We start from the raw sequence: 72,089 nt of genomic DNA on the forward strand, positions 1-72,089 counted from the left end.
AAAATTAATTGTCGATTAGGGATTTAAACAGAGCGGAACGCAAATTAGTAATACAAAAGTTAGGTTTTATTTTTTGCGTCGTTAATGTTTGACTTCGCTTTCACTAAAGTAATTTTAAACTCGATACTTTTTGTTTGTGCTACGTCACAAGCTATTTTCGCATCAAGCTATAAAATGACTTCTAAAAAATCAGCAGTTAAAGAATTCTTTGAAAAAAAAAGGAGTATTCTGGCAATGCAAACAAGAAAATTGCAACAAAAAGTATTCTGTTCAGAAAACTGGAACTTTATCTCATCTATGGAACCATTTAAAACGTGACCATAAAAAACTACACGTAGAAGCAACAAAAAAGCGCACATCTGCTACTAAAAGAAAAAAGAATTCCGATAACACAATCGAGCAATCATCAAGTTCCTCGTTAAATTCGTATTTTATTCGACCTCCAATAGATACAGTTATTAAAAAAAACTACGACACAAACCATAAATCGTGCAGTGCTTAGATTTACAATTGAAGATGGAAGATCATTTGAGACAACTTCTGGATCTGGCTTTATTAACCTGTGCTCGGTGCTTACTCAAGGGCAATATCATCCACCACACCCGACCACTTTATCTCGAAGTTTAGGTGATATGGTCGATGATTTATATGTTAACTTCCAACAAAGTATAAAAAGTCAGTTTATCTCCAAACCTAGCATCACTTTTGATCACTTTAAAGCCGACAATGGCGATAACTTTCTTGTTTCTACTCGTCACTTTATTTCATCCACTTGGGTTTTAGAATCATGCTGTTTATCAGTTGTAAATCTGGAAGTAATAAATGCTTGTCACAAAGGTACTTCCACTGAAGAAATTTTAAGAAACGTGCTGTCAAAATTTGACTTGACTTCAGATAATATTTTCCGAGCTACAACCGGTACCACTCCTAGTATGCCATTCACGCTTAAACTTCTTGGAATTGATTGGCTAGGCTGTTGTGCTCATAAACTCTAACTTTGTGTGAAATCAGCCATACACAACCAACCAATTCTTGTTACATTAATTAGCAATTCTCATAAATAGTAGGATTTTTTCACTCATCATCAGTTGGACAGACAGCTCTCAAAAAGTCAGATTTCTCAAGGAAAACCTGAGTCAAATCCTCCAATGGATGTGGAAACGCGCTTTAACAGCACTTCTAACTTATTGGAATGAATTTAAAAAAATCATGGTTCTATTGAAATAGCTCTAGTTGAGTGTTCACAAAAAAAAACTGTGTGAAAGTGCCACCGACTTGTCTAACTGAAACACAAGTGCAATTATTAACAACAGTCACTCCTATTTTAAATGCAGTATCTGAAGCCACTACTATACTAAGTGCGGAAAAAAAGGTAAGCATTAATTTAGTTTATCCGTGCATTACAACTTTGAAAAATTATCTTCGCTTAATGGATAAAAGAGGGATAGGAAAATTTGTTGACGATCTTAGTATGCAGTTGGAAATGAGGTTTGATTTAAGTGAAGACGTTTTTCTTATCGCTACTTTCTTAGACCCTCGATTTAAATCAGAAATGTTTACTGGTAGAGATACAAATCGTAAAATCTTATCTAATGACATCTGAAAAAAAACACGATTTAAATATTACTATGATTCCCGCTGAAATTCAACTCGAAGTAGAAAATTTGTAATCTGAAGCAGGAATTTTTGATAAAATGTTTGAACATATCACTAAAAATAGTACTCTACCAGAGAAAAGAACTTTAGATCAGCAATTAAATTTTGAAACTGCTGCATACATCGAAGAGAAAACGTTGGGACGTTCAGATTGTTCTATTCTCTACTGGAAAAACAAACGTAACATTTTCCCTTTATTATCAAAAGTTGCAACTGATTTTCTTGCTGTTCAAGCTACAAATTGTTCGTCTGAAAGAGTTAACTCTGTGGGAGGAGGAGTGATCGACAGTAAACGCAATAGTCTTTCCTAGCAAAATGCGGAACGGTTAATTTGGGCTAGAAGTAACAAAAAGAGTTTGTTCAAATAACATTCAAATTTTGTAATATTTTGTACTGTATACATAAAAATAAAGATAAAAAACTTAAATTTCTTTCAGCTAGTGATTCAATTCATGATTCAATATATATAGATGTTTACTTATATATATATATATATATATATATATATATATATATATATATATATATATATATATATATATATATATATATATATATATATATAATATAAGTAAACATCTAACACATTTTATCGATATTATAACAAAGTCATAAAAATGACCTGCTGTTTGGTTTATTTCAGTTTCATCATCACTGTCATGTCAGTAGTCATCATCACTGTCATGTCAGTAATCATCACTGTCATGTTCAGACATTTCAATGCCCTTGCAATTAACTTTAACTAATTTATGATGGCCAGTTTTTATATAATTCATCCAAGTTCTTTGCACTTCGTTCTACATATGCCCCTTCAGATCAAAACACTCTGTAATTTTTAACCAATTAGTTGGAACAACAGCATCTACGATTTCTTTGTTTTTTTCGAAAAGAGAAATAAAAGAATACGACATTTTGATTTGAAATCCTAAGTACTTATATAAATATACATATTATATAAATAAACATAAGGTACTAAAATTTTCTTTCTAAAACAAAATACAGTTAAAAATTGTCTTTTAAATTGCATTGAAATTAGGTTTACTGGCCATCAGTCTGATCCACCATGTGCTTTACATAACCTTGCATATATCAGCCTTTGTCAACTTTCAAAAGTTTTCCAAAGTATTTTTTAAAAATTAACGAAGGAGAAGCTGGATGAAAGAATGAAATTGAGCAAAACCTTATTGTGAGATTTAACACAATTATTTACAGTGATCAATTATTGGTAAAAAAAAAAGATTAATTAGTATTAAGTATTATCATTTCCTACTTTTGCAATGAAACAATCCGCTTAATACTATGATCTCATTCCCTATATTGCATTTTGAAGAGTGCTTGATATTTATTTTTAATTGTCCTATGAGAAACAAGGATTAAATAATTGTCAATGTTAATCCAGCACCTTGTATTTTATACACAATATAATGTAGTTATAATATAATGAAAAAAAAATGTTAACGGAATTCAAGGATGAAATTTAAAAAATTTCTCTCTTATATTTGTATAGATTTTATTTAGACCCACCACCAATTAAAACTTCAAGGTTAACTAAAGACAAATAATTGATGAAAAACATTTGGATTTTGCAACTTTTCCTTGAACTTTCAAATCTTGTCTTGTTTTTTATTATCATTAAATTGTTTAAAAATGAAAATTTCACAAAACTTGTGGTGCTAATTGAAAAATTAACACCTTAGATGTATGTATGAATGCATGAATGCATGTATGTATGTATGTATGTATGTATGTATGTATGTATGTATGTATGTATGTATGTATGTATGTATGTATGTATGTATGTATGTATGTATGTATGTATGTATGTATGTATGTATGTATGTATGTATGTATGTATGTATGTATGTATGTATGTATGTATGTATGTATGTATGTATGTATGTATGTATGTATGTATGTATGTATGTATGTATGTATGTATGTATGTATGTATGTATGTATGTATGTATGTATGTATGTATGTATGTATGTACCTGCAACATATACCAAGTATATTACACAGAAAATGAATCATAAAAATTAGAAAAGATTCAGTGAAACATTAAATTCATTTTCAAGTAAAAACCAAAAACAGAAGCATAAACATAGCAACAAGAGAACTGGTTTAACATATTTTCATGTGAAACTTTCAAATTTTACATGAAAATATGTAACAGACGACGCCAAACGCATAATGAAAGGAATTTTGTCTTCTGGTCATACCTTTATTTCCACCCTCCGGGTGATTTTTGTTATAATTTTCACTTAGGTTTATAAAGTTTTTAATTCAAAACTTTTTTATTACGTGATAAGATCTTTTGCTTTATTTTAAAATTTGCCGGTTGGACAAATCCATCTCTTTGTAAACAATTATTTTTGGATCTCATTAAATGCCCTTCCAGGTGGCGCTGTAATAGTTAAACAGCAAATCTTAACAAAGATAGAACAAGTAAATCTACATGGAACTTACAAAAATTTCATTGACTGCTGCTCTAAGTAAGGGTATATATTTTTTTATCGTTCTTATCGTTTTTTTTTCGGTATTTATTTTCATTCAGTCTGCATGAACAGCTGTCAAACCAACCTAAAGTAGTGCAATATTGCCAACACTTGTCGGCCACTAACGTAACGGGAAAAAATTGAATGTTCAGTAAAAATTGTTTCGTTATATTGTATCATATATTAAACAAGTCTATATCAATATACATATATATATCGTATATAATTACAAATTTCAAATAAAAAAAAAAATTCTAAAGAATAAATGAAAAAACTTTTTCACGTTTCATATTTCAAAAGATAATTTCTATTTAATAATTTATATTTCAAAAGATAATTTATTTCTACAATTACTAAATTATTGCCATATAATATATATTAGTTTTTTATGTGGGTGAAGAGGAAATATTTAAAATCATATTTAACAATCGTTTTTTTAGGTTTTAGTTATATATTTTCAATATTTTACATATCAGTTGTCGAGAGAGCAAATGTAATATATCGGTGAGTCGAATCCACGAGGCGAAAAGCCCAAACTGGTTGTTTGATGCGGAAATAAAATTGATTAGCACTTCAGTCTTATGTTGCGGACTCCATCCATCGATTGACGATCGGCAATCGATGGATGGAGTCCAAAATACAAGACGAAAGTTGGTAAAAAACTTAATATGAGGATTTTTCTTGTTCTTAGGCAAAATATTTATCAATAATTAAAAATTCATTAGGCTTAAATCCTGCTTTAAGAAACTTTTCAATGAAATATTTCTCATGGGAAAATTCGTCAGCAGCTTTTCTATTGTCTATAACAATATTCCAATCTCGTTTAATCATTGATCTTTTCAAGTCATCTGTTATCGACGCTTGCGCTTCAAAGAAGCATTCCATGAACATCTTTCGATCATCTGAAGAAAAAAATCTTAATAATAATCTTAAAAAATAATTTTAACAACTATCTACAACAATATTTATTTTGATAAACTAAAATTTTTACAAATCCCAGTTCGAGTTTAATAAATATAAAATGGATATTATTTTAGGCATCGATGAGAACAAAATAATCGAAAAAGTTCTTAAAAAAATAGACTCATTTTATTTTTTCTTTATACGTATTTATTTAACAAATATGTAAACCTATGAAAACAGGGAAATTTGATAAATGCCTTGAAAGATGTTTACATTTAATAATTTAAAATTTTTCTATTATTTTAACAATCTATTTAGATACATAAATCTAAGCACCAGTGTTTGGTTTTTTAATTTTAAACAAATTTACAGAATAGCATAAGGTATCACAGCTTTTTTTTCTGGGATCTTATACCCTTCTGTCTAAATATATAAATTATTTTAAACACAATTTATTTCAAATAATTGATGCAGAAATTTATGCTTTATTCATAACTATTCATTAAAAACCAAAAAACCAAATGTCAATTCTTAAATAAATCTGTTGTTAACTTGTTAAACCTGTTAGCTTTCTTTAAACCACTCGAAACAGCTTGACATTAAATAATCAGAGTAAAAAGATTGAGTAGCGAATTTTCTAGAACGTTAATAAAAGTTGTCTGCTGTATGTCCAAATAAATTTAATATTTTTTTAACATAATGTTAATTTTTTTTTACTTAAAAAATAAAAAATTTTTTAAACCTTTAATTAAAAAAATTTTTTTTGCGTTAGTTACTGTTTTTTATTCATTAACAATCAAAATCTCATTATTATCATTCATTAAATAAACATCATTGATTTACACTAAAATTGATCCTTTTCTTTTAGGCTAAAAATTATTTTAAATTCAAGTTTTTTATTGTTGTACAAAGAAACTTGGTGATCTTTCAACTAATCTGGAAAAATGACTTGAAAACTTTTAGCAAACAAATTTAGCAATAAATATAGATTTTAGATATTCTAACACAATAATTGGTAAACATAAACGTTTGATACAAAACTGATTTTTTTTATAGAAAGTATTTTGCACAAAGTAACAATTCACAATGAAGGTTTTGAAAGAGCTGTGTGGGTGAATGCAGCATAAGACAAAATACGAGTTTCTATGACTAATCTCTGCCACCTATTCTCTAGGTGATACTTTGATACTGAAAAAGTCTTTAGAAAAATACACAACTACTTTGAAAGAGAAAAGATGCTTTACATCTTTGACAACATTGATCATGCATAAACATATTTGAGAAATCTGTGTCATATATAAAAAAAAAAAACACATTTACTTTAGTAGTGTCACAACAGAAATAGTGGTCTGCCAATACTCATCAAATGCAAATTGCACCAATTAACAGTGCTACTAACACATATCTATCATATTTTGAGTTGCTTATTAATATTTATGTTTTTATCAATAAACTTAGAACTTTGTTATTTAAAAAATGTTACTATATTAATTTTATTCAGAGTCATTGTTTAAATATTTTTACTAAACTGACATTTTACAACTTGCTAAACTGACACTTAGTGAGACATGCTAAAAAGATAAAACATGCCACACCTTTTTAAAAGTAACTGGCAGTAACAGCTTTACATTTGAAATTTACAGAATTTTCTGTATATGAATTACAAATAATGACAAAAAAAAAAAAAAAAAAAAAGCCTTCACATAATCAATACTTTGTACAGAGCCAACATACAAAACTTCTAAAAAACAAATTTAGGTAAAAGTAACAAACTACTTACTATCTAAAGTATCTGCTTCAATCTGATCTAAAGAAAAAAACAAACAAAAAAAAAACAGAACATAAATACACACAAAGAATTATTGTACTGACTTGCTAAACAAATTTTGCATACCACAGATTTCTCTAAGCCAAAAATCTTTTGTGTGGAAAGGTTCTTGTAACTGGCTGATTACACTCACAAAATTTCTTCCATTAGCATTAAGTAATCCACATGCAACAGGTAAACAACTGCGTAACCTCTCATGTTTAAGTAACTTTAGGGGATTTTTGTAAAAGTATAAATGAAGAGAAGCACAGAATTTCATTAAAAACAAATGAACAAACTGGTACTGTTGACTAATGTTGAACTTTACAATAAATCCGAATGGTTCACACCCATTATCATCAAGAATGGTGGCTAGTTCAGCTTCAGAAACAAATGTCCTTCCTTCATCTAACATATTGAATGCAGCACTACAAACATTTAAAATATGATGCTTCTTTCTCTTTATAAATCCATATAACGGTTCAGCTGTTTTGTTGATTTGCTGTACAAAATGTATGAAGATCAATGTTTGTAGTTCAGTCATGGTTTTCAAAGAATAACCATCAAAGCATAAAGAAAGTGTTGAGGATATAGCCTTTGTGTAAAATGGAATAGACAACAAAGCCTTTGCAAAAGATGAGCTACTGATAATTTTCTGTAAATCACTTCTCAATGTTTTACTCATTAAATTACTTTCATAGTATTTTATCATACTAAGTTTGCTGAAGCCCAAAATCTGTATATGTAAAATATCTTCATGCCCTTTAACTAAACTCTGATATTTCATTATAGATTCAACTCTTCCTCCAAGAATACACTTTATATTTTTTGTACTGAGGACATGCATTAATGTTGATACAATGGGCAAGTTACTAGAACCTCTAGATATGCAACTATATAGATGTTCTAAGTGAATAAATTCTTCCAAACCATCTATTATAAACATTACAGTCTTTTTAGAAGACATTATGTCATGTCCCTTCAGAATATTTTTGTAAAACTTGTTAATCATTTCTTGTGGATTTGAAACATGGCTAAACTTATTCAACTTTTTAAACTCAAAGTACAAAACTAAATCTACATTTTTCCAAAGTAAACCTTTTGCCCAACAAAAAACACACTTTTGAAGAAAAGATGTTTTCCCAATACCAGCAATGCCAGAAAGCAAAACCAGTTGTGGTTGTACTAAAAACACTTCTTCAAACCCAATTATGACATTACTAACATCATTAAGCTTTTTTACAAAGTAATCCAATTCATCAAATGTTACACAACTTGAAGAAGTCAATACATCATCTGCATTAATATAAGTTAAGTCAACATTACTCGTCATGAGGTTAATACCAGTGTTCACTTGCTCAATATACTGTGAGTCACCATAAGATCTTGTGTAATAAGATTTGAGTAGGCCACTTGCTTCTAAAAACAAAATAAAATTAAAACGACACCTTGCCTAATTATAAAAAATTTTTTTAAAAGAATCTTAATGAACTAAGAGCTAATTTAAATTAACCAGCTGATGATTGAACCAATACAAAACTTTTCACAACTTTATAAAGTCATCAGCCAATAAAGTGACCAGCTAATGACTTTAGAAAGTTGTGAAAAGTTTTTAATTGATTAAAGTACCAAAGAGAAAGAACAGAAGACATTCATGGAACTCATGGAACTATTTGTGAAATAGAGCTCGAAACATAAAGCACTTTGAACCCCAATACAATATAATTATAATATAATACATTTATAATACATTTAGTGATTTAAAAAAACCTGTCAATAGTTTTCATTGTTTACTTACAAAGTAAAGGGAAAAAATTAACAAAGAAAATATATACTCTAGTACTAATGACCAACTCAACAGTTCAGTTATTTTTCAGCAGAAAAAAAAAAAAAGACTTCACCAAGTGTCTGAATATGTCAAAGCTTTAGTTTTTGACATTCAAACATTTTTTTTGCTCACCAGTCTAGTAGAATCTTGCTTAAGCCAGGAAAATCTGGCCTTGCATTCTATATAAAATTGAAGAAGTTAAAGTAAAATTAAATAGTAAAATTCATATGGTTGATTGCACCTAGAGCACCTATTTGTTTTATTTTTAAATATATTTAAAAATCAAAGAAAATAAATAAAAAATTCAAAACAGTAAAAACGAAAATCAGAATGAATTTTTACAATCCAAAGCATAAAATTTTAAACTTTATAAAAAAAATTCACTATTATTCTTAAAATAATTTAAACAAGATTGTACAATGTAAATAGTAATATTCTTAAGTTTTTATTTATATATCAAATAATTAAAACGAAAAAAGAATTTAACAAATGTTAATTTATAAAAATAAATAAATAATAATAATAATAAAATACTGATTACTTACGCAAGAACTTTACTTCACTTAAAATATCTAACTTCCCAATAGCTACCAAAGCATTTTCAATCATAATCATATAATTTGATGGATTCCTTTTAGTGAGCTCTTCAAGAAATGAATCCATTTTTAATTCATCACTTTTATCATCAAGATCAATATAGCCTACAATATATTGACTTAAACAAGTGGCTTGAGCAAATTCCTTCCATTCTGATGCAAGATTAATTAACACACTTTTCACTCTATTGTTCATCTTGTCACAACCAAAAGTTACTCAAGAGTACTATTTCCAATTATTGCACACCTTATCTCATTAAAAATTTACTTATGTACCAATAAAAATTCTAAATGAATAAACAAAATTTAACAGACATATAAAACAGTTTTTTTGCACTCAACTTTTAAAAAGCAGTTTGATTTTTGCGCCCTATTTTTTAATAGCTGATCATTAAAAACTGTCATTCAAAACAAAGAAAACGTATGAAACAATACTTTCAGACCAACTCAACAAATTCAAAGTGAATCTTAAAAAATCAAAAAAACTCATAAAACGCCTGTTCAACACCAATGCCTGCCAACTTCCAATAAAATAGTGTAATTTTAGGCACAAAGCATTATGGAATGTCTTGTGTGACCAAATAATCTTAAATCTCAATTTAACGAAATATTTAAACTTATGCATTAATCATACTTTAACATACTTTTGTAATGATATAAAAAGATATATTTGTAACATAGCTTTAGCATAAAATTTTTCAATCACATACCAGTTTATTTGTTTCTTATTAGTTTAAATGTATATTCCCTATTTAGATATTAAATAGCTGATGATACTAAGAAAAAAAAAAGAAAACTTTTTTTAAGAGATTTTTTTGAAAAATAACATAGAAATAAAATTAAGCATGGATGATACGAGCCAACCTTTTTTACATGTCTTGTTTCGTGGTGCCATATCTCAATTATAAAACCTTATAAAATAAGATGTTCTTGTATAAACAAAGTTTCTAATTAGACTTTCTTTCAAATGTAATCATAATCTTTATGATTACATGTAAAATTGCAATCACTTTTTATTATTTCAATAATTTGTTGTATAATATTTCTTTTGTTTAACAAAACTTTCATTTGCATTAGAAAAACAGTTTCCATTTCTTGAAGCAAGTTTTGTAAAAAAGAATCAGTATTAAATGAATTACTTTCACTTGATGTTAAACTTGAATATATTTTTAACAAATTTGAACTTTCTTTATCAAATAATCAGCAACTGATTTCAAAACTTCTTTAACTGAGTGTGAGAAAACTAAATCAGTTGAAACATTTGGTAATACACAAGGTTGTAATTTTTTTAAATAATGCAAATGGCTGTTTGAAAATCACTTGTTCATTTGCAGAGATTTGGTACTCAAATACTATGTTGGTAATTGAGTCAATTGCAGCTGCAGCAGAGAGGTCTGACTCTGGGAACAATTACTATTAGAGTTAGATTGTTCTATTGAAAGGAGTTGTAACACATTTTGATAAGCTGATTTGAATTGCATTGCATTGCTGTTGGTCTGTCATTCCAACTTCCTTCACTTCGTGTTAATGCAAAGACATTCTCTACACAGTCCTGGTTTAATTGAGCTGTGCAAACATAAAAGAAATTAGTATGTACATAGAAGAAGTCGGCGCTACTGCAGTTTCTCCCCCCCCCCCCCCCCTTTTTTTTTTATCATTGATTATGATAGAGAATTTTATGATGATTCAGAAAAGAATTTGAGAATGCAGACAAACTGATGAATAATTACCATTGTATCGTACGCTGGTTTTTTTATTAAAAAAAAAATGGTTTGAAGGTTACTATTTCTAAATTTTACATGTGATAAAACAACAATCAACTAAGTTTCAAAAGTTCTTCTTTTAGGAAAAAAAAACTGTTGATTTCTTTTTTAAAAATTATTACAAAAGTACATTACTTGCAATATAGCTTATTCTCTAATAAATCAAAAAACGGCTATTTTCATTGCCACAAAAACTTGCGCAAGATAAACATACTTTAACAACTTTTTTAACGTAAAAACCATGCTATTAATGTATTGCTTTTGTCAGCAAAAAGATCATTAACTTATTATTTTCAAAATGGCGAATATTAGGGTTTTTAGTGGGATTTTTTACAACTTTGACTTCGAATTAGAGCACTTTCCGTTGATTTTCAGGCCTATGTTTTTATATTTTTCTGAATCATCATAAAATTCTCTATCAGAATCAATCATAAAAAAAAAGGGGGGGGGGGGGGGGGGGAGAAACTACAGTAGCGCCGAAGAAGTCAGTATGTCAAACAAAATATACATAATTTTAATAAAAAAGGCTGTAGATAAAATATTTTCAGGCAATAGTTTGACAGAAGCATATACATTCAAAGCAGTAGCAACAAGTTGACTACTAAATATTTGTACTATCCTAGCTTAATTGGTTGAAGACATGGAATTATTACTACAAAAATAAGTAATTGGTTGTTTCCATTTTGTTAATAACCCACAGAGCATCAATACAAGAATTTGGTTCACTGATTTGCTATGATATTGAATTCCAATGACCTTGTCATTGTTTTTGTCAAAATCGAGATGTTGCTTTAAAGACATTTCATCAAAACAACGCCACAGCTCCGTTCCAATTTTTTCTGTCTACTCTCATTTTTTTGTAGAGTCATAACTTTATTGGAAAATCCAGGTTCTAGGCTTCTAAAAGATTTTTCAAGAAATATTAAAATCGTGCTTCAAGCAGATAATGGAAAAACTCTTCTAAGCATTTTGAAAGCTTATGGACTGCGATACATAATCCTCAAACCTAAAAGTTTATCTTTAACAGCCCAACGGTCTTTCCACGCTTGTTTACACAATTGATGGTTGAACAAAAGGATGACATATTTAACATTATTATAAGTATATCTGTAAAATTATTTTATATAATTATATATACAAAAAGTAAACGACAGTGTTTCATAAAATATCATGTTTAGATTGTGGTCCCGCAAGACATCCCACAATCCAATAATTTTATTGAATACACAGACAGGTACACTTAAATTGAATTTTTTGAATACACAGACAGGTACACTTAAATATATGGATTTTTAGCCGAGTTGGCAGGTATTGTTCAACACGAAGCGTATTTAAAAAGTTGAAAAATTTTTTAACTGAACTTTTTTTTTCATCGCTGTTTGTATGTTAAACCGCTGTTTGAATGTTAAAATATTAAGTTTCATTTACCAGCTATTGAAATAGTTGTTAAGAAATTAATGGAAATTTATTTTCCTGACATGAAGTTAGAGTGAACAAATTTTCGTTTTTATTTATTTAATATATTCATTTAATATATTTATAAGCGACCCAAATAAAAGAAATTGTAACACCCTAGACCTAAACTTTGAATGCCCTTTCAGATACCTTCCGGATACCCTCTAGGTTACCCAACGGACGCCCTCCCGTACTCCGAGCATTTAACAAAGAATTTAACAAGTATTTTGAGCCTATTTTTTTTTTTTTTTTTTTTTTTTTTTTTTTCAAAAGAAACCACATATTAAATCTAATTTATTTTGATTCGTTAAAACAAATTGTACTATCGTATAGCCTTAATGCCAATACACAAACACACTGTGCACACACTTTCCTTGCTGAAAAATTTGAAATAACTTCTTGAAAAGATACTTTATTGGCTGAATTAGATTTAATGAAAAAGATTATTAAATGACCATTTGCTCCATGACCCTTGTGGAACTTAAATAGCCAGCTTGCTGAGTGATCTCTTGCCCTCAGACGAGGTAACGGGGAACGTCATAAAGATTCGAAGTGAAATACACACTAGGGGAAAAATTGAATGCAGTACCTTCGCATAAACTTTGCTTTAAAATTCAGGAGGCTTTCTGTTTACACTTGTTTTATTTTCCAATAAACTGTACTGCAGCTGAGCAGAATGTAGAGTTTTTGAATATTTCTAAAGTTGGATTTCACAGGAGCTCTTATTATTCAATAAACGCGTACTCCACATAAATTCAAACTGTAAGCAGAGGAAGAAATGAAAATTGTTTTTAGATTTTTTGTCTAATCAAAGTCTAATCTCTGTATCAGCACAAGAAAAAAGCGGGACCTGGCTCAGCCCATTTAACCATGACATTAACCATTAACAGATGGTCAAAGATGTAGTTAAATATTTTGAAAAGTCTTTACACGGCTCAATACTTTTTGATCATATGTTTAACCGTTAAGCTATGTCTAAATTTAACCTGAAAAATTAAAAAACTTGCCACCTCAGCCATTTACAAACATATTCCCATCCGTTATCACATAGTCAAACATATTCCCATCCGTTATCACATAGTCAAACATATTCCCATCCGTTATCACATAGTCAAACTAGCGGCTAATTGTTTACTGAGGACAGCCTCTTTCGACCATCATGCCCAACCATCAACATGATAAAACTTCAATTATTTGTAAAAACCATTGAGCAACTATTAAGCTACGGTAAAAAAATTGAACTACTGTAAAAATTAAAAGTCAAAAGCTATTGGTATTAAAAATATATTTCACGATCAACACTTTTGTAAAAATTAAAGTTAAAAATTTGAGGAATTTTAAAAACCCATTATTTGTACAACTTTAATGGAATGTGTAATGTTGAATCGTTAAATGTTAAAATGTTAAATGTTAAAAGCGTGGAATGTTAAATCTTTATTGTTGATCCATTAATTGGTTTCCAATTTCACGAAAAGATAGTTTTACTTAAAAGAAAGACTTTGTAATATATTTTTTTTTCGATGTTTTTTCTATTCTATAGACATCTTGTTCAATCTTTTGCATTTCAGCTTCGTAAAATGTTCTAGCAATTTCTTCATCTTTAATCTTAAATGTAATCGAACATACTTTAAAAACTTCATAAGTCCTTTTCGAAAATGAAATTATTTTTTTGAAACGATTGGTTTTGATTTTGGTTGAGATATTTCAAAGTTTTCTGGGTAAAGATTTTTCTACTGTATATATTCATTTGTCTTGATACAAGCTTCAACAGGCGATATCTTTATAGAAGAATGAATAGTTATATTATATTTAACTAGATCATCCAAAACGCTTATGTCTACATGAGTTGAATTGACTGTAAATTATTTCCACATTTTCTCTTTCATTGCAAGATTCTATCTTTCTACTATACTAGACTTTCCTTCATTTTTTTGTAAAGAAATGTTCAACAAGACATTGAACATATTTTTGAACTTTTTATCGACCGATGTTTTAGTTGACTTTCTTCCATTAAACAAAGTTTTAAATGATTTTGCCGCAGTCTTAACAATTTTGTATTTTAGGAGAATCAACCAGGCATATTTGAAAAAATTATTAATAACTGCCAACAAGTATTTTATACGTTTGTTAAATTTGGAGAATGCATTTCACTGAGATCAGCAGCCCAAAATTTCTTCTACACCATTAGCAATGACCTTTCTTTTAACAGATTTTCTTTTCACGTGCCCATACGATTCATACGATTCATACGATTCATATTCTTATTAAAAAGATCTAAAGGATCAAGTGCGAGGACTGAAAATGTTTCGGAGCATTTAATTTTTCGGCTATTTTTGCTTTTTTTGAAAAACTAGATATATTCAATCCCATTCCAAAATTCGTCTTTTTTCCAATCATTCTCCCTGACAATAGATAAATCCAACGTTTCTCAGAACGTAGCTATCAATGCCATTCATTTCTTCCAAGAATTGTTTCCCACGTGCGTTATTGCAAGTTGATGTATCCAAGGTTTGTTCCATTCTTTTAATGTAAAATCTTCATTCAACCTTAACCTAGTTTTATACCAGGACCAGAAAAATTCTGTACAGGTAAATGCGTCACAAAGGGTTACCTAATAGCAATAGAGTTCAACATTGATCCAACTTCTGCCTTCGGATAAGAAACTTATTTCACATATTAAATTTTTGTAGTATAACATACTTTACATTTTTCTCGTTTCATATTACGACCATTTTTAGAAAGGGTGCGCTGTAATTTAAAGTAAGCATATCTTCATCATCAGTTAATGCAGTGTAAATAACAAGTTTTCTAAAATAGATAATATTATTAAAATACTTCATGTAATAACAAAAGTTAAATGGTAGATGCTTTTGAAATTGTTTTTGTACAATCCTTTTCTGGACTTGACTGACCAATAGATTTTATGAAATTAGCGTATAAGATAAAAGTTATTCTAACCATCTTATTACAATTTTTAAAGTACATTCTTGTACATTTTTTTGGTCATCTCTATTTTAACAACTTAATTTGTATTACAATACTCTCTATGTTTATTTAACGATTTTTGTGAATGCATTGGGTTTAATTATATAAGACAAAAAAACTGTTTACAGTTCTTTTTTCATTACTTAAGCTGATTATAACTTACTCAAATCAGTAAATAGACAATAGTGATCATCCTTCGAGCTCTTAGCGCCATTTGTTTCATCTGAGATGAGAAATAGATTTCCCCATTGTTCAACATTTCATTTTTTACTTACTCTAAGAACTCATTCGCTTCTTTCATGATCAGATACGAATATACTTTGATTTTGTTTTCAATCTTGTCAATAGTTTTAAAATTTACAGAATACTCAACCCTTAACAAATTTATTTCATTCTCATGGCTTCTAAAACTGGTATTAGTTGGTTCATTATTATAACCTTTAGGATATTTTGCTCTCAATGTAGACCGAAGGCAGCATTTATCATCCTCATCTCTCTTTAAAAGCCAATATTTTAGGAAGTGGAAGTTTAATTATCTTTTTTATTTTTCTATTTTAATGGTAATTATCTTTTAATGGTTTGTAATTACGTGTGAATTTTTAGAGATAGTGTTGATTTTAATGATTCACCACTACAATTTTTTGTTAAAGTTTGAAAAATTTGCATAAACACGATCAGTATCATACAAGTCATTTAAATCTGTAGCTTTTCAATTTAGTTCAATTTGAGAATGAAATTTAGCATCTTTTTAACAAATATGTTAAACAGTTCATCTGCAATTTTTATTATCCATTTTTAGAACCATCTTCACTTAAATCGACTTAGACATAGCTTTTGCAATCTTTTAAAAGATTAACTCTGCATTTTAATCGCCAATTTAAAAAAGGTAATAAAAGTTTAATCAAAGCCGAAGAAAGTTAACGCGGGTTTGTTTCTGCAGGTTTATTTATGCAGATTTATCTTTTCAGAATACAAATGAAATAAAAGTTTGGTGTAATTATAAAATAGCTAAACGAATTTATCAGCTGCTAAAACGCGGCGTAGAAATTTCTCTTGATGTTGCGTACCTCTTGTTTACTCGAACTATTTAAGGAGGTGGTTGATTGTGGATATTTGAGTGCACATAGCTTCTTTGAGTTGGATAACCATTTATGTTCTCGGTAGGCTAAAAAGAAGTTGTTTGAATGTTTTGAAATGAAAATAGGATTTCTCCTATTCATAAAAAAATTATTAAAAAAACCCTGTTGACTTAAAAAACAAAATTCACTTTTTCAGGTTGTTTCAACAATCTATCAATCAGATAACTTGGAAAAGTAATCTTTGTTGGATGGTATATTAGAAAAAACAATCCTTGAATGATTTATTCCATTGGTTTAAACTGCTTTAAGTACTAAACTTGATAACAAAGTGTGAGAAAAACAAACCTTTTAGAGGCTGACAGCAGCAGATCCAAGGATACTGGAAGATATAGCTAAAATTGATGAAAAGATGAGAAATATCAAAATTGCGACGTGCCCAGATTGATCCGAACTTATTGCCAAACATTGAGTGCCTGAGCATAAATATTATTTAAATATTAACATGATATTTATGAACTTTACCTATTTTCATAGAGAAAAAGTGACAAATTTAAAGTTTAATATGCACAAAGTAGATACAAAACGACACATCATGCAATAGTAACATTTATTTATTCTAGAATTACCTATTAATTATGAATTAATTAATTGATAACTAATATACTATTTAATATATTATTAATTAGTTAATATAATCAATTATAAATTATAATTAATTAATTATAAAAAATTATTAGTTAATTATTAGTGCTACAATTAAAACATTAGAAATGAGTAGTTTTATAGATTTACGCTGTTGTAGATTATTCTCACAAACCAGCCCCCAAATATAGGCCCCCATTATGTTTTCAGTATAAGACCCTTGGTAGCGGAGTTCAAAATTCAATATATCCTGGTTAAAGCGCTCGCCTCGCTCCTCCGAATATATCCCCATATTCTCCTTAAACTTATCAAGATGAGCGTCAATGAGATATCCTGCAACCCATCTTGCCGTTGATCGTCACCAAAGCCTCAACAAACTTCATATAGTTTTCTAACATTGTTTTTTCCCAAGAAGCAATGAGCTGCAACAAAGCTGCCAAATGGTGCTCTCTCCTTCCTTGTAAGTTTTTGGGAAAACTCCTTACACTCTATGACCTTTTTTTACTTGTTGACCAATAAAGACTTTAACTTTTTTTATTTGTTGAGCAATAAAGGCTTTAACTTTTTCTTAGGGAAAGCTTAGGGAAAAAGTATTGGAGATACTTCAAAGCCGGAGATTTTTTATCAAGAACATAAGGTCCTGTTTTAAGTGGAGTGAAGGAAACAGTACTTTAATGGGGTTTAGGAATGGCTCCCATTTGAAGTTATTACTCCCCAAACTAAACTTTATCTGTTGTGGCCAGTCCCGCTTGAAGAAGTGTGCCTCTGTATCCCTGATGTCCTAAAAACAAAGATAAAAAAAGCAGATTACTTGGTAAAGTTGTCTTGGAGACCCATTAGCAAAGTAACTAACTTGAAGTCTCCAATATCCTCCCAACTGTACTCTTCATATTTCAAGGCATTTAAAAAGATCTTAACACTCTTGTATTCCTCTTTCAGTTAGATAGAGTGTGTGAGATGAAGAGATAAATAGTTACTCCATTTATGAAGCAGCACTGCTTTGAGGCTTCTGTATGACCTGTCATTAAAGAGCCGCCACTCATTACGGTTGAGGGTTATTCGAATTGCATCTAACAGATAGGTCACATAGTGGCAAACGCAAAGCTCATCTTGACGAGTGAAAGAGCTTGAAAAACGCTGGTGAAGCCTTCTCTGGCTTGATATATGCATACTTTTATCTTAAAAATTAAAAAGCTCGCCATTCAACTTTGTAATACCAAGACATTAATGACTTGATCGGAGGATCAAGTCATTAATGTCGTTTTGGTTGGGTAAGTATGGGTTTCTTTACTAAGTTTCGTTTCTGAAATCTGAGTCAGCATTCTTCTGAATATGAATTTTTTTTTCCCGTTAGTTATAGCAATAATCGACATTTTTATTAAATTAACACAGGGCAACAAAATTTTATGAAAGCCATAGTTGTGTACAATTTTCATCAGTTCTATTTAAAATTGAGGTGGTGAATACAAATTTGAAGCCCTTTTCTGTGTAATTTCAAGCGTTTGCACGTAGTTCGCTGTAAAGTACATTTAAAAGTAAAATTATTCACCCTCTAGATGGAATGTTTGCATTAATTTTAAGAGAGTTGAAATCAATGCATCAGTATATTTACTCTATATATTAAGATTATTGTTAAAACCTTTCTTTTTTTTTTTTTTTTTTTAAATGAACTTAAAGTACCAACCTTTTTACCTTGTTTCTTCAATAAAACCTTCCCAGCTAACACAAAACGTTCAAGTACGTTTAAAGAACGTTAGGATCGTTATTAGAACGTTCTTAGAACGTGCCTGACCGTTTCTAACGTTCTACGAACGTTTCTTGAACGTTTTGTGTTAGCTGGGTTCACAGCAATAATAATATTAAATGACATTTAACATGCGCCTAAATAAGCAATAAATAATTGCTATCGCTTCAGTTTTTTCTGAAGACAAGTTTGAAGTAATATACATTCACTTAACTATTGCACATTATGAATATTTTGGTGTTAAGCAACCTAATTTGAAGTTAAAATTTCATGTTTCTAAAAATTATCCACATATTGGAAAAAAAATTTAATTTCGGGATCCTAAACCTGAAAAATTGATTAAATGGTTTTTTTATCTTGAATTTTTGCAAATTAAATTGAAAGTATGTGAACCATCAACCAAAAAATTTCATACTTTCTTTGGACGCACTTTAGTTACCTGTTTAGTTGCATTACCTGTTTTAGGAGCTTTCATGTGAAAAACCAATTCGCATCCATCTTCGTGGTGAACAATAGCTACTTTTTGTGCAAAATGAATAACAATACAAATTGCAACAAATCCACTTGCATAATGCTCCACAAATATTTTCAATAAAACTTAATAAAGATGGTTGATAAAGAAAATCACTAAACTTAAAATCTGGTTACAAAAAAATTGAAACAATTATTTAAGAGAACATTTGAAATATAACATCAACTTTTAGCCTTCACACAAATGTTTGAAACACAGCTTCTTGCTCATGAAATTAGGGTAAGGTTGCTAATATTGTACCGATGCCTATATTGTACTTTTAACATAACTCGTTATTTTTACAACCCACAAGAAATTTTTTAATTTATTTTTTATCTTTGCTGAATGAAATTAAGTAGTCAACTGTTTTTTTTTGTCATCCAACTGTATTAAGGCCAGAGTAAGCTCTTGTTGGTTTGTTATTGGAAATTTCTTATTTTAGGTTTTTATGGCTAAGCGTATTTCACTAAAAAAAGCAGAAGATATGATTTGTTCAGTGTATTTATGTTAAAGCATAATTTATCTAAATTCAAAATAAATACCTAGAATTTAAAATATCTTATTTTTAGTTGTCAAACTTTTTAACTAACTGAATGTCAGATTAGTTGCGTAAATTGTACCTCAAGGCATATCCTTAATTGTACCGACGCAACCATTCTGACCGCTAAAAATGCGTGTAAAGTTTAAAAATCCTTTTGAGATTCCAATTAGAGAAATATCCATACTTACAAAACGAACTTCACCACTTAAACAAAAAAATAAAAATTTCAGTATTACTCTTGTATTGACAAGCAGTCCTTAAAAAGATGCACTCTCTAGTTCAGTTTTACCAATATGTCAAGGCTGGTGTCATGTTGATTGTGCAGGTGTTAATCAAAAACAGACACAATATATCTGAAACTTTTTCCAAAAATAATGTTTTTATGTATTTTATTTTACAATATTTAGTGTGGTTGTTTTTAAAACAGATATAGTATATATTGTTTTACATTATTTAGTATAACTATCTTTAATATCTACCTTCCTCCATTATTTTAATCTTAGCTTACCCATTGGTAAAATATTTCCAATTGCTGATTTTATAAAAACCATTCCTTTTAATCAGTTCTTTAAATCCCTTAAATCTAAAATCATAAAATATGTGCAAAGCTGTAAAGTAATTGAAATCAAGAAGGTGGTACAATATTGGATAGCAATGGTACAATTTAGGATCTAGTTTCCTTAATTGTACACTTAGCGCTATTTTTTTAGTTTGATTTTTCGAGACTTAACGCTTTTTAAATTTTGAGCTTTTTAAACATGTTTACAACAAACAGTCCCTAAATTATGAAATCCAATTGAAAATCCAGGTTTCTACTCAGTAGATTGCCTACATTTTTTAATTTTGTCTTAGGGGGTACAATATTGGCAACCTTACCTAAGTGAATATATAAAAACATATTATATACAAAACTTTTTTTTTTAAAATTTATAATACTTCTAAAATTTTTATTTACAATATTCAATATTTTAGAAAAACTACTTCATTAAGTAACAAATGAGAGTAAAAGTAATCAGCAAACTGTTAAAACAATCAATAGAACAATAGAAGTCGGTATAATGTTGATCCTATTAAGAACTTTTTTCAGTCTTCAAGTAATCAAGTCAAATTCAAGTAATCAAGTCAAATTCAAGTACATTTCATCTGACGAGAAGCAACTCTGTAGAATATACAAGCAGAAACATTGTTAAAAGCCTTGAAAAACGCAGTCAGAATCACTAATGGTGAAAAATGTTTTACAAAATCTAAACGTGGTGATTCTAAAATTAGTTTCTAGATCTTTATTTCAAGAATAAGTTTTGATTAAAACTGCTCAGCAAAATATTTTTGTGTTTTAAAAGCAGTTTTGGTATTCGAAACAATTTTCGGTTTTAGAAACGAAAATAAAAGCCAATACTTGACTGTAAAATTTCAGAGCAATTGGAAAACGTTCGGCTTATTCATTCGGATGAATCAAACAATGAAATCATTAAAGAAAGGTTTATAAAAATTATTTATTCGTTAGTATAAAGTTCACTTTTATGTGATTTTCCAATTTTGAAACAACTCGTCATTTAGAGTGATGCAATTTTCATGATAATTGAAATCAGATGTCAATAGTGTTATTTTTAATGAAAAAGGACCCTATAAAAATGTATCATTATAAAAAAGATCAGCAAACCATCAGTTCAGTTGAAGAAATTGATTCCCTTCGAATTCAGCAATCAAAAGATGGATGATATAACAGAACTCATGACTCTTAGTCATCAGTTCTGTTATAGTCCTGGAAGCTGCAAGGTCGCAAACTATAAATTTCCCAAAAATGAGATTAAAAGATGATGCTTTAAAAGCATATATAGATTTCTCCCGTTTCCTAGGATTTAAATTTTTGTGTGAATTTCTTACTCATGTAGAACAACTGAAATAAGTGAAAAGAAGTTTGGACGCTGAATACAAGAAATCGTTTAGCAATGAAAGTTTCATTTGCGTTGATCATATCATCCAACTCTAAATAACATCAAATAAAAGTTTTAGATACAACACCAATAGATAGAAAGCTATCTTTTTTTTTCAAAAGAAATTTTCAGGAAATTAAATCAATGATTCCACTAATACAAACTGATCATCAAACTTTTATAATATCCTGTTTGGCGTAACTTAATTTTACAGCTTTGCGAGTTTTATGATGAAAAAATAAAATGTTTAAATATGTTTAAAAAAAGGTTTTATACAATCAAGCTTTTATTTTATGAACTTCCCAAATTACACTGTACACATTTTTCAGTGCTTTTTTTTTTATTTATATAAATTCCAGATAAGTTTTTGTTTAAAAAATAATCAATACTAAATGTCTAGGACTGTTTTAGTAGCTGCCAACAAAGCTTCTGCTATTACCTCACCAGACTTGTTTGGCTTGACAAGTGGTTCTAAAGTATCCTTCACTCTATTAAGAGGAAGAACACCATCGTAAACCATAGGACCAATCGTTTCTCCAATATGTTTACAGAAATGTGGGGCATCAACAATCCAGTATGGGGCATTCTTCACAATTGCTGCAAGTCTGCATTTTAAATTCAAAATAAATGCATTCATACAATTTTACAAAGTACACAAATATATAAGAACGCCTTAACGATTTGAATATTCACCAGACGTCTTACCCATGACATAGCTGATCAACAGTTATCACACTTTCACCTATCATGTCATGAAGCAAACCACCAACAGACTTCCTCTCTTCCGATTTCTTTTTCAATACTATTGCAATCGCCTCTTCAACAAATATGCAATGCAGGTATGGACACTTAAGTTCTTTCAAACAAGCTATTGCCTCCTATAAAAGGATATTTTAAACTCAGACAAAATATACAAAACTAGATAAAATAAATAATATAACATATATAAACAAAGATGTGAAAGTTTTAAAATAAGAGAAGATTCAAACCTGTAGTGAAAAATTCATTTTGGCTACGTAAAAGCAACTTACAGTTTTGTCATTTATACTTAAATATTGATTTATTATAGATTTCGTCTTTTTTCTCATCTCTTCTTCTGTTACTGAAGAAGATTGATCAATAGATTTCGTCTTTTTTCTCATCTCTTCTTCTGTTACTGAAGAGCATTGATCAATAGATTTCGTCTTTTTTCTCATCTCTTCTTCTGTTACTGAAGAGCATTGATCAATAGATTTCGTCTTTTTTCTCATCTCTTCTTCTGTTACTGCAGAGCATTGATCAATAGATTTCGTCTTTTTTCTCATCTCTTCTTCTGTTACTGAAGAAGATTGATCAATAGATTTCGTCTTTTTTCTCATCTCTTCTTCTGTTACTGAAGAGCATTGATCAATAGATTTCGTCTTTTTTCTCATCTCTTCTTCTGTTACTGAAGAGCATTGATCAATAGATTTCGTCTTTTTTCTCATCTCTTCTTCTGTTACTGAAGAGCATTGATCAATAGGAATGTCTACATATTTGTTAGGAACATGAAAACCAGAACGCCAACTTTCATCATGAAGATTTGGAGATTGACTATATTTAGTGGTCAGATCTTGAGCAGCACAAATAATGACATTGCGATTATCACAAACATGTTTAGCACTTGAATTTCGTGAAGTATTAGACTTACGACTTCTATTTGTAAAAGGATTCTATTGAACTATTATTGATAAATTTAACATAAATGGAATAGAAAAATATAAAACCTACTCTAGTTTGCTATCAATTCTAGTTTGTCGAGTTCGGTTTTGCTGATCAGGTATCACAGATGTGAACGCACCACTGCTACTTCGACTATTTCCACCACAAGTTCCTATTGACCATGAGTTTTTAAAACCAACTGAACCAAGAGAAGTATTTTTAAAAGACTCATTTTTCTAAAAATTATAAACATATCACATATCCAAAAAAAAAACGAAAATTTTTGCTTACAACCTTGATTTATCTTAAACAATGATGATATATCTTTAATTTCAATTTTAAACTTAGTAACATCAATATGATAATGATTAATATAATAATAAACATACTTCTCTATGAGCTTCGTTCTTTTCAACCTGTTGCCTTATTTTTTCCATTTCTTTCTCTTCATATCTTCTCATCATCTCATTATCATTTCTTTTTCTGTGTATTTGATCAATAGTTTTTAGATCTTTGCCGTTTCTATTTGGTATCCAATTACAACTGCGAAGATCAAATACATCGTTTATTGCTAACTTAGTTCTTGCTGATATCTTCTTACGACTTATAATTTGGCTCATTTCAGTAAAATATTGGTCAACCTGAAGCAGATAAGAAAACATTTTTACATGAACTGTGTTAAAAACTTGCAAAAATGTCTAAAACAAAAATAACATGAGCCACACCTTTGATTTTGGATGATCTAAATCTTTTCCAACAGTTGCAAGAAGTTTGCACAAACATTCCAATTGATTTTCTGCAGACACTAACTTTTCGCATTCAAGAAGCCTACTAATGCAGCTATGTATGACTGTTTCCGAAATCATCTGAATAGGGGAACCAACTTTTAGAATACATTAGTTGTATTTATTATGTTTAAGTATAAATTGTTTAATATGAAGCAAATATTTTTGTTCATTTCTTTAAGATTAACTTGTTCAAAACTTTTACACACTGTTTTAAGATGTAAATTTTAAAAGAATTTAAAGTTGGCAAATTTTGAAAAGATTGACAACAATCTGACCTTCTTTATTCTATTTAGTTACTAAAGAAGATCAGATTTTTTTTCAATTTTTTTCAAATACAATTAATTTTGAAAAATGTTCAGAATATACAAAATGGTTGTATTATGCTGCAAATAGCAAAAAATATAAAAACATATAAAAATAGAACAGCTAAACTAACTTTTAGCTTGAACAACTCTGCAATAAAAAGTATGCATCCTAGCCTTCGTTTTCTATTTATTGGTTCTTGGTGGTCTAACTCATCTTTTGGCATTTTTGACTCAGTTTCCTTAAAAAAAAAAAAAAAAAAAAAAAAAAAGAAAGAAATTTATAATATATGGCTATATACAGTTAAAAGTTCATTTAGTTAACCTTTAAAAAATTAACATTTAAAATGTGTTATTTGAAATTTTTAATGTTTTTTTTTAAAAAAAACTTCCATTAAGGGGTATTCCATGAGAAAGTGGGACAGGCATGTAACCCACCATCTCAGATTTTCTTCATACTTTGTGAAAATGATCACCAACATCACATAGATTACCTTGTAAAATTTCAGCACTGTAATCAAAATGGTTTTTGAGATATCGTTATTTCAAAATCACCTATTTTGGAGGATTTTTTTCATTTGGCGGCCATCTTGATTTTCGTGTTGTTTTTGTTTTGCATGTTATTGTAAAACTATACATGTGATCATACTGAAATTTTGCACCTTAATAGTTTTGATGATGAGGAATTAGAATATAATGTTTATTTTATATAAAAGCAATGGGAACAAAGTAAAAATAAGAATTGTATTTCACCTATAGTCTATCTGGGAAAATTTAATTGACCAAGAAAAGAGGTCTGTTAACCAAGGTAACCCTTTTTTTTTTTGTCTTTTTTTTTTTTCTGTTATCAAAATACATGTTTTAAAGAATGCTTTTGTAAAAAATTGAGATGTGGGTTTTTTGTGGATTTGTTATAAAAATATAGGAAAATTATGTGAAAAAATGATTGAAAGTATTGTGGGTATGTGTTGGTTATTCCTTTTTCTTAATCAAATCAGAAAACTTATACAAAAGAAAAGTTGGTAAAATTTATTTCACCTATTCCTATTAAAACTATATTCACCTATTTTTATTCAAATCATCAAATGTTTGCTTCCTTTTAGATACTACTGACATACTTAGTCAGTTAGTTTTTTACTAAATCAAATAAAATAATGAACATTTAAACTGAAAGACTTAGGATTAGTCAAATCATTAGTCATCTGACTAGCTGTTGTTTTTTTCCCATAGTTAATTGTTAAATTACAAATAAGCCTTTCAATAAAAATTACAAAACATATTCAATCTATAAAAAGGTTAATGATAATGAGATTGTGTATCAGTCAGTGTTATTTTGTGTTTATTTATAGTTTACTAATAAAAAGTAGTATCTAAAATGAGCAAGGACTTATGTACAGTTGGTATTTTATCAAATGATCAATGCCATAAAATGGTATACACTAAATCAACTGGATTGACAGATATTTCAAGTTATTCAGAGAGAGATAGAAATTTATTATTATGGCGATCTGGGTTATCAATATTGAATGTTAATGTTAAAATCTGTTTTCATCATGAACAACTTTTACTTAACAGATTTGCTAATTCCCAAAAGATTAGCTTTGACCCATTTAAAAGGCATAAAACCAATATAAAAGGTAAAATCATTTGTTTTTAACTAATTATGCAACTACTTTTTACAAAGAGTACATACAGTGGTGGCCAAAAGTCTTGGAACAACATATTTTATGTTATGATAAATTTTTATACTAAAAATAATAAACGATAACAGTAAAATAAATAAAAAAATAAATAAGTTCTAAGTATTTTTTTAAACAACATTCTCTTTAAAAATATACCTCAAACCTTCAAAATTTATACTTTAGATCAAAAATAAATTTTTTTTGGTCGTTAAATGTTTTGTTCCAAGACTTTTGGCCACCACTGTACACTATGCTTTTAAATAGTTTAACAATTTTTCAGTTTCTTTTTCTCAGTTCCTAAATCATACTGCTTACTTTTGTAGACCATTTTTACTCTTATAGGTGGTTTTAGAGAAATCAATATTCAACTGGCAAAAGATATGTGTTCAATTGGTGTGGTAACAACACCTGGTTTTAAAATGTGTCCTTCCTGTCGAAAAGAAGTGGTACAAAAAATAGATGATTGGTCTGCATTACAGGATCACAATGGTGAAGATGACTCTCTGGAACAAAATTTTTTTAACGAGGAGATTGAAGTTTCACAAGAAAAAGAACTTATAAACAACAGTTTTGATATTTTAGATGTATCACCAGTAAAACTTCATGGGATCCCACAACATGCAAAGATTTCCCTAGGCAAAAGAAAATTAATGCAAGCTAATGAAGTCATGTCAAAAAAGCTATCAGTGAAGTTACTGAAGTGCCCAATGTTGAATATCAGAAGAAAGCCGATGATCTAAATAAGTTGATATTTTCAATGCAAGAAAAACTAAAAACTGCAAACAGAAGGGAAAAGATTCAGGTTTTGACTTTGATTCCTGATTCATGGCCTTTAAATAAAGCAGCTGAAGTATTTATAACATCAAAGTCAACAATAACTAAAGCAAGGAAACTTAAAGCTGAAAAGGGCATATTAGAACTTCCAGAAAAAACTAATATTGTTAGAATTAACCCAGATGTCATAGGTAAAGTGGAAAGCTTTTACTGCAATGATCAGTTCAGTCGGCAATTGCCAGGTAAAAAGGATTTTGTAAGTATATCCAAAAATAAACATGTATCAAAACGATTTCTTCTTTGCAATATTAAAGAATTATATGCTGAATTTAAAATACAAAACCCTAAGCCCAAAATAGGATTTTCCAAATTTGCTCAGTTGAAGCCAAAATGGTGTATCTATGCTGGGCAAAAAGGAAACCATGCTGTATGCGTCTGTACAATACACCAGAACCTAAAGCTTATGCTTAGTGCAGTTAAACTGGAGAAAAGTTACCATAAGTTTATTGAGAACATTGTTTGTAGTAGAGAGTCAAGAGAATGCATGGTCCATCGATGCAATAGTTGCCCTGGAATTCAGAATATTATCAATTATGTAACCTCAAAGTTATTACAAAATGAAAGACAACTTGAAGAGAATGATGAAGTTTATGAAGATAAAATAATTGAGTATAAACAGTGGACAACAACAGATAGAGCAGAGCTTTTAAGTTACACATCTACAGTTGGTGAATTCATAGAAGGTCTTTGTGAGAAGCTTGATATTATAACATCCCACTCTTATATTGCAAAAGCACAAGGTAAATACTTAAATAAATTAAAGTCATCGATACCCCCAAATGAAATTATTGTTTTGGTTGATTTTGCAGAAAACTTTAAACTTGTCATACAAGACGAAATCCAGAGTTACCACTGGAACCAACAACAATGCACACTACACCCTGTAGTTATTTATACAAAACAAGATAAGGGTGCTACTGAAAGTCAACCAACATCTTTATGTATTATATCTGATGACTTAGCACATGATGTTGGATTTGTTTATTGTGTTATGAAAAGAACAGTCACATTTGTACAAGAAATGTTCCCCAATACAAAAAAAATCCACTATTTTTCTGATGGTTGTGCTGGCCAGTACAAAAATTGCAAGCATTTCCTAAATTTATGTTATCATGCTAAAGATTTTGGGATGCAATGTGAATTGAATTTCTTTGCGACATCACATGGAAAGTCACCATGTGATGGCATTGGTGGGACAGTTAAAAGACTTGTTTCCAATGCAAGTTTTCAACTTCCAACTGGCTTACAAATTCAGAATGCTGAAGAAATGTTCAATTTTTCTAAAGACAACGTATCTGGCATCTACTATATTTTTTTAAAGGCTGAAGATATTTGCTCAGTTTGTAAATCTTTGACTCCCTGATTCAATAATGCAAAGACTTTACCTGGTACAAGAAGTTTCCATCAATTTATTCCACAGGATGTAACAAGCATATGTGTCAAAAGAGTCTCTGAGCAGGAGGAATTCAATTTAATATTCAACCTAACAGGTTCAATACAATATCTCCAAGAAACTAGAGCAGGAAAATATTATATCTGCAAATACGATATGCTTAAGTGGGTCGGTTTGGTATTAGAAGTTGATGAAAACAATGAAGATGCCCTTGTAAAATTCATGCATCCTTATTTACCCAACACTTTTTTCAATTGGCCTAGCAGAGATGGTTGTTGTTGGGTACCTAAACCTCATATCCTAATTATGCTAAAAACACTTTCATTTTCAACAACAGGCCACAGATACCAGATAGACACAGAAGATTTGCCTAAGGTCCATTCCTTAATTTTACTCAGCCATAGTAGTAGTAGACTAATGATAATGAATAAGATTCAAGAATTTCTAAAGAAGTATTTATCTAACAACCAAACGTAATTTATTACTCAAATCTGTTTGATTGTTTATAAAAAAACTCAAAAAACCCACCTCTTATTTTTTCAACAAAAGACTCATTAAAATATGTATTTAAAAAAAAAGTAAAAAAAATTGATAAAATTATAATGCTACCTTGCTTCCCAGGCCACCTTCTTGGTCAATTAAATTTTCCCAGATAGACTATAGGTGAAATACAATTCTTATTTTTACTTTGTTCCCATTGCTTTTATATAAAATAAACATTATATTCTAATTCCTCATCATCAAAACTATTAAGGTGCAAAATTTCAGTATGATCACATGTATAGTTTTACAATAACATGCAAAACAAAAACAACACGAAAATCAAGATGGCCGCCAAATGAAAAAAATCCTCCAAAATAGGTGATTTTGAAATAACGATATCTCAAAAACCATTTTGATTACAGTGCTGAAATTTTACAAGGTAATCTATGTGATGTTGGTGATCATTTTCACAAAGTATGAAGAAAATCTGAGATGGTGGGTTACATGCCTGTCCCACTTTCTCATGGAATACCCCTTAAGAACTTTAGCTTATAGTTATTTTTTATTTATCATTTTTGTTAACTTAACCCGACACCGCATATTGTATATTTAAAGAAACAAACAGAATTTGACTTAATTTCATAGTGTTTATTTAAATTAATATGCATATGTTTAGTTATACCGTAAAATATACTAATAAACCCGCGGTTTAAAACACATCAATTGTTTTTTTGTTCCTAAGAAATGTCTTTATTATCAATTTCAATTTTTTTTTTAAACCATTAAGAAAAAAATGTATGCGGTGTCGGGTTAAAATACTATAAAATGTAGGTATTGGCTTTTGATTTTTTTGTTAAAAAGTCATTTGTGATAAATTAAGTAAAAAAGAATTTATATCTTAAAGCTTTATATACAAAGCTTTGAGATTCTATAAAAAAAGTTAATGATACCTCGCTTACCTTCTCCTATTTGTTTATAAAAAAGTTACTTTCTTACTTAGTTACTTGCTTACTTTCTCCTATTTTATTTAAATCCTTAAAGAAATTGCGTAATAGTGCTTCTCGATTACATCTCTTAAAGATATTTTTATAAGATAATAGATTTATGTATGAAAATAAATTTGTAATACGAAAAACTTAGCTGTTTAAACGCATGAAAATTTTTATTTTGTTAATCTTCTGAGTTTGTGATGTGTTTTAAGAGGCAGGCAGTTTTTTATTTTCATTAATTGTTAACTGAGAAATCAAATGCTAAAGGTCAATATAATGAGAACCAATGAAAACTTTGACCAAGTTTTCTTTTTAAAAGCTATCACGTAATATGTTTCAAATGTGACTTTATCAATAATTGTGAATGGGACTACCTTATTCCAAAATACTTTGTATGCTTATGACTTTCAGAGTTTTTTTTTTTTTTTTTTGAAAAAGATGTCCAAAATTATCAGGAAAAGAATTAGACTTTAAAATCAGTATACATGATAATGTAACATCAATATTTTCACAAGTTGGGGAGGGAAGAATGAAAATCAAAATGCACAGAATAAGTCTGTCTGGTATTTTCAAAATTTTTCATCTTGGCTTTTCAACCTAGGATGACATTGTATACTGCCTACTTTTTTGTTTGGAGAGCATTTTTCTTACCATTCTTAAAAATTGGTCTTCTAGCTATTTTTTTGTTAAGAGCTAAGCCCATTCTTTTTCGAACCTCTCACTAACTTGCTTTGCTTACTACCTTTAGATTTCTGCCTTTTTATCTTTTAGATCTTATTAACGTTTAGATCCTTTAGATCTTTTTTCGTTCAAATCTTTTTTTCAAAATGCATAAAAACTAATCAGCATTATCAGTCTTAAATAGCTTTTTATTGAAAGTAAAATTTAAAAAAAAATAAAATTAATTTACAAACAAGCAATCATTTAGTGTTGGTTTGAGAAAAAATAAAAAAGAAACAGAAATCAATTCAAAACTAAAGCACCTAATTTTAAGTTAAACTTTGAGACATAATTTCAAGAACGCACTTTCTAACAAACATTTACCTACCGTATCAAATGTTTTACTTTTATCTTCTTCCGATATGTTTTTTTCAAACTCATCTTGACACAAGTTTATAAGAATTCTTTTAAATGCTGCTGTGCCATTTATATCGGGTGGCTTAAAGTGGAACAGAAAAAAGAAAAATAACTGCACTTGCTCTCAAATAAAACCATATAATTTTTATCAATTGGTTTATGCATCCTTTATAAGCAACAAATACACAACAAATGTTGAAAAAGTACGGATTGAAAAGTAAATGAATAATTTCAAAATACATATAAGTTAAATGTTTAAAATTATAATACAAAAAAATATAAGAATGTTATTAAATATCAAACATTTGTCGAACAAATTTTATTTTTAATCATTTTAAAAGATTTATCAAACTGAAATTTTACAGGTATTGCCTGAATAGTTTTATAATATTTTATAAATAAATTTAAATGCTTAAAATATAAAAAAATAATTAACTTGTTTAAATATAAGAGAAGTAAAACAAGTCACAACTAAATTTGAAAAAACCCGCCATTATTTTTAAAAACCAATAAATTTAAAAAACAAATTTCTACCAAGTTTTGATGCTTTAGCAGAACTTACAAACTATGGGCGCAATGTTATTTAAATACTAAATAATAAAAATTTCCAAACTCAAAGTTTCAAGAATTTTTTAGATTACAAGTTGCATGAACTTACCTCTAACTTATCAGTTAATCGATGACATAAATTAGCATATGCCTCAGTATATAAAGGTTCTCTTACAGCTTCCTCAAATATAAGACCAACAGCTATTTCCAACTTTTCTTTAGTATCCATCTTTAATTTTTTCATTTTTTTAAGAAGTCTAATAAAATTTTTAACTGTCAGTTTGTTCAATATTCTTCTTACACTTCTAGTGAATTCCTAAACAATTAAAGAAAAAACTATTTTAGTGATTTAATAAGTATAAAGTGATTTAATAAGTATGAAGTGATTTAATAAGTATAAAGTGATTTAATAAGTATGAAGTGATTTAATAAGTATGAAGTGATTTAATAAGTATAAAGTGATTTAATAAGTATGAAGTGATTTAATAAGTATGAAGTGATTTAATAAGTATAAAGTGATTTAATAAGTATGAAGTGATTTAATAAGTATAAAGTGAAATAAAAAGTTCCTAAAATTATTTACTACTTAATGTTTATTTAATACCACTGACAAGTGTTTTTGAACAAATTTAAATGTATACATATATTTCTTTTTCTTCTTCAGGTAAAGTTTTAAGCCGTTCAGCAGGTCTGACCCATGGATTTTCAGATTTAGGTAAATCTATTTTTTCAAAGTTAGGTATAAAAATAATCTTTTTCTTCTGTCCACAGCTCGCAGATCCAGAAACTGTTTCTGATGTTACTCTTCTATCTCTATCACTTTTACTTCCACCTCCTGATGAACAACTTTCAGTGGTTTGCTTCATATAACCAGGTATATAATCATTTTCAGTCAATCTCTGTCTAGGAAGGCGAACTTTATTAGGAGCATGTGCTTCATTTAGTATGTTAATCATCCAAGATACCTAAAAGTACATATTAGAAAAAATAGGATTTTGAAGTAAGAAGTAGCAATTACATAGATATTTTTCAATATAGATTGTCATGAATATCCAAAAAAAAAAAGATGCTAATAAAACTAAATGGTAAACCTTGGAAATAAAATTAAAGGGGATACTTGGACATAATAGGGGGTAATTAAGGAAAAGCCATCAAAAAAACTGACAAAATTTTTTTTTACATTTTTTGCCATGAAAAAGTAACATTTTTTTGCCATGAAAAAATAACGTTTTTTGCCATATACATTACATGAGTAATATACCCACTTGTGGCAATCACTACGACAAATCCAACTTTAAACACTAGTTGAGTAATTTTCTTAACGGTATAGACAGAGAGTGTCTTTGTCTAACTTTTTCATCATTTTCCTCTGATTTGATTTAGAAGTGTTTTGTGCATCTGCTTCAGCATTTTCTTTTTTTAATGCAAAATTATTTTGAGCTTTCCAGCTTTTTTAATGCAGTTCACACACTTTTACTCAGAGGGTTTAATAGCATGATTTATTGGAGAGGAGGTCAGGAATGCATTTTTACTCTCTGCATTGATAGTCACTTTTTAAATTCCTGCTATGGCACAGAGATAATAAACCTTAGAGATAATGTGATGTGATTTTGGCATTTGTCATTGGGGGAAGCTTTTAAGTAGGCTGAGCCAAAAATATATCTATTTGAAATTAATTGACCATAGGCCCAGGATTAGTTATCAAACATTTCCTGATATGGTAATCATAGTAAGTGCAAAGTGGCTTTATTAAGGTCAATGAGGAGGCATTCACAGAACAATTACACCATTCTCTGTCGAAATGGTAATCAATTAAATATTTTTAGTGAGAGATTTATGTCCATCTAAAATAAGTTGAGCTGAAGAGCTTGTTTTGGCACCAGAATACTGAATCATTTTTTTAGCCAAAAGAAGAACAATTCTTTTTGCATTCACCCGCATGTGTGACATTCAGCCCAGACACTGGTAGCACTCCATCACTTAATTATGGCTTCATTTGTTTAAGAAGATCAACACAGGCAGCATGTACCTCCCATTTTTGAAGAGGAAATAACTTCTGTCACAAGTTGACTCCTATCAGCTAAAGTAAGAAAACCAACTTCCCCCTTTCCTTAGGTTAAAACATTTTTTGAGAGATACTTTGGAATTGAAGTAATACATGTTTTGTCATAATTCCAAATATTTTCAACATATAGCTTGTATATATCCACCAACTCCTTTTAGTAGCGGCTGATGTAGCCTAAGGTTTACTAAGTGATTAATATTTGAAATGTGTCTCTCCATGAAACCTTTATACCAGTTATAACTGGCAACCCCAAAGTTGCTATTAAAACTGTTTCTAATTGTTTCTAACTGCCAGTCCATATACTAACTTTCTGAGTTTAAATGAGCTGACCCTAAAAAATATCTTCTCCATCAGCTGAATGTTCATAACAAGTTTGTTTTCTTCCTCTCTGTTGAATACTGCTTTGAAAACACATTGAGCTAAAATAAAAAGTACTCATTTAACCACTTCAAACTTAATAAGAATATATTCTACACACTAATTTTTTTTTTTTTTTTTGTCTATTATACATGTAAGTTGACAATCAATAATAATATCACTTATTTTCAAGTAAAGTTTGTGTTACACTTTATAATTTAGCTTTTTTTTAATACTACTTATCAAGGAGAGAATTGCTTATTGCATGGCACTTTCACTCCATGCATGTCTATTTGATGTTTGTTTAAAAGTTCTAATTTTTTATATTTTGATTTTTTGTAATAATTGTGATTAGATTTAAAAAGTGTCTGGCTGACGTTATGTTTGCACTCTTTCTAATAGTTAACATGTTTTCTATAAACCACAAAGTTTTCAGAATAAATTCTAACTATTAATATCCAATTAATCATTATAAAAGAATGTGTTTATACACACATATATACAAGCATATATATATATATATATATATATATGAACTTGTAATATCATGATGACTATATTTCTGTTTCAGTTATAAATTTTTCACTTCTTTTTCTCAGCTTTTACAATTTATATAGGTTTTCCAAATCCATTGTGTACAATGAATTATGTACAATGAATTATACAATGAATATATGACACACGCACAACGCTCCCTCTGACGCGAACAATGATGCAATTATTTACGCTAATTACAACGCCCTTTGATCTCTATATCACAAAATCCGCATACTTATTCGGAAACTTCCTCTTTTCCTTCCTCTTTATGACCTTGCTAATTTCCTGCAGATGCATATTCATTACCAGAACCTTCATTACGTTGAGGACGACGACGGCATCTACAACATCCTCCTCTTCCCGACCAAGTCCTCTGAAGTCTTGTCTTTTTGGTTGTTCATTGAGCTCTAAAGGAGCTTCTTTATCTTCTGGATCATTTTCTTTATCTCATTTAGTAGCTCCAGATTTACCTTGACGGTATCCTCTATTTCCACGATAACCCCCTCGGGTACCTCTCCTTCGGTAATCTTGGTCTTTTATCGGGTGCATATTTACTACCCTGCACAGGTTCACCATTAGGTGACCTTTTGCACCTTAAACAACATCAAACTCAACTGTCTCACCATCACCAACACTACGCAAGTACTTGTTTGGATTGTTACTTATGATAGCTGGTTGATGAGCAAAAACGTCATTTTTTGTGTCATTACAATGGATGAACCCATAGCCATTGCGGACATTGAACCACTTAACAGTGCCAGAAATTTGTTTGGCGATGATTTTTACAGGTAACTTAAAATCCAAACCATATTTGAATTCTGCTACGAAGTCTTTATCAATCAGCTTTTGAATAGTAGGCGAGGATACTTCATTCGTTTTTTCTTGAGAGATTGCAGTAGCACCGATAGTTAGTTGTTCCATATTGAAGTTTATGGTTTCGCCGTCTCTCCCAACTTGGACACCTCCAAGCAGTCGTATTGCGTCCATACCAAGTAGCATTTGATATTCGGGAACAATGTCGGCAACCAGGCATTCCAAATCGATGATGGTATTGTTTATAGAAAGATCAACAACAACCTGGTGTTTTACTTCAATTGACTTTCCATTCATCGTAACAACCCTTTCTCTTGGGTGTTTGACATTTTTTGCGTTTACAATATCCCGACTTAAAATTGATTTGGAGCATCCAGTATCCAACAATGCTTTTACTTTTCTTCCATTTACATATACGCAGAGAGTTACCGGTTTTAAATTTTTTGGGAAGCCGCTCGCACAAAGACGGGTGGCTTCCCTTCCATGTTTTTTAAGTTCGTACACTTTTTATAGCAGTCCAGGGCCAGGTGATTGTCCATTCCACACACAAAGCACCTCTTCTTCTCAATTTCTTCGCTGCAGTTTCGACTGATATGTCCATCCTCGCCGCAACGGTAGCACGTTATGGTCTTTTTTCCGTTTCCTTGAGGAACCTTTCTTGGACCAATGACAACAGGATTCACGCGACTAACAAAACACGATTCTTTACAACGTAAGATTACCAAACTTCTTGCTTTTTCAGCGATCTGGTGCAGCGACATTGTTGATATTGAGCATGCAGTTTGGAGCTGTTTTCTTGCTTCGTCAGGTAATCTGAGAATAAATGCGCACCTTATCCGCTCTTCGCTTACGTGAGATGATATTAGCTTGCTCAGCCTTGTTAATTCTGCGAAATATGCGTTAACGGACTCGTATTCTTTAAGCGGCGATTTACGAACTCTTCATATGCTGTTAGCGGAGAAGCGGAGAAGCAGAGAAGGCAGAAGTCAGTGCATTCTTCACTTCATTGTAGTTTTCTTTTATCTCATCACTGAGACTTGATAAACGGCAAACGCCACGCCAGAAAGAAATAAGGGGAGCACCACATGCAGCTCGTCAACTTTTTGAAGTTTTGCTACCAGTTCCAATTTCTGCATCCATTCTGAAAATTCACCCGAACCATCGTACTGCGAAATCAAATCCGCGAACTTTATCACGATACTCATTGCCGAAATAGCTTGTAATATCAAGATGACTATAATTCTGTGCCAGTTATGTTTTTCACTGCTCTTTCTCAGCTTTTACAATTTATATAAGTTTTCCAAATTCATTGTGTACAATGAATTATGTACAATGAATTATACAATTAATATATGACGCACGCACAACGCTCCTTCTGACGCGACACAATGATGTAATTACTTACGCTAATTACAGAACTCAAAACATATATGTAAGATAGATAGTATATAGACCAAAAATATTTTCAGTATTAAAGTTTATTTTACTTAACTTTTAACTATCAAAGTTCATTTAAAGACATGTTAATAAAACTTTTTAACATTAAAAACATTATTTTAACCCTCGTTTTTTCATAAATTTGATTATCTGAATAGAAATTTGTTGTCTGATTTTTATGGCAAGCTGCAGATCCTTTGCGAAGTAATATAAATTTCATTTATAAATCATTTACGTAGTTAGCAAATATTTGTTTGCCACAGTGGGACGATTTTTCGCTTTTTCTGTCAAAATTGTTTTAACGGGTTTTTTTTATTAGAATTTTTATAGATTAAAAACAAAAAGCATAATAAATTATGATCAAGCGCCTACCTTGTATTTTTGTTTTAAAAAAAAAAGATATTAAAAAGTTAAGAATTGGTTTTTTCTTCTTCTTGTAAGTAAAATAATCAACAGCACAATCAAGAAAATTGATAAAACACTTTCTCCATAGGATGTAATGATGCTGATTCAAATGCACATTAACGTCATTTCATTACATCCTCATTTCATTACATCCTCATTTGCCTTTATTTTTTAAATTTTACAGGAATGATGGTTCATATAAGATTTAAGTTCTTCATTTCAAACTTCTTGAGCTTCTTCACTAAATAGACCTAAAGACAAAACTAGTCTTTCTATAATTTCTGCCCCATAAATTAAGATCTTGTGAAGAGTCTGAGGCATGTAATTTCAATAGTACAAGCAGGGGTTTTGTATTGCAGTTTCTAGACAAATCAACCAAAACTACTGATCTCAAATATGATGATATATCCACTAGGTATACAAGTTTAGGTTATGTGCACCATTTCAACTAGCTCTTTGTTTTTTCCTGTAATTTTGTCGAAGGCATTTTCATTTGAAAAGGATCGTTGAGCAGTGTTACATAAATTTGATGTCCCTGATTCTACGCATTTGTGATAGCCAACAACCAGTTCCATTTACATTTGATAGGGTAATACAAAATTGAATACAGATTTTAACGTACAATGATTAAACATGAATACAGATTTTAACGTACTTCGATCTGCGGATATGGTTATATAGTGATGATCATTAGAAGTATCATACTGACCATTTATCTCCTTTTGTTTTTGTTATGAACTTATAACAGATGCCAACTTATAACTACCTTCTGGTATGTAAATGACATATTATGGTATTCCACATTTGGAGAATATTTTAAAAAGCTATTTGAGGAGTCAGCGTTTGGAAATGAATAGTACATTTCCAAGTTGACCAATGAATATTTATTCCTTTCATTCTTTTTTAGCTGTTATAGAGGATTCAATGTAGTTCTGAAATGTGTTTTGCTATCAGACAATAACATTTACATACTTTATATGCTGTATTTGTTAAACATTTCAGCTTTGATATGTTTAATCTCCTTTAAAATTTTCATTATTTTAAAACTTTCCATTTTTATATGAAATATTTTTATATTCTGTTCAGTAAAGCAAGTTTGTGGAAAATAAAAGGTATCAAATCCACATCTGTACTTTATATTTGTTACTTTACAAGTTTGATCAAATTCATATGGTTTCCTCCAAACCAATTTACATAACGTTCTAAACTCAATTATTGGTATGTTTTGATTATAGTTTATACTATTTTCATCCTTAGGAAACAGATAAAAAATTGCACTCCCACGTACTATTTGTTCTGGAAGTTTAAAATAATTTTGTGCAAGGTAGATACAATCCACATTACTATGTCATACACGAGTGTAACTTATTTTGCTTCTCAAATTAATACATCGTCAAAAATGACAAGATTTTTATTTTCCGATGAGAATTCTCTAGGATCTATAACATCAGACCCTGACTTAAAAAAACTACATTCAATTTCCATTATTTGTTTATTTTCTTTTGCGGTTACCTCAATGAATGAGGAAAGACACCTGTTTGAACTATTGCATCGTTGTTTTCGAAAAATCTTGATATCTTTTATTCAAAGGCTTTCTTTACAAAGTGAGAGCTGCTTTGAACTGTGTAAATGTGATTGACAGTGATGCTGTTGTATCTAGACGCCATACTAAAAAAACTGCTTTAGTATGTTTCCACAGCAAAGGTTTGAACCACATTGCAAAGAACTATTCACTTGCAAAGAACTTGTCTCCGAAGATCTTTAGATGATTTAGATGTGGTGAGGAAGGACACATTGCATCGAAATGCTGGAGGCTGCAGGGAAACGAGTGCAGGAGCGAGGAATCTGCTCTACCCCGCTCCTAAACAATGGTGGAATAAGCACATTATCTGTTATTCGTTTGAAAGTCAATGGTATGGTAGCGACGGCTTTGGTAGACACGGGGAGTTCGAATACAATTTTGAATAAAAAATTCTTCCCCAAAAGTCAAAGTAGATATTTAAATTTTCTAACGTTTGAAGGAAAGGTTCATCAGTGCATTGAATCAGCGGTCGTGACTCTTAAGGTTGATGGATTTAAAGCACGTGACGAAGTTATTTTTGTGGATTTCCAACCGTTTGGAGTTGATTTGATGTTCGGAATGAGTTCCTTTAAATTACTAGGAGGAGTATCCATTTCTCCTTTAGGAAAAGCGAAGTTTGGTTACAGTGGGACAGCGGTTTTGAACAAGGACAAAGTCAACAAAATTGAAATTAAAAAGAATGATCATGAAGCAGTTTTTAATGGTGTTGAATGGATTGAACAAAAATGATCGTTAGAGTATGACGAAGATGACATTGGGCCACCCAAAGGGTAGATTCCCTTAATGGCTCTTATTCAGCGAAACCAAAACAGCAAAATCCGACCTGTTCTGGACTGGAGAGAAGCTATCAATTTTATTGAGGCATAAACAAGGTATATACTGATAAATCTCTTTAGCCGTTCCAAACCGTGATGTTTCGAAACAAAAGGTATTGTTTAACACAACTTGGTTTTGGATTGAATGTTGCGCTAATGATCATGAAATCCGTTGTGAGTGCCGTTGTTGGTCAAGTTGAATTATTGAAGGGTGGAACGTCCGCTTTTGTAGACGACAACTTTGTCGACAAAAGCGTAGTGAGTCTTGATTAGGTCAAGAGGCGTTTTTTGAAATACGGTTTAGAGAGTAAAGAAGGTGAACAGATTGGTGATAATTGGGTTTGTGTGTTAGGATTGTGTGTGCGCAAAGTTGGTAACAAACTGATGTGGTCCAGAGAGAATCGAGTTGATGCTATTTCGTAAAAGTTTACCAGGAGAGTAGTGTTTTTAATCTAGGGACAGTTGGTAGGACATTTACCAGTGTGTGGTTGGCTACAAGTGATTTCTAGTCTCTTATAGAGGAAAGTTGTCAGTCTGACGAAGGGTTTGAACAATGAAGTTCGTGATAAGAACTTGAAGTGTGCTTCAAGAAGTCTATGCTAAGGTAGAACGTTGCAAGCCTGAATATGGCTCTGATGTGGAAGCTGAAGAAAGTTATTGTTTATACCAATTCCGTGACAGTATTCCACAGTATTTCTGACGCTCTTACAGGAAAATCAGGGTTGAGGTCAAAAGCGACGGGTGAAATGTTGATTCGAAGAAGACTGAGCGTATTTCAACAACTAGTTGAAGAATACAAGGTTAGTGTTGAGGTAAAACTCATTCCTTCTAAAGATAATTTGGCTGACGCATTAACAAGAGTTCGCAGCAGATTGCTTAACAAGTTGACTGTGGCATGGTGTTGGAACAGTTGGACTTGAGTCGCAGTTGCGAAATCTGAATCCATTTCCGATATACAGTGGTGGCCAAAAGTCTTGGAACAACATATTTTATGTTATGATAAATTTTTATACTAAAAGTAATAAACGATAACAGTAAAATAAATAAAAAAATAAATAAGTTGTAAGTATTTTTTTAAACAACATTCTCTTTAAAAATATACCTCAAACCTTCAAAATTTATACTTTAGATCGAAAATAAATTTTTTTGGTCGTTAAATGTTTTGTTCCAAGACTTTTGGCCACCGCTGTACATCAAATAACTGGACACTTTGGAGTGAATCGAACGTTAAACTTTGTTCGTTAAACTATTCCGACTGCTACTGAAAACGATGATCGAATTGTGATCAAAAATTGCGAACCATGTCAGTCAATAGATCCAGCGCCTATACGGTTGGTAAAAGGGAAATTGGATGTTGAGGAAACTGGGAGAGATTGGCCATGGATATCACGCATTGTTGTACTGAAAGGTTTTTGAGTCTAATTGATTGCGGACCTTCAAAATACGCGTTGTTGCGACAATTATCAAGCTCATACGGAAGTGTTGCCATAGCTCGAATACTCCGTCTTATTTTTCGTGAGCGTGGAGTACCGTCTGAGATATTGACTGACAACGAGCCGACATTTAAAACTAAAGAGATAAGGAGTTTTCTTGATAATTGGGGAGTTCAAATTAGATTTAGAGTCGCTTTTTATCCTGAAGTTAGTGGAATTGTAGAAAGAAACCACCGTACGATGTAAAGAGAATAGCAACGATCGAAGATGTCAATACGGGAAGCGCTATATTGGTACAATGTCGTTGCCGACAAAAATGGCACAATGGTGCCCGATAAACAAAATATACAGCTATCCCATTGGGAAAAGAGAATCTTCCGGCACATAATGACATGGAAGAGAGATTTCGAATTGGCGATAAAGTCTGGCTGAAACTACAAAATGCGATGTGCCATACAAAGTGGCAACCAGCCACAATAACTCTCAATGCATCGAACCAAAACGTTGAAGTGAACAGCATTCCGGGTCATGTAAAACACATTAGACCTCGAAATGATACTCAGTTCTGCATTATCCCTGACTTGGAAATAGAGACAAATACTGAAACCGGTCAAGAGAACGCGGAAAACCAAAGACAGCAAATTAAAGATGTGTTAGATACAAACGAGAAAAATATTGAAGCTGAAAATAGAGTCCAAGAAATCGACGTGCCTTTTGCGATGGAGTAGTCGGGAACGGCACATACCTTCAAGATACCTTGATTGCTATTTGCATGATTCGTAAGGATCAAGGAAGAGTGTAATTCCGTTGTGTAAAAAGCTCAAACATTTAATGACATTATGGATTTAATAGTTTTAATAGTTTTTACCAGGGAAAATCAAAGAACTGTAAATATGTGCTTGCGATTGTTTATGACGGTTTTTGAAGGATATTTTAGGAAAAGTATACTGTATAAAAGGAATTGAAAAATTTGTAAAGAAAGGTTTTTGTTCGGAGAGAAGGTTATTGCAATTTATTGATTTGTTTGTTGCGAAAAACAACATAACAAGAAAAAATGATAACGCTTATAGATTGAAAAGGTTGATCACATTTAAATAAAATAGAAAAAATAGACTCGTAGAAAAATATTAACTCGCTTTGGATTCAATGATGAATTCTACCATCTCTAAAGATAAAGAAGGTTTTTGTAAATTGCAATCACTTAAAAATCTTCTGCTTTGCTTTAAAATGTAAGAACATTTTCAAAGTCTGCTCATTAAAGTCTGTAGATACTGGAGAAGAATTCACTTTTCCAACCTTGTACAAACCTTTTAAATTCATTGGTAAAGGACCTAGAGCAATATATTTGTGGGGTGGCTGAGCATGGACCAATTAATATGTAGTTAATACTAGCTCCAAAGGAGGATGTGTGTAAAAATCTGGTACTATGTGAATCACTAAAACTTTCATTTCATTTATTAAATGAAAATGATATAAAAGTTTCTGTTGCTCACAAAAAAATTATATCCTCGCAATTAAAAAATGCTGACATTAAAAGAATTACGAGTTACAATAAAAAGCTTAGGCACAAGTGATTATTCAAAACTAAGAAAGTCTGAGCTGATTAACATAATAGATAACCCTTTAAGAACAAGGAACAAATTATAAATGGTAAAAGAATTAAAAAGTTTAAAGATTTAAAGATCATTGACACTATTCTCGAAAGTATATAGAGCCAGCTCATAACTCTAACAACCAAAGTTTAAAGTCTAAATTTATTCCAGTCTTCTTTCATAATGTTACAGGATATGAGTCACATATTCAAAAAAATTTCTCGGTAAAACAAGAGATGATATTAAGTGTATGCCAAATAATCAAGAAAAATATCATAGTTCCTCAAGGTCCTTTAACAGATAACAGCTTGAAAAGGGAGATAGAACAGAGGTTTATTGCCAGTTTAAGATTTATGACAGCTATTTCGAATAATCTAGCTAAAAATCTTAATAAAAATAAATTTAAAATTACCAAAAAATTCTTTGAATGTAACAATCAGATCTACCTTTACGAAAAGGTATCTATTTGAACATGATGACAACTATTTAGAAATTAAATGATACTAAACTTCCTCCGAAGGAAGCATTTTACTTAAGACGAATTGGTGAACATAATAGTGGTAAAAATTATAGACATTCGCAAAATGTGTGAAAGTTTAAATGTAAAACTTATAGAGATCATAACATTTATAAAATGTCAGATCTTGAACTCTTATGTGATATTTTTACCAATTTTAGAGGTGTATCTATTGAAACATATGGCTTAGATCCCGCATAGTATTACACTGTTTCAGGCTTTGGATACTGTTCTTAAATTACTTGGTGTTAAATTGGAATTAAAATCGTGTCCTGATATGCAAATCATGGTTGAAAAAAAAGGTATTAGAGGTGGAATATCTGTAGCCTCAAAGAAGAATGCAAAAGGTAATAATAGGTATATGCATTTACCTAGTCATAACTTAACAGAGCCTGGTACAAGACTTGATGAAAAATTCGAAATAATGTATGTAATAAAAAAATGTTGAAAAAAATAAATGTCATTGATAGTTCTTCTTTTAAAGAATAGTTGGAAAAGTCAATTGTTGAAAAAACCATTGGAACAAAGATGAAGTTTGAAATGGAATTGACTAAATCTGATTCTTCGAAAAAATAATCGTACGGCATCTCATGATTATTTTATAATAAAAGGTGAAGAGCTTGTATTCAAAACTTTTTGGCGAAACCCAGAAATCCGTGTGTTTACATACCAAAAAGATATAATTGTTGATGCATTAAAAAATTTACGAAAAGGTTTCATGCGATTTGCGTAAGTAAAGTTTTATTGTAACATTTATTGTAATAGAAAAAGGCAACAGAAATAATAAACAATGAAGCTGAGCGTACAACATCCTAGCGTGTGGAAGATCATTCAGTTAAAGACTGCGATGTTGTTAATGAGCTCAATGTTGACAATTTATCTACGATTGAGTAATCTGAGGATAATCTGAGAAATTCTGAAGAAAAAAGGCCTCTAAAATAGGGAATAACAGAATGCAGAGACAAATTATCCTCATTAAAAGATCTTTTGGTAGCACTTTATTCAAAATTACGTAAATATAACGCACAAAAAAAAATTAAAACCGATAAAGTACGACTCTTAGACAAAATGGTGGAAAACAGGGAACGTGTCGATGAAGGTGCGCCTGAACAGCATGAAGAGTAACTGTAGGAAATAATAATCGAATTAGTGAAATAAACTAGAATAATCAAATCTATAAATGAACTAGAAGTCACTAGAAAGGATATGAGAACACAACTAGATATGATCAGGGGTCTCATGAGATGATTACGTGATTCAAGATTAACACTCAGAGAAAAAACTGTAACCATCTTTCGTGAGTAAGAAAAAACAGGCGCAGCCGTACCACCATTGTGTGCTAAAGCCCGTTAAGACGACACTAACGCAGCTCACTTACTGTGGAAGCACAAATGCAGTTACCCGGTACTCTGGCCATTATTATAGCTGGCTTTTACTTTTATAAAACTCGTGCAGACTCGCCGCGACCCACGCAATAACAAATACTTGCACAAGCTCAAACTCTGCGAATACTAACAACTTCACTCGCTCAAAAAAAAGCCGAGCTGATTTGACTATCTAAGCTCGTTTCATGTTGAGATCCTTTAGATCTTCTACACCATCAACTAGCACTTTTTGCACCTCCGAGTCGAGAAGACCTTAGAAATCACGATATATAACTTTTAATTCTTCAAACTCGTCCGCTGAAAGCCCACCATCGGTAAGGGGCGGTGACACTACTTTTTGAAGCATATCATATCAGCATATCAGCAGCTTCGATATTGGACCATTTAAGGAAGGTTATTACAAAAAGAAGGTCGGAAGGAAGGTAGTTGAGCGTAAAACACATTATAGACTTTTAATTATTGTGTTTAAAGACTTGACTCATGTAATTTGGGACTTGACACTTATAATTAACATTATAAGTGTCAAGTCCCAAATTACAAGAGCCAAGTCTTTAAACACAAGCATCAAAAACCAACTGGAAAACCAGTGTACAAAAATTCATATTGTAAAGTAGGGTTAATTAATAATTAAGTTCCGCATTTTAAAGTAGGGTAATTTTGGTAATTATGATATTATATTTCCAATTGCCTTTACAAATCTACTAATATTCCAGCACTAGATTTTTTAATTACATTTGATAAATATCAAGTTTGTTAAGAGCCTGTCAGACATCAGTGCCGATGAGACTTTATTAACATAACTCCATGACTCTGGAAAGATTTTTCATGGTGACGTAGTGTATTTAGAGGTCAACCTATTTGACAGTTTTTAGGTTATCTCAAATAAAATAGTAAAAATAAATAGTAAAAATAAATAGTAAAAATAAATAGTAAAAATAAATAGTAAAAATAAATAGTAAAAATAAATAGTAAAAATAAATAGTAAAAATAAGTAGTAAAAATAAATAGTAAAAATAAATAGTAAAAATAAATAGTAAAAATAAATAGTAAAAATAAATAGTAAAAATAAATAGTAAAAATAAATAGTAAAAATAAGTAGTAAAAATAAATAGTAAAAATAAATAGTAAAAATAAATAGTAAAAATAAGTAGTAAAAATAAATAGTAAAAATTGCAATCAATTTAAGAATTTAGTTTAAAACTTTGACAGTTTTTAGACAAATTGTTCCGCAGAGGATTTTCCAGAACATAACTTATATCTTTGATGGAGTTGGGAAATTCTTGCGATGGTTTGCAACCAATAGAAGAATAAACTGTTTCAGTTCCTCGTTCTGTCAGTGTGTCATTGTAACTTTCAATAAGACTGAAATCTCTTTTTAGTTAAAATATTTACAGCTGTTATATGTGCAGCCAGTTCAAAAAACTTTTTAAAAACTGGATCAGATGCTCACTGTATTGTTTTCTTAAGCAATCTTTTAGATTTTCTTTACCAACTACTTCCTTTACCATGAGAACATCAAAGAAAGATGTTCTTTCTGTCACCAGATTTTTCAACTTCATCTGTTCATATTCACTCGTCAACTTTACATGACAAAGGGTGTCTGCCACTGCTGTTCGATGTATATTTTGCACTATCTTCCATTTGATTGATGCTAACACAGTCATTTGTAAGGGTCATGCAAACCAGATGTTCAGAAAGAGGCGACTTGAAAAAGCTTGGTGTGTAGTACTGGGAACGGTCTTCTTTGAATAAGTCTTCTGATTTGACAAAAATTCGAAGTCATTGAAAGAAGCTCGGATTCAAAGTGAAGCTTCGTTCCACTGTTTGATATAAACTGAGATAAAGCCATAAATGTGATATTCACAAGCAGTCAACTTGAACTGATTCTAAAAAGAAAGGATTTCAGGGCGTAAATGGCTTTTGTCATCCATCTTGCATGATATGTTGAACTGGGAGCTCAAAATTTCTCGCTTCTTTTGTGTCTAACAAAAAACCAGAAGGATAAACAAAAGTTCTTGTCGCATTTTCTTTAATATTGGATCATGAAAAAGTTGATCAGTTATACTATATCTTGATTTATCGAAGGCCAAGAATTCTAATATTGATTGAATAGTGCGGTTGATGGACTTTTAGCTGGATCAAACAGAAACATGAAAACATCTGAAAGAACAAACTTTGTGAACTGAAATGTTCTGGATTTATGACGGCATGCAATCCAGACTATTTCAGTTTACAGAGTTTCTTCAAATTTAACACATGCGCTGTTATGAAGTTGCAGTTTTGTAATCCACTTTTTCCTTCAATTCATCAATATCGCGTAATGTTTTGCCGTCCTAACTTAGCAATAGTGGTCCTGCCAAACAAGACTCTTTATCATCAATTGCAGTAGCCTGTTGTCTTTCTTTTCTTCTGGATCGTCTGATTGAACTTTGAGATGTTATTTCTGAATTGTCAGGGCCAAGCGTCTGTGCATCAGCTCTGGCAAAAAACACAGCTCCACGGTCTGAAAGCCAAACACGATCCAAAGCACCTACAACTTCAAGGTTAAAGCTATTGAATTTCAAGTACAAGCTGTTGAATCAGTTGATGTTAATGTTGTAGGCGTACAAGGCTGAGTTTGAGTTGGCTGATACTTCTCATTTTCTTCTGACTCCGAACGAAGATGAAGTCAACGAAGAAGGTTTACTTGTTTAATTAATGCCTTTAGTCATGCGTTCTTCTTATCTCATTTTCACCTTTCTTTGTTTTTCCTCTTGTTGCTTTTTCATGCTATCTTTTGCTGCTGTATTTACATCTGTCCACTCATGTGGTAGGAAAAATATCTCCTCTTTGCATGCTAAAGAATTCCCGAAATTCTTCGCTCTGTATTTCTGTCATCACGTTCTCTGTCTCAATATCAAAGAATTCTTGAAGGCCTTTTATTTTTATCTTTAAACATGTTTTCTTTCGTCCTATCGCTTTCTCCTTGTCGCACAGTGAGTCAAAATCCCAAAAAATTAGTAAAAAAAACCCCAAAAAAACAATTGCTAGGAACTAAAAAATTGAGTTATGATGTTACTAATACCACCAGAAAACTGGAACTAATTGCTTATTAGTTAATTTTTAAGGATTCACTAATTTTTACATCTTTTCCTGAGACATTTTATTTAATTTTTATTGCGAAACTCGCGCACAAATTGTTCGCTTTAATGTCACTCTTTTAAGGTTGATACGGGTGAAGGCATATGTTTAAGATATTTGGTAACTATAAACAATATTTTGGCACTGCATTTTGATTTTAGATTGTCATTCCTAAGATCTTAAAAAAATGTGGATTTTTTTAAATTTCTTTAATCATGAGTTCGGTTGAAAAACTAAGAGATTCCACCAGATTCCATGTTGGTTTTAATCAGTTGCCCGAACTTGCCCCAATTCAATATACAACCTTTTAAAATAAGTCAAATATAAAATTTCATGTTACTTTTTTTTCACATATTTTTCACAATACATTAGCACTGCAGAGGTAATTTGTCATAACTCAAAAGCCAACATTCAAAAACTCATTCTCAAAAAAATCATGTTAAATTTCAAACCTCCAAAAAACAGAAGTTGCATTAATTTACTGTCTACTGCCAATTAAACGTTTAAAAAAAAAACTTTCGTACGAAATAACAACTAACTGCTAATTGCATACATTCAAGAGTTCCTAACTCATTCAAGAGTTCAAGGAATTAATCATGATAATTTACTTGAGGCTCTTCTACTTGAGTTTCGTATATTGGAAAGTGTGACCATGGAACTATTGATGAACCTGAAATGATAAATCTCAAGAAAACTCTATCAATATTTAAATGTAAATTCAAATCTAAATTACTAAAACATTCAAGAACCTTGTCAAGACTTCTGGAACATGAGCAAACCTGGTTAGATAAATAAATAATAGTTAACAGAAAAGATGTTACTGCAGGTCCACGTAGAAAGAATAAGGACTAGGAAGATCTAAGTGAGAGAAGCAAAAGATCGAAGGTAGTAATAAATCAATTGAATTCAAACCAATTCAAAAAGTTGTTTACTCACATAAATGTTAAATATTATCTTTTATAAGGATACCGAATGGGCTGAACATCCTACTGAAGCATTGGCATTAGCTTCAATAAGAAAAGCCTCTAGAGATCCTACCAAGAAAGATTTTTTTTTTTTATGAATAATGCTATAAATCTTGGCAAAAGTTAAAAGCACGGAGGTTTGTTTTCCAATAAAAATGAAAAAAAAAAAAAAATGCCTTGAGCTTTAAATTCAGTGTAATCTTTCCGATGAACAGCATCAAATGATCAGAAATTCATCCAAAATACAGAATGCAGATATCCTTTACTTCATGAAATTAAGAATGAAAGACAGAAATGTTCTCCTGAGGGTGTAGTTCTGACAGAAATATCTGCTTCAACTCCTCTACAGAGCATGTTTAAGCATACTCTGACAAGAATACTAACTTTTACTAAATCCAAAGACTATGAGAGTATTTGCTAAGAGTGCGGGAAGGTTTTGAGGTGTACTTCAATTTAAAGGGGGTTTTGATGGTGTTTCCAAAGTGTGTATAAAATAAAATCTACTAATACAATTATTGACGAGGCCCAAATTAACGAGCAAAATCTTTTTCAGACAGCTATTGTTCCAATTAAATAACCATCATGAAGGAAACATTATGGTTGAATAAGAAGCCCTCACGTACACATCATTATTCTATACATCTCCAATATGAAAAAGAAACGAAAGAGTTGATCAGAAATGAAAATAAACATCTTAAAGCTGAAATGAATGGAATGATCGAGTTTGAGGTAAAGTTCTTCTGCTACAAAGAAGTTGCAGAAGGCAACCTCTGAAAATAATAGTTTCATCAACCGCATTAGTCAAAAATCACAAATCTGAAAATGGAAAACCACTTCCCACTGATGTTTCGTCCTTTTTAATGACAAAACGAAGCTGTTTTTGGTAATAATACTTCTTTCCTTTTTTTTGTTTTGGTTGTAAGATAACCCGGCATTTTGGTTTTTTGAATCTAAACTTTTTATTTTAATTAGTACATGTGTGTGTTTTGGTTTGAGGAAACCCAAATTTTTTATTTTCAAATTTTTTAAATTAATATTTGTGAACGTAAAAGACTCCAGCAAGCATATACGCGTGTGTAGTACGCGCTTTAGATAAATGTAAAGTTTATTTAAAAAATACATGGCTCGTATTTTGTACATGGTATTACATGATATTTAGGATCGAGGAATCCAAATTTTTTTCTTAAATCATTATTTGCGCACGTAAATGGTACTGAGACGCGCACACGCGCCATAATCGCGTCTTGGGTACGTGTAAAACTTATTTTTGTTAACAAATTTAAATTTCCTGACCCAAATATACCAGTGCTTGTATAATTTTTACCGTTTTTTCACCTTTATGACTCACTGTATGTCGTTTTCTGGGTACCTTCAGAGCCAGATAATTCTGATGCAGCTTTGACAGTTTTCTGACACGTAAGTTAACCCGCTGTGTTGGTGTTCTGGCTCGCATCCAATAAATAAATACGTACATATATATATATATATATATATATATATATATATATATATATATATATATATATATATATATATATATATATCTGTATGTATGTGTATATGTATACATTTAACTGAGATACCAATATACGATTTCCAATTTACTCTTTCACCGCCGGCGAGCGAATTTTAGTTCGTCCGAAAGGTTTTAGAGGATTAATGAGCTAATTGGTCGCTTAACAAATACTTTTTTAAAGATTGCATTTCAAAATAAGACCTGGAGAGATGTAAGTCCTGGAGGGATCAAAATGATATCGAGTATAAGTATGTTGTCACACAATGACTCTTTCCAAATGCAAACCAGAACGCATTTTAACAATTTTATTAACCATTAATCATAAGATTTGAAACTTTTATTACAAATATATTTTTTTTTAAAATTAAATTACAAAATATTAAGATTCTTTATATTTTTTACTGCATATTTAATATGACGTCAAACTTAATTATAAAAGTTCCCAATACTTTCCCACTTCAGATGTTTCTTTTATAATATCAACCAATGAAAACTCTTTGAAATATTCCAGACGATGGCTAAAGGTAATTAAATCACTCTACAGATCAACATTGATGTTCAACTGAGAAGTTAATCAGAAGTAAACAAGTCAAGCATTTCAACTTAGTAAAAAAAATGTTACTTACAAATCAGGATGCTCATACTTTCCTTGAGGCACAGGGTGTAACGCTTCATAGGTCCTTTTGTCACCAGATCCATGAATAGCATATGCATTGATTCGACTGACCCCAAATGGCATGTAAGATAAAGGAATTTCTATTCTTCCTTTCCAAGTCATTGATTCATGATCAATTGATGATGTGTAATTTAAAGGTAGTTCATCCTCAAAGTAAAAATAGCTACTATCATGATCAAAACATAGCATATCAAAACAGTTAAGAATATATTTTTACAAAAACAACACAAAAACAAACTAAAAAAAATTAAAAACCAACAAGGAACCTTTATAATGTTTCTGGTACCATTCAATAACAAAACTAAATGCTGACCATGTCTGAAAAATAGAAAGCTGTTTTTTTATTCCTTATTTAAGGCTCGAGTGTACTTTATTCACTCATTACAAAAAGTAAAATCTCTTAAACCCAGTAGATATATGAATCTAAAAAGTTCACAGAAAATAACTCACGGTGAGACTTCCACTTCCAAATACTTTTTGTTTTCAGCTAAGAAGAATATCTCAACAACTATAAAATAAAATTTAGAATTTATCAAAATTTAGAAAAGATAAGACAAGTAGTAGCATATCTGTACAAAGGATGCAAGAGGTATGGATTAATAATGGACAATAAAAAATTACTTATAGAATAAATTAAAGTTTTAAATTAATGATTGGTCTTTAATATGATTTTCATGAGCAACATCATTAAAATAGCATTTAATTTTAATCTATATAGGTAAATACAAGCACTTTTTAAAAAATGCAAATTCATTATGGTCTATTAAATATCAGATCACACCTCTCCGGACATAAAACTAGGTTTGAAAAAATAACCAAAATATATAAGATTGGAATCATCTTAAGAGTCATCTAAAAATAGAAAACTTGCTTTAGAAATACAATTCATTAATTACAAAATATTAGACAAAAAACTTTTGGATTTTGATTAGGGAGATGTTGGAACAATATGAGTAACAGGGCCAGAATTTGGGCTATGCCAAGTGGGCCATGGGTCAGGTCCACTATCTGATAGGAGCTACTATTTGGGTTAACTTTTTTTTTTTAATCTACCTACAAGAATTATTCTTATAGACAGCAGAGAAAGCTCCTATACTATACGCTATGTGTATGAGTAAGACTAAATATTTTTTTGGGGCCACCATTTTTGCTTCAGGGCCTAAAACAATCTGCTATTTGATATATAAACGACTCTAGTTCATAGCTAGTCCCTGTTTTAAATCTTTCTGAGACTATTACTATGTGATTTGTATACCTTTCATTAAACTTAGTTATGGTAGAATTAAATGATAGAATATCATAGTAAAGGAGATTTAACAGTTACTGAGTTCCTTAACATTCATTTATTCCCCAATTAATTCTTTGTGCTTTTCATGGTCTTCCTTGTAGAGCTGGGAGTTTTTTATTCAAATTCTACAAAAGAACATACATATACAAAGTCAGCTGCTTTTTCACTATTGCAGACTTCAAACTTGCCAATTTAAAGGATGATCATGCCCTCGAATACTTTATTTATGACATCTAAATACTCCTTCAATCCAAGCTCTATCAACTAATATTTTTGTAACTATGGTTATTAATCTACATACTTAATAAAAAAATCTTATTTTACCTTAACAAATCAAGGTAATGTTGTTAACCTAAGCTGTTGGGCATAGTTAAGGATATACCACCTGAGGATAATTTCAGTTCATCTTATTTATCTATTAATTTCTTTTTTATTACTGCTTTTGTAACTGGTTATTAACTATAGTTTGTTGGCTTATTCTTAAAGACATTATACACTTGTGACTTTCTTTTTACAGTCAATGATATAAATTATTACAACTTTTATTAGATACAGCTGTAGATTTAGGAAATTCATTTTTAAATTTCTGCCTAAATTATGCTTTTAGGTCCACTTTATCATCATATTTTTGTACATACATGATTATCACTAAAATAATTATAGGCTACCAAATAATAACATTCTTGTGGTGAAGATCATTAAGACAAATAAGGAAGTAAAGGAAGTAAAATAAAGTAAAATAAGGAAGTAAAGGAAGTAAAATTAATTAATGTAAATATTGAAACAATAGGCTGAGAAAGAAATAATTAAGTTAAAAAGAAAGATTAGGCTATGATTAGCATTAACAATTACACTAGCTCACATAATTAGAAATGCACTTTTTTAAAGATACAATGAAGTTATATAAAATTTTCAAATATGACTAAAATATAATAACTAGCTAAATTTTCTTTTGAACTATTATCTTTATTTCATGACTTTTTCACACTTCTTCTTCCTGGTTCTATGTTTAGATGGCTCTTCTTTTGTTAACATTGTATATAGTGAAATGGTTTTCCATGTTAATTTTATACAATACTTATACTGTTTAGGAAAAAGCCCATGTGTGAGATCAGAAAATTTCATTACAGAGTCATCTTTTATTCTAGAGTCAAAAAAAAAGGCTCTGGTATGAAAGATGAGTCTGAAGTAAAATATCTGTGTGTAGTATTTTGGTATATATAAGATATATCAACTTTGGCATATATGTAACAAGATGATAATTGCAAACCTTCATAATCATACAATCTTGGAAATGGATCTCCTGGATGGCCATTTGGTGCTGATGGATCATTAAAAAACTTTGCAGATACATCAGCTACAATAAACTTATTGTTTGATTTGTAAGTAAAAACTATTTTAGTAGGATCGTGCTTAATTGGTTTGCTATCCCATTCAGAGTTTATAACATACTCCATAGCAAGTTCACCTGTAAAAGAAAGTTAGTTGAATAGCCCTAACGCAGTTAACAAAATATATTAACAGTGTTTACAAAACCATCGTTTGCGTGTACATGATTTTAAGCTTGGCTTACGTGAAAAACAAAATAAATAACAATATGTACATATTATATTTTGTTATCAGACGCTCACTGTTAAATAATTGCAGCAACACAACTCTTTGTAACTTTATTTCCAGGCAGAAGATCTGTTAAAAGCCGAAAAATATCAATACTAAATTATAAGAAATATATCCGAATTGAGCTCAAAGTACTACTTTATTTATTTAAAAGGATTATATAATTTTAATGCCATGTTATTATCATCGAATAGCCTCTGTCTTTGAACTAATATAACGCATACTATCTTAAATTTTATTACAGAAAAAAATAGGGCGAAACTTTACCATTATTATCATAATTCTTGACATTTGAAGTAATTTTTAGAAATTTTTTATTATTTCATTCAGAGAAAATAATTAAGAAAATTTAAACGAAACTTTTAAAACTATATCTACGCCAATTATTAGAGAGATAATCGAATTTGTCAATTACGCTTTTTTGTGAAACTTCAAAAACATTTTTTGGTAATTTTTTTGTGAATTATCTTTAAATAAAATCAAATAAAAACTTATCTCTTTTGTTTTATTATATATTTGTACTTCATTCTTTATTCTACATCTTGATATATATTGTATTATGTATTTAATTTTGTATTTAACTGCTTCATATTTCAAGTTGTTAATTGTAATTAAAAATCTATTTTTAATAATATGGTTTTTATAACGGGCGAGGTCTTCCTTAATTACCAATAAAAGTCGTACATCAGTTGGCGCCCTTACAGAGGTCAGGAAATTCTTTATTTCCAAAAATAGAAAAAAATCTTGATTTTAAATACTGTATAAAAATTGGGGAAAAGTTAAACAAACTGAAAGATCGTTGAATAAACAAAGCTAAACATAAATTTTCTTTCGCAATACCTTGTTCATTTCAATAATAATGACACTGTCTGCCAGAAAGGTCCTTTTTCAGTCTTTTTCTGGACACTATACATGACAGAATATCTTAAGAATTTGGTAACGATATTGAGAATAAACAAATGATTCTTGTACAATTAAACCAAATCTACTCCAATTTGCAATCAAAAAAAAACTTCAATATTATTTTGGATACTTAAAAAAACCTGCTCATTTTTTATGTAAAAATTGGATTTTTTTGAAAGAGTAAACTTTAATGCAAAATTATAGAATTCAAGAAATTTGTATATTTTATCATTCTGAAATAATTTTTTTTGCGCCAACTGAGTTTTTAATCAGAAAAAATGAATTAGTTAGAACAACCTTTTTGTTTTTTTTTACGTAACGTTGATAAAAATTCTTTTTGTTGTCAGTCAATCATTCGGAAAAATAGTTTGGTAACTTGTATGTTATTTATAGAAACTTTCTAAAACAACGTAGTAATACATAAAATAGAAGATATGATTATCAAATCATAATCACTAAATAAAGTTTTTAGCAACAACATGAAGCTTAATTTAATACCGTAAGTTAAATATGACTCACACAAGATGCAAACTTTTTTGAAAAAAGTTCTTTCAAAAATAGTTACAAATTTTTCTTAGAACTTCATTTAAAAATGAGTTTACCAATAAAGGTTTATGTTTATCTTTGATTTTTTGAAAAATTGAATCAAATATGTTAGTAATATATTTTTAGAACTTCCACGGATTTGGGAAAAACATGTCAAGCACAACCCCCCCCCCCCTGTACTTACACATTTTTTCTTGTTATTTACAGCTAATTTTCTTTTGACATTTTTCTTATATAGATTCTATTTCTCGTCGTTAATGTTAATTTTTCTGCTGGCGTCAAAGGATAATGGTAACGTATAGTTACAGTCTTTGCTTGCTCATAAATACTTTGGTAAAAAAACTCTGATTAAAAATTCATTTCATAGTTTTTATGATCACTAAGTTAATATGCTTAGGGAAATAAAGTATAGACACACACAGTGTTTCCCTAAAGTTCGAAAGTATAAAATATTTAAACTCCTTTAAAGTGCACAGCCATCTCCTGACTATCTCAACAGTATCTCCCACAACAACACGAATTTACTAACCAACCTGAATACTCAATTTAACTGACCATTCGCACTGATACTTATGGTTTGAAGTTCTTCGTAAATGTGTCATGAGATGAGACAGCGCCAATAAAACACCGTTTATTGGAATAAATCAATAAAACATTTCGAATGTTGAAGAAATGACCAAAAAAAATAATAGAGCATGATCAAAGTGCTTCACTGAATATTGTTATAAGACTATACATGCATCAATTAAAATGCATGATTGTAAATTTACCTTTTTTAGAGGCACCGACAGACGCTTGTCGTCATCCACTCTTTTTGTGATCTTTTACGTCACCCCCTACTCCTACCCTCTTCTTTGTATTATGTGCGACATGGTAGGAAACCTGAATTAGAAATTAATATTTATGTTACTAATCAGTGTCGGTGATTTTTCGTGCCCATTCTCCTACTCTCCCGAAGAGAAGCAATGGACTCTCTAGAAAAAATTTTTATTTTTCGCATGCACATTTGGAATTATATAATCAATAATAATTTAGAAAAGATTTTTATAGTGTGCTGGTTAATCCGTTCGGAGGTAAATTTATTCCAAGTTTTTTACATAAGCACAAAAGTATTTCACAAAAAGTAACTGTGTTATTAGCATTGAACACATCTTTACCACAAAAAGTGGAAACTCATTTACTATATCATAATACAGTATATGCGTATCATGTAGAGAACTTGATTTTAATATAATTTAGACAAGTGAATAATGTTTAGTTATTGTGACGTCCTAAAATGAAAATGTTTTCATAGAGTATTTTACAGAGTATGTTTTTTTATAGAGTATTAAATTGAACATGTGTTTTTAGATATTACAGACCGAGAATGAGGGAGAAAAATCGTTTCCATTGAACGAGGCATCTGAACTTGTCAAATGTTGATCCTACTTCTTAAAATTATCCCAAAAGAATGTCTCCAGAAAATTTTTTTTCTCCACCAACTTACCCCGAATTAGGTTTTTTCTGACTGAAAGAGACGCATGTGAGAGATTACTTGTGTTAATTGCTATGAGGGTACATAACTGTAAGGGTACATAACTGTAAGGGTACATAACTGTAAGGGTACATAACTGTAAGGGTACATAACTATCGAATACTCCCAGCTACTTATTTTCTTTATTGAAATTGTGTGTTATCATCTCATCGGTTAAAAACAAAACAAAAAGAATTAAATCATAAAAGAAGCTATATATAAAACCATAGGAAAATGGAGAAGGAAAAATGTCCGAATAATTCTTAATATGGTCTAATCGCTGAAACATTTTTAAATTGAAAGCATTATTATGGTTGACAGATTTTTTAAAAGAAGACGGACGCATATTGAACAAACAACGCTTCAGCTGGTCTCTATATAAATTACCTGCGTTTGAAGTGAAAAGATAATGTCTAACATGCGCAAGTTTGTAAAAAAGAAGGATTAGTGACTTCGTCATCAATTTAGACATTTGTAAGAATCATTAATTGACATAATGGAAGTTTAAAAGCATGTAAATATTGAGTAACACTTTCATGAATGACTGGAGAGTTCACCTGAGATGCAGGAGGATTTTGGGAAGCTGTTTAGTTGTGTATGCATTTTTGCAAAAAGTAATGTTTAAAAGAATGTATTCACTCTTAGTCAAACATCGAACTTTGAAACCCGGACTTATAGTGAAATTGTTTTTGCACAACAATATAATTATAATAACTATTATAATAAGGGAAATTCTGTTAAAAGGATTAACTTATCTGTATTATTTAGACTTAAGTTGTACACTTGTCGTTCTTTAATCGTACGAAGGTTTGTACGCTCAAGTTTGTAAAATTAGATTTATTTTTAGGTCCTTGATTTTACCAATCGTGGATGTTTTTCCGTACGCTCGATTGGACGGCTGAGACAAACTGAACGCCAGGATTCATATGGAAACCAAGCTTAATAATGGAATTACAAAAAATTACATAAAAGCATTTGTTTACATTTTTTATGAACTTTTAACTGCCAATGATAAAAAATTCATTTTCAATAAATAAGATGCTAATGCTTATAAAAAGATATTAATCAAAAATATCTTAGTAACTAAGAAGTGCAAGAAATTTAGTTATCTTTGTGTAAACTGGATTAGGCATTCCATAGAGCTTTCTTGATACTAGCTATAGATAAGCTGGTTGTAGCTTGTTTTTTTTAATTTGAATAAGTGAATTACTAATTCTTAATACTTATATACTACCATAGGTCATTGAGTTATTTACTAGGGGTTAGTTAACAGTAATGAATAATCTAATGTATTAGAGATAACTCAATACTATGGTAAAACCTTAAGAAAGCATGGTTCTGCACACTATTCATATGAGAGATTTAGCTTTTATATATATATATTATATATATATATATATATATATATATATATATATATATATATATATATATATATATATATATATATATATATATATATATATGTATATATATATATATATTGTTGTTGCTGTTTATGGATCTTTCAACCAATAAATAACAATTCTTTTATTAATAAACTTTTGTTGAGTGATTAGCTTTTACCTACTTGTTAAAAGATAATTAAAGTATTTTACTAAGTTGTATTATTTTTAACCAAAGATTATTAAAACTATAGCTATTAGCTTGTGGTTATCATTAAATTATATGCAATGTATGTTGTATATAAAAGTGGGCATAAGTTAACTAATTTGTGCTGTACTATATGATTTAACTTATTAAATAGTCAACAAAGATATTATTTACCTACTTAAAAATAAATAATTTTATTGAGTTATTAACCTTTAGTTAAACAATTTTTTAATTTAACAATTTTAACTTAGCTATAACTATCAAATTTAAACACACCAAATTTATAACTACCAAATTCAAACACACTAGATTTTCAGTTAATGTAATAGTTATGGGTGTCATTGCTTTAACTAGAACTTTGACCTTGCTTTGTTTATTTTCATATTTGTAAGGTAATTTATTTACTTAATGAACATATTTAGCTCATAATTTCCAAAACCAACATTGTTTTGTTTAGCATTTAATCTTTATTCATTCTATATTATTTAATGTTTTTAGTTTTCATATCTTATTTTAGTGCCAAGGAGATCCAAGACCACACATCTTCTAATAATTTGAACTATCACTTGAAGTTCAAGTTGTTAGGATTCATATCATAGGTCTTGAATTCATTTTATCAAGATATGTTAAACCTACTATATAGTCTTTAAAAAAAATTTTTTTTTTTAAATTGTTCTTAAGTTAGAGTAACAACATGGAGTTTATACAAGTTACTGAAGTTATTAAACTCAATTCAATGCACACTAAGTGTTCTAGATATTAGTAGAATAAACATTCCAAAACTTATTTTAGCATCAAATATAACTTTAAATTCATTACAACTTTGTTTGTTTTTTTGTTGTTCTATGATTTACATACTTGCCAAGTAAATATTCTTAAAATATCTTTTAACCATTTTTTATAAAACTTTAAGTTAAAAATAAAAATCAATTAAATAGAATTTAAAAATAACTTTAGAAATAGTTTAAAAATTGAATAGTAGCTTAACTACCAAAGTGTGTTTTCTCATGAGTGCTGACAATTTAACTTTATAAATAGTTGCTACATGTTTAGATGTATATAGAAACTACAGCTTCTGTTCATCAATACGAAAACAAGAATAAATCAAAATTAAAATATTCAAGTGGATCAGGTAATCCTGACGAAACTTCATCTGGATACAGTTCTCGTGAAAGTTTTCTTGATCCTATGCAACCAGTTTCAATCAGTTCACAAAAAGATACAGCCCTACTAACAAAGTTTAACAAATCAAATAATTCTATTCCTACTGAGGAATTCACATCAGACAATAAATCTGATAGCGAAAATCTTAACTCTCAGCCATCCCTCACATGGCGTGTATCACCAAGTAGGTGTTGTCAGCACCATGAGTCAATTATGGAAATCAATGATCAGTTGTTGTTACAAAATAGATTGCTTGAAGAACATAATGCTAATTTGAGAGAAGAACTTCAATTGGCAAGGAGATTTTATCAATGCACACTTTCAGAGCTCAGCTCACAGCTTGCTAGGGGTAAAGTATGAGTTATTAAATATTGTGTATACTTCCAGAAAGTATTTGCTTATTTGGTTTATTAACCTTATGATGTTTTGTTTTCTCAAAGTTATAGTAGGTTAACATAAATTAATGGAGTATTCAATATTATTGCTTGATTTGAAAGAAATAGTTGAAAATTTTAAAACAAGTTTTTGATTTCTTAAAAACATTTCTCAAAAATTTCATCACACAAATATTTGCACTTTTTTAAGAAAAGTTCGTCATATTTTTCTTTTAAATAACTTTTCAACTCTTTTTTGTCTTTATTTTTAATATTCAATTTTAGTTAAAAAAAAAAAAAAAAAAATAGAATATTAAAATGAATAATTGTTTTTGCATAATTTTAGCTGAAAACCATATAAAGTATTTGAGTGAAGCCATTGATGCAAATGCAGAAGCTGTTGCAGTAAGTTGTAGCTTTCTTTTTTAAACTCTATAAAGCAAAAAGATCATCTTTCTGTTAATTTGCAAATGTATTTTTAATTTTGATATATGTTTTGATATATGTTTTGATATATGCTTTGATTGTTTTCAAACAAAGTTTTACTAGTGCACTCCTTTTTTTTAAACAGTTTTTAACCAAAAATTTTTTTTTTGAAGGGAACCCAAAATAAAGATTATTTTGGATCTTCTGTAAAGTTACAGAGCAGTTTTGATCGAGATAGTTTTGATTGCTCTTCATCTAGTGTAATCACATCCACTCCTAGAGCAGCAGTTGACATAACTGCATCACGATCAAAAATTCTCCATGGCAGAAGTTTTATAAAAATGAAAGAAGTAAACAGCATTTTTTTTTTTTTTTTTTTTTTTTTTTTTTTTTTTTTTCAGAGTTTGCATACATTTTGCTAAAAATTTCCTCTTTTTTTTCTTCTAGGGTTTTTGAATTTTAAGTTAAATAGTTATTTTTATTAAAACTGATGGTTAATAAAATATTAGCCATTTGTTAAAATATACTTGTAGCAGTTACTTGAGCGTAATCAGCTTTTGAAGACAGATATCCAAAAGTTAAAAGTAAGAACAGATTTGACTCGTTCATCAAGTGTCCCTGCCCTAAATAATAAGGTGAGCTTTTTATCTTTTTATTCTTGATCATTTTTACCCCATAGAATTTTGAATCAAAAAAAAAAAAAATAACCACACTTTTGTGAGCTAAATTGTTTTGGGAACATGAGGGGTTAGAGCATTTCAATTATTGATGCAGTAATTTTTTCATGTTTTGAACTTAAAAGGAAAACATCAGAATAAATAACATCAGCATTATTTGTGTAATCACACTTTTGTACCTTTTGTGATATATTTTGAACTTAGGTGCTGTGAAACTTTAGAGATATAGTAAGATATATTCTACTATATCTCTATGCATATCATAGTGACATAAGATATAGGCAATTGGTGCCATAAGTAAATATCAAAAAAGTTAAAGTATGTATTTGGGTGGAGTTGAAAGAAATTAAATAAACACTTTCTAATTGGTTTATTTAGGCATTTTTACCAAAATATAGAGGATGTATAAATTAAAAATTTAAGCTACTAACTCAAAACCACCAAATATGGCCTAAGTAATTGATATGACAATGATGTTGTGTTTAAGCATCATGTTTTAACCTTTTTCTTAAAATAAATTGAATTAAGAATTTCAGAGTTGTCCAATGAACTTTTATTTTTAACACAGTAAAGACTCTGCTATAAGCTTACTGTTAATAAAAATTGCATCAAGGTCGCATTAAGGATCATTCTATTAATGAGCTATTTTTTGATTATCATGTTAAAATTTACAGGATTTTTTCTTTTCTTGTAGACACATTGTCAAAGTAAAATCTTTATGCAACCATTAAATCTATCAAGTCTTTTTTGCTTAAAAACTTAAACTGTTAAATGAAGTTTCAAATGATTTCATTGATTTAAGAGAAATTCTGTTGAATTTGTTATCAGCATTTATTTGTATAGCAAAAATAAAAAAAGTTTCTACTTGCAAAATTACACCGCATAAGTTCTTTATTTTTTTTTAAAAATATTTTTTAGGTTTTGCCTGATGTAAAGCAAAAATCAGAGATGAGAAACCATTCTGTTAAAAATAGCCGCCTTCTTATGGATGGAAATTTATCTCATGAAAACAAAGCTGAGGTTTGAGACAATTTTCAGTCTTAGACACAAAATTTTTATCTAATTTTTCTATTGATAAACAAATCAATTTTCACAACTAAAACTACTAGTCATAATGGTAGAGTTTTATAAAATCTTTTCTCGACACGATTAAAAGAATAAACAATTTGCAATAACTTTAAATTTGTCAAGGTGACATGGTCATCTTCACCAAGCAATATTATTTGGAGTTAAATCTCGATGAACAATAAACTTCTCTTTGTGAATGTGAACCTAATAGCTTTAATTTCGTCAAGCTGACTTACAAATCATAAAACTTAATGTGAATATTTTTTTAAAAAATGTTCAGGTTACTACATCATTTCATTTAAGTATCTCCCTTCAAATACGATATGCTTTTTGAAGCTATTTATATTTCACATTCTATTTGTTTCTTTCCTTAAGGCTGATAGACTGCAGTTGAGAACCACTCCCAGATGATCTTGTATTTAATATGGACAGAATTAGTCATGGATTAAACGAAGTATATGCATATTTTAATGCAGATATATACAGAAAAACAAAAGCAATTATTTCATTTATTTATTTTAATATTTCGTTTTATGAAATGTTTTTTTTATTTTAATTATTTTTAATGTCAACGAGCAACTGAGGTTTGAAACGTTTTTATGTTCTTTTTATCACTCGCTGTGTTGTTGTTCTTTAGTGAATTAAATATTTTAAAACTATTTTTAGTTTTATAAGGAATTTGACGTAGATATTTTTTTTATCTGAAATTTATTTAATACGAGAAACTGGATATTTTAAATGTAAACAGCGATTTTTATAATTTACTTTCCCATTCCAACCTCACTTTGAGATTTAAGGATCAGGGAACGAGGAAGTATTTGATGGATGAGACAAACACAAATGCTATTATTTCAAAGAAAACGTTTACTAAAGTTTAATAAATCCATAGCTTTGAAAATTCATTAAAGAAAATTCCCCCCTCCTCGGTTTACTAAAGGTATACGATTAAAACACGCTATAAAATGTTCCGATGATAAAGAAAAACTTTCTGAAGACACAGCTCTTAGTGGCGGGCGTACACACGATTTTTGTAGCAATATTGCGTCCGGAAGTAAAAACATCTGTTTCCACACTGTCCAAACAGCGCATACGGTCGGACGATTCCATTGCAACATCTTTCGTAAGTCAAGTCTCTACATTTTAATCCGCATCTCACGTGGTTTGGGGGACCTAATTTAATTTTAATTCAGTTAAACGAAGTATTTTAGGCATGGCTAAAAAAGTTGTCTATAAAAATGTGGTTAATTTTATGAAAGAGGATTTTTGAATCTTCGAAATATTATAAATAAGTTCTAAATTATTGGTTTATTATAAATTTTCAATTCAGTAATGTTTTAAAAAATAAGCAACACTTTGTTCAACTTACACTTGAGAAGATGTATATCTACCGTAACATCACTTTGGGACTGAGAATCATCACTAATGTGATTGGTTGATATGCCAGAAGCAAAGATTACAAGGAAAACGACCATCAAAAGCTTCATGGCTAAGGAATTCTAAGTATATAAGTAATCAAATCATCGTTAAGAAAAACCAGAGCATTTTTACCAGCGTTTTTATATATTGAATGTTAAAATGATGAAGAGTTCTTACCTGCTTTGTAATCACCTGAAGGTTTTGTAAAAGAGCATCTTGTTTTGAATACAACTTGGTTCTATTTATACGAAACACGGGGGGGGGAGCAGGAGCGTTGTTGGTTTAGGTTAACCCCTGTAATTATTTTTAGTTAACAACTTTAATTGGAAAATTCCACTCGCAGCACTTAAGAAGCCGCACAATTCGGTAGCCATAGGAAATGATTTTGAGAAACCATATTGCTTGATTAATGAACTTTTTAAGAATAACGTTATGTCAAAAGCGTTATTAAGATATTTCCTTACTTTTAAAGTAAGTCATGGCGTATGGTTTTTTCGTTAGCAACAAAGAATGACGAATAATAACAAATAAAGTACAAGCTTTTTAAAAATCAGTTTTCTTAAATATATTGAACATGCAATAAATAATAAATTAAGAAACAATGTTAGAACTAAAACCTTAAATTTTATATTAATCTTTAAAAAAATTTTGAATTAGTCAAACTAATTTAAATCCATTAAATTTATTTTCCAAGTGCAGCAAAGTCATACATGAGGCAATCAACGGTAAAACGTCATATGCAACATATATGTTCTAACTGTTCTCTAAAAAATGCTAGACACTAATGACTACCTCCCAGAAAATCTTTTGAAATTTTAAATATTTTTGGCAAACCAACTGACAAATAAATACTTCTAGATAAGAAAGTTGAAACAAAAATTGAAAAAGATAAATTGATTCTTTTACTTTATTTAAAGGAAAAATTTTCAGTTACAAAACATCGGTGAAAAATTACAACCACTTTCTTATGTTTGGTTAAAGCCTGGTGCCCTAAATTTCTACATTCTGTCGGGACTAAGCAAATTTTAGTCTTGTAAATATTAGTTTTGAAATTTGCATTTTCATTAACAACTTAACATATTTTCCGTTTTTTTTGCTTTTTTGTTTAAGTATATTTCCTATTTATTAACATAAAATAAAATAAGTCTTTTTGGAAAAGACTCACTTTAAAAAAGAAAGTTTAGAAAACGATGACGTCATAACGAATGATCAGCGATTAATTCGTAACCTTCACGTTTGGAAAATAGGAGAAAACTCATTCTGTAAGCATTGAAATGTGTGGAAATGGCTGAAACGCATTCAATGAGTGCAGAATGTATTTCAAGTTTACACTTGTTTTCAAAAGTATTTATTTCTAAAAGTATTCTGTGGAGCTCAATACTTCATTCCTTAATTTGTATAGTAAGAGTTAAAATCTTAGGCTCAATTATTCCCACATTGACTTTTAGGGACTCTTAAACCCCTATTTATTATCTTCTTATTACTAATCTATGCATTCCATCACCTGAGTATGCGATATTAAAGATATTTAAGCCTATTTTCAGAATCCAAAATTTTTAATCCATAAATCAATTCTGTTAAGCAATTAAATGGCTATTAAAAACACTAAATTTATTGCGGTCACTATATGTATATATATATATATATTTTTTTTTTCAACCTCAAGGAAAAAATTTTCGCTAACCTTCGGTAAATAGAAGGAGCAAAAAAGTGATAACACTGCTGTTGATGTTAGGTAGTTCCTACATCAAATTTTTCCTCTGCCGCAAAGATAGCAGGTGATGATCAACATAGGGTACTTCTATTTTTTACATTTATCAGGGATAAGTGGGATCATCAATTAGGGATAGTCTAAAAGATGGCTCTAATAAACACTTAAAAATTAATTCAAAAGTTGTTAGAAATAAAATCCAATTTTTTTTCTTTACATTTTATAGTTAAAAAACTAATTTTATTTTCTACCTTTTAAAGAAAAAAAAATACTTTCCATCGTTTTGTGAAATCCATTTTGGAAGCCATGTTGGAACCCAGCTAACAATTCTAAGTTTTTGCTTTCGCTGAAGAATTCGCTCAAAAATCTTAAAATAAACTTAACATGAATTAACACTCAAATATTTAATCCCCTCAGTCTCATAGAATTTGTAAACAACTGAACTGAACCATTTACACAGCAAAAACATTATTAATAAAGCCAACTGAATTTTAAAAGTTTACTAATTTAAAATGCAGCTAGTTCAGATTAAAAGATATATTTGTGTTGATTTAAAAACCTCAATTGCACCATTTTTTCTTAATATATACTTAAAATTTTACTCAGTTCCTTGATTATATATATATATATATATATATATATATATATATATATATATATATATATATATATATATTGTGAGGAGGAAAAATGAGAAAATTGTAAACATCTTTAAGTTTTTACCCGGCTCAAACATATAACATTCGAACGAAGAAAAGAGCGAGTCAATCAAATTGGTTGGATGGACAGGTTCAATTACATGAAAAATGAATAAGTCTCACAATTAATGTTTAAAACTGTTTTCGCAAATACGACTAGAATTACAATGTTATGAGTTTAACTAGTAAAGTTCTCAAAAGTCCTGTAGCCATTCTAAGACAAACACTAATCGAAGGAAAACTTGTAAAACTTGTTTTAAAATACCATGGCTCAGAGGTCAAAACAAGAGTAATAAACGAGCTTAGAGAAAAAGAAATCTATTGTCTGTACGAGAATTCAAGATAACATCTGCGGACAGATAGAAAAGGAAAGGTTGAGAAAATCTTATACCTTTTTTGGGGAGATTTTGATGAAGTAATTTAAAGAGAGCTTTTGAAGATGTATTAAGAAAGAGTTTTAGGAGATTTTGAGTAATTCTCTAGAGAATCTTATGAGAAAAGAGTTTTAAGAGATTTTAAAGAGGATCTTCTGAGAAAAGATTTTTGAAGGTTTAAAGAGAATTTTATGAGAAGAATTTATGGGCATTTTAAAGAGAACCTTATAAGAAGAGTTGGTAAGAAAAGATATTTGAGTGATTTTAAATATGCGTTATTATCTGTATTAATGTATTGTCATTTGTATAAGATAATATTGAGAGATTATATATATTGATGAGAAATAGTTAAGAATATTTGTTAAGGAAAATAAGGGAAGAAAAACCTGTTCTTAGTATTACTTTATGCGTTAATAACTGTTATTGAAAAGTCTGATACTCCTACCGCGCTCCTGTCATATCTGCGCTACACACTGACAGTCTTTTCTCTATGTATCATATCTGCATTACCCTCACACTCACATCACAGTTGTCATTACAATATCTGCGCTCACGCTCACATCGCTGTTGTCCCACACTTCTGCATCACTCTAGATAACTCTCTAATCACACAAAGATATCTAAAAAAATATGTAACATAAAAACCCTTATTTTACATATTTTTTTTAGCATTTCTATTTAACACAATAATAAAATAACTTAAATAAAAAAGCTTCGTTAAATCAACATTGGTGCAACAGCAATAAACATCAAAACTAATTTTTATAAGTATTTCCGACATGTTTTTGAATTGATTCAGCGTTGATTGTTGCATATTTTGCGTAAAGTTCATTTGCGATTAGTATCTTGTTTTAGTTTTAGGCTGCTTATGAGAATTTGGATATCAACTAGTTTTTTATAGGTGTATTGGTTGACTATAGTTTGTGTATATCAACAACAATCATCGCCAACTTGCAACCTTGGTACAACAACAAGGCAGTTGCAATACTCTTCAGAAAGAAATCTTACAATAAAAAGCTTTTCCTGTTTAATACTTAAATGTTACTTTGATTACTAGATAATGCTTCTACCACCTAATTCTTGTGACCTTGCTTTCACTACCTTATTCTTGTTAGCCTATCTCTATCTTATGGGTCGCCATCATTGATTTTTTAACAGCTGTAAAAAACACCAAGGTTTTTCGTAGTTAAATTATTTTTAACGGTATTTGAAGACAACTTTTTCGCGGATTTCATTATAAATATTTCATATTACTTAACCTTTTGATTGGCTTTCACTTGAAAAAGTTCTCGCCCATCGCAGTTATTTTTTTGACCTACTAGATCTTAGATGATGTTAAATGCCACCTGTCGTCTTAAATGTTTTCAGAGCATTTCTGACGCAATTTTCGGAAATTAATAGTCTCCTTGCTATTTCTCTGTTGCCGGTGTTAAAACCATCCTGTTAATTTACAACATTCTCCGGTGTCTTTTTTACTTCCAGTTGGTAAAACGAAATTGATAAAAAAGAAATGGGCTCATCACCATGTTGATTTCTATTAACGTTTAACAGCGGAAACAAACTTTTTCTAAATTTCGTGTACTGTTGACAAGAAATATCTATTATTAAGTAGCTAGAAACTTTTGTAACGTTCAAAATTAAAAAAACTTAAATCAACAACTTTTCGCAACATCTCTTAAAAAATTAAACATTTGTTCAACATTCTTAGTGTTTTAGGGCGACAAAGAGGAGTGGATTCCGCTAAGAATGCATTGAGAGTACTGTTAGCAAATGTTCCCTCATTTGAAACTGAAACCAAAAAATAAAACCCTAATAAACAGTTTCTGCATTTGACAAAGGTGAACGACTCACGGAATTAAGATAATGACAAATAAAATAAGAACGTATGAATATACAAGAAATAAATGATAAATTCTTCCGAATGACGCGTAGAATAGGATGCAATTGACGTATTAATGTCACTGTGTTTATTTGTTTTCTTTAGTCTTCGTATTTCACTGTTTAACTTGGATTTCTCATATTAAAAAATTGACGAAATAAACGAGCAGCCAAAAGAAAAAGATTTTTTTTTCAAGAGACGTTTACTTTGAAAGATTAAAAAGGTAAAAATTAAATTTTATTTTATTCAAATAATTTCATTTTACATAAATACATTTTTTTTTTATTTAAGAATTTTATTACAGCCTACGGTTTGCTATTTATAGGAATATATATTTTCATTTTTATTCATACATACTGATAATTTAAAATCTTGTGGCGTTAAATCTAAGGGCGCGTTAAGTCTTAGGATGGTTTAAGCTTTCTTTTTAAATAACTTATTTATCACTGCAATCAACATCAAGTAAATTCAACCAAGCTTAAGCAAAGTTAGTAACAAACCATCTAGGTTTTTGTTTGCTCATTAGTTGCTTTTTAAAATTCCTCTTTTTTAAAAATGTCTGTGTTGAACAAATTGCTTTTTGATAAAAACTTTATGTTGATCAGCTGATAATAAAAAGCTCCAATCAAAATATATAAAATTATCTACATTTTTTCACTAAATATTTTGTCTTTCAATCAATCATCAAACTGAGCGTTGTATTTGTATAAACTTTTCATTTATTTGATTAACAATTTCATTAGTGGGGCAGGTTCGTCCGAAAGGCGATTAAATACATGATCGTGTGATTCACAAAGGTCACAAACATAAAAAAAAACACTCAAGCAGAAGTATATTTTTATCAACTTATCAGTTCTAATTATGATTATTAATAAGTGTATTATTTATATTAAGAGAAAAAGTTAAGAGTCGTTATGACTACAGTGTTATGACTAGTCGTTATGGTACCAAAACAGTAGATAAGATTTAATTTAACTAGTCAGCATAATTTCAAATGATCAGACTTTTTAAACTTGTGTATTATACAACACAAACCCCTCGAGAGAAAGGAGGACACTCACCGGTAGGGAATTCCCAACCCGCTGGGTAGTCAGGGAAGCCACAGGGTGAAATCCTGTTGTTTACGAAAAACGTTATTTTTTTTTGTGTTTTATAAAGTCGTAAATATATAATTTTTTTAAAATAGGAATAAAACACAACAACGGTTTCATATACAACTTTTAAATCGTTTTTTTAAATCATGCGCAAAAACAACTAAATGAACCCCATCAACATATCTACAGGAAGGTTAGCAACCAGAACGTTTACCCTATTGCCACCGTCCCTGGGCTCCAGAGGTCTACCTAAGTATGAATATAGGGTCTGTTTCATACTATAAACGAGCCTGACGCGCCAAAGGCATACATGTTATCAACGATGTTTACGTAAACACGAATGTACTATTTAAAATTAACTAAGTAAATATTTATAAACATTTAATGATAAAATAGTATCCATAGCTATTTATTCCTCATAAAAAAAGAAGAAGCCATACTGAAGCCTTTTCAAAAATCTTTTAAACGTCGTCTATGTAAAGATATAAATAATTTTCAAGATGTTATAAACTTAAAAAAAAAAAAAATTTTAAGATTTAAAAAGAAAATAATAAAATTCAAATAAATATTTCAAAAACAAATAAAAGTTTTATTATAATTTCTGCTGTTTTTCAATTGCCATTCTTTAACAAACCGATACTTTTCTGAAATATTGAATTCTTTGAGTTGTAATATCTTTCGTGGAATGAAAAAATACAGTTGGCCATATAACGAGATCCCGTTGTTTTGACACGGAAACAAATTATCGTCTCCTCAACACAGTTCAAGGGAATTTGTCGCCGTAGGTTTCTTGATGCATATGTGTGTATGTGTGTGTTTATTTTATATATATATATATATATATATACATATATATACATATATATATGTATATATATATATACATATATATATGTATGTATGTATATATATATATATATACATATATAGTTTTGTATTACTAAAATTAAGATTTGGGTGTATATATATATACACACCCAAATCTTAATTTTAGTTATACAAAACTTGTATCAATAATAATTTTAATGTACCGAAGTAGTGTCAAATTTGCTACTGGCAAAAATCACTGATCCTATTTTTTACCAGAATTATAGCACTCGTTTTTTGAACCTACTCACCTCCCCCCCCCCCCCCCTCCATGATAAATAGCACACTTGATTTTGGACACACAAAAACGAATACAAAACGTGTGCGAATCGTTTTGTTTTTCATGTAAAACTTGCATGTAAAGTTATTTGTAAAGTTACTTAGTAACCAACCTTTAATTAAAGCAACGTTCCATGCAAATAATTGCCGAATGACTTTATCTTATAGTAATGGACACTAGCGTCATTAAATTCTATAATATATTCTATAATCAAAAGTATCTTTTAGCTACCTTAACCATGTATCTATTTTAGCTCCCTTAGCCATGTATCTATTTTAGCCACCTTAACTATGCACATTATACTAGGCAGAAAAAAGATTGATCATCCAATAAGATTTCAGTTTGTAGTAGTAACACAAGACAGTTCATGTGTACAGTATATACTTACCACATATTTGCATCTATTTGTTTGTATTTAAGCTATAAGTTTATTAAAATTGTTTTTTTTTCTTTCCATTTTTAGAGCATGAGGGTTGTAGTTTTACTAGTGTTTTTCTATGGAGTTTGTAGCAAGCCTACCAGTAAAGTAAGTTTTGATACACCTGAACAAGAATGTCTGCCTTGTAATACAGATTTCTGTCCTAAAATAGAGTGTAAGTTTGGTGTAACCAAAGACAAATGTGGTTGTTGTGATACTTGTCTTCGAGATGAAGGTGATACTTGTGGTGGGATTGGTGAGGCACATGGTATTTGCAGAGAAGGGCTTATATGTCAAATTCGCCATCCAACTTCTCAAAGGAATCTCTTCATAGACCAATCAATGAAAATAGGGCGGTGTGAACCAGGTAATACCTATAGTTCTATGATTGATTTAAGGGGATTAAACGCTGTATCTAATCTTTTCTTTTACCTCTTTTTATCATCTCTTATCTCCTAGTGATGTATTTATCTAGATTTTTATCATCTCTTATCTCCTACTGATGTATTTATCTAGATTTTTAAAACATTATTGTTTACAGTTTCTTTGTAAACACTATATTTCATGCCAAAATATATCCATACTGCTGATTTTTTCTCTTAAACCAACTTTATATTTTATTGTTCTTTAGAGGTTTGCAGCAACACTGTTTGTGGTATGCATCAATGGTGCAAGAAAGTTGAAAACTTGCCTGTATGCTATTGTAGAGATGATTGTGAATCTGATGAAGAAAAGTTGTGCAGTTTGAATGGTACAAAATTTAAAAATATTTGTGATCTTCGCAGGAGAGAATGTCAATTGCAAGAGAAGATTCCCCACATTTCATGCAAAGGTAATAAGTTGATATGTTTAAAAAAGTTTTAAAAAAGTTCATTTAGTTTTGATGTCAAGTTAAAATGTCTTCAAATATTTAACTTGTATCAGAGTGTTTATTTTTTATTGTGTTACTATTATTACAGATTGTTATCGTCCTACAGAAAGTAAACTAGAAACTATTGAATCTGGTACCATCTTAAATACATCAAGGATGTGTGAAAAAGAGTAAGATCACTTTGTTTATTATAAAAGATCACTTTGTTTATTATAAAATCTACTGTTTGATGCTGATAATAGTTTTACTTCTATGTTTTCAGAATTTAACATGTGTCATTTTTTTTAGAGAATGTGTAAATGGGTTATTTAAAATATTCTTGGATGACACTTGTTTAAAAGCAGAAGGTTTTTCTTGTTCAGAAAGCTCATACCTCCATC

General features: G+C 29.9%; 5 protein-coding genes and 2 pseudogenes across 11 annotated transcripts in view; 3 read left to right on the plus strand and 4 right to left on the minus strand.

Annotated features, from left to right (window-relative positions):
• Positions 1–4,438: 4,438 nt before the first annotated feature.
• LOC149877296 (NACHT, LRR and PYD domains-containing protein 9-like) lies at positions 4,439–10,900 on the minus strand. Its single transcript, XM_090073462.1, has 4 exons — positions 9,236–10,900; positions 6,950–8,281; positions 6,836–6,862; positions 4,439–5,054 (listed from the first exon to the last, which is right to left on the minus strand). The coding sequence occupies exons 1-4, from the start codon at positions 9,480–9,482 to the stop codon at positions 4,840–4,842; spliced, it is 1,821 nt and encodes a 606-aa protein (XP_089929588.1). The 5' UTR covers positions 9,483–10,900; the 3' UTR covers positions 4,439–4,839.
• An 11,308-nt stretch (positions 10,901–22,208) lies between these two features.
• Positions 22,209–34,203, minus strand: LOC149877297 (uncharacterized). Its single transcript, XM_090073781.1, has 11 exons — positions 32,983–34,203; positions 32,359–32,682; positions 31,827–32,033; positions 31,140–31,250; positions 24,845–24,952; positions 24,346–24,486; positions 24,010–24,261; positions 23,690–23,856; positions 22,972–23,614; positions 22,646–22,818; positions 22,209–22,545 (listed from the first exon to the last, which is right to left on the minus strand). The coding sequence occupies exons 2-11, from the start codon at positions 32,671–32,673 to the stop codon at positions 22,329–22,331; spliced, it is 2,334 nt and encodes a 777-aa protein (XP_089929907.1). The 5' UTR covers positions 32,674–32,682; positions 32,983–34,203; the 3' UTR covers positions 22,209–22,328.
• LOC145183180 (uncharacterized) lies at positions 26,085–29,096 on the plus strand (annotated as a pseudogene).
• Positions 34,204–34,953: 750 nt separating the features above from the next.
• LOC149877298 (uncharacterized) lies at positions 34,954–35,786 on the minus strand (annotated as a pseudogene).
• A 14,847-nt stretch (positions 35,787–50,633) lies between these two features.
• Positions 50,634–54,226, minus strand: LOC149877299 (UPF0462 protein C4orf33 homolog). 5 transcript variants are annotated; one of them, XM_090073941.1, is made up of 7 exons: positions 54,105–54,226; positions 53,852–53,906; positions 53,491–53,688; positions 51,383–51,440; positions 51,199–51,250; positions 50,883–51,079; positions 50,634–50,774 (listed from the first exon to the last, which is right to left on the minus strand). In XM_090073941.1, the coding sequence occupies exons 1-7, from the start codon at positions 54,126–54,128 to the stop codon at positions 50,687–50,689; spliced, it is 672 nt and encodes a 223-aa protein (XP_089930067.1). In that variant the 5' UTR covers positions 54,129–54,226; the 3' UTR covers positions 50,634–50,686. The 5 variants fall into 5 exon arrangements, with proteins under 5 accessions (XP_089930067.1, XP_089930069.1, XP_089930068.1 ...); XM_090073943.1 differs by having other exon boundaries at positions 53,824–53,906; XM_090073942.1 differs by having other exon boundaries at positions 53,824–53,932; positions 54,105–54,171.
• A 5,170-nt stretch (positions 54,227–59,396) lies between these two features.
• LOC149877300 (uncharacterized) lies at positions 59,397–62,983 on the plus strand. 2 transcript variants are annotated; one of them, XM_090073784.1, is made up of 6 exons: positions 59,398–59,905; positions 60,277–60,335; positions 60,530–60,706; positions 60,890–60,991; positions 61,952–62,053; positions 62,477–62,983. In XM_090073784.1, the coding sequence occupies exons 1-6, from the start codon at positions 59,446–59,448 to the stop codon at positions 62,510–62,512; spliced, it is 936 nt and encodes a 311-aa protein (XP_089929910.1). In that variant the 5' UTR covers positions 59,398–59,445; the 3' UTR covers positions 62,513–62,983. The 2 variants fall into 2 exon arrangements, with proteins under 2 accessions (XP_089929911.1, XP_089929910.1); XM_090073785.1 differs by lacking the exon at positions 61,952–62,053 and having other exon boundaries at positions 59,397–59,905.
• A 3,097-nt stretch (positions 62,984–66,080) lies between these two features.
• Positions 66,081–72,089, plus strand: part of LOC145181128 (uncharacterized) — a 12,012-nt gene continuing 6,003 nt past the window's right edge. The window contains exons 1-6 of one of the 2 annotated variants that reach the window (XM_090073782.1): positions 66,081–66,540; positions 68,285–68,402; positions 70,884–71,205; positions 71,470–71,670; positions 71,798–71,879; positions 71,998–72,089. The exon at positions 71,998–72,089 is cut by the window's right edge and continues 105 nt beyond it. In XM_090073782.1, the coding sequence (XP_089929908.1) occupies positions 70,887–71,205; positions 71,470–71,670; positions 71,798–71,879; positions 71,998–72,089 (694 nt within the window). In that variant the 5' untranslated portion in view covers positions 66,081–66,540; positions 68,285–68,402; positions 70,884–70,886. Of the gene's footprint in view, positions 66,541–68,284; positions 68,403–68,644; positions 68,667–70,883; positions 71,206–71,469; positions 71,671–71,797; positions 71,880–71,997 lie in introns of those variants that run through there. The other variant, XM_090073783.1, reaches the window with a different exon arrangement.

Source organism: Hydra viridissima, unplaced genomic scaffold (assembly GCF_058129835.1).
Source record: "Hydra viridissima isolate aposymbiotic clone 2 unplaced genomic scaffold, HvirCarnegie_v1 scaffold_16, whole genome shotgun sequence".
Lineage (NCBI taxonomy): Eukaryota > Metazoa > Cnidaria > Hydrozoa > Anthoathecata > Hydridae > Hydra > Hydra viridissima.

What these genes read in the sequence shown, in the direction of transcription:
- LOC149877296 (XM_090073462.1), bottom strand. Translation starts at nt 9,482, where the DNA reads ATGAACAATAGAGTGAAAAGTGTGTTAATTAATCTTGCATCAGAATGG. An exon ending in TTGGCTTAGAGAAATCTGTG is followed by an intron (nt 6,863 to 6,949) that starts GTATGCAAAATT and finishes TTTTTTCTTTAG; the next exon opens with ATCAGATTGAAGCAGATACT. An exon ending in TGAAGCAGATACTTTAGATA is followed by an intron (nt 5,055 to 6,835) that starts GTAAGTAGTTTG and finishes TTTTTTCTTCAG; the next exon opens with ATGATCGAAAGATGTTCATG.
- LOC149877297 (XM_090073781.1), bottom strand. Translation starts at nt 32,673, where the DNA reads ATGATTAACATACTAAATGAAGCACATGCTCCTAATAAAGTTCGCCTT. An exon ending in AAGAAGAAAAAGAAATATAT is followed by an intron (nt 32,034 to 32,358) that starts GTATACATTTAA and finishes TTAATTGTTTAG; the next exon opens with GAATTCACTAGAAGTGTAAG. An exon ending in TAGATCATCCAAAATCAAAG is followed by an intron (nt 24,262 to 24,345) that starts GTGTGGCTCATG and finishes TATCTGCTTCAG; the next exon opens with GTTGACCAATATTTTACTGA.
- LOC149877300 (XM_090073784.1), top strand. Translation starts at nt 59,446, where the DNA reads ATGTATATAGAAACTACAGCTTCTGTTCATCAATACGAAAACAAGAAT. An exon ending in GTTTTATAAAAATGAAAGAA is followed by an intron (nt 60,707 to 60,889) that starts GTAAACAGCATT and finishes ATATACTTGTAG; the next exon opens with CAGTTACTTGAGCGTAATCA. An exon ending in TCCCTGCCCTAAATAATAAG is followed by an intron (nt 60,992 to 61,951) that starts GTGAGCTTTTTA and finishes AATATTTTTTAG; the next exon opens with GTTTTGCCTGATGTAAAGCA.
- LOC149877299 (XM_090073941.1), bottom strand. Translation starts at nt 54,128, where the DNA reads ATGTCAAGAATTATGATAATAATG. An exon ending in GTTGCTGCAATTATTTAACA is followed by an intron (nt 53,689 to 53,851) that starts GTGAGCGTCTGA and finishes TTTCTTTTACAG; the next exon opens with GTGAACTTGCTATGGAGTAT. An exon ending in AAGTATGAGCATCCTGATTT is followed by an intron (nt 50,775 to 50,882) that starts GTAAGTAACATT and finishes AATTACCTTTAG; the next exon opens with CCATCGTCTGGAATATTTCA.